Genomic DNA, 72,089 nt, shown 5'->3' with positions numbered 1-72,089 from the left:
ATACAGGAGAGCTTTTTGAGCCAGTACGTAGATAGTCCAAACAAGAGAAGGGGCAGTACTGGACCTAATCCTAGGGAATGAAGCCGGACAAGTGGTAGAAGTGTCAGTGGGGGAACAGTTCGGGGATAGTGTCCATAACTCTGCAAGATTTAAGGTAGTTATGGAAAAGGACAAAGATGGACGGAAAATAAAGGTACTGAATTGGGAGAAGGCCGATTTTCGGATGATAAAACATGATCTGGCCAAAGTGGACTGAGAGCAGCTACTTGTAGGAAAGTCGACATCAGATCAGTGGGAGTCATTCAAAGAGGAAATAGTGAGAGTTCAGAGCCAACATGTACCCAGTAAGGTGAAGGGTAGAACCAACAAGTTCAGGGGACTCTGGATGTTAAGGGATATAGAGGATTGGATCAGTAAAAAAACGGAGACATATGGCATATTCAGAGTGCTGAAAACAGTGGAGGCACTAGAGGAGTTTTTAAATTGCAGGGGGGTACTTAAATAAGTAATTAGGAGAGCGAAGAGGGGACATGAAAAAACACTGGCAGGCGAGATTAAGGAAAATCCTAAGGCGTTTTGCAAGTATATTAAAGGCAAGAGGATAACCAGGGAAAGAGTAGGACACATTAGGGACCAAAGTGGCAATCTGTGTGTGGAGACGGAGAACATAGGTGAGGTTTTAAATGATTACTTTTCATCTGTGTTCACTATGGAGAAGGACGATGTAGGTGTAGAGATCAGGGAGGGGGATTGTGATATACTTGAACATATTAGCATTGAAAGGGAAGACGTATTTGCAGTTATATCGGGCTTAAAACTGTATAAATCCCCAGGCCCAGATGAGATGTATCACAGGCTGTTATGTGAGGCAAGGGAGGAGATAGCAGGGGCTCTGACACAAAGTTTCAAATCCTCTCTGGCCACAGGAGAGGTACCAGAGGATTGGAGGACAGCGAATGTGGGACCATTATTTAAGAAGTGTAGCAGGGATAAACCAGGTAATTACAGGCCAGTGAGTCTAACATCATTGGTTGGGAAACTATTCGAAAAATCTCTGAGGGACAGGATTAATCTCCAATTGGATAGGCAGTGATTAATCAAGGATAGTCAGCACTGCTTTGTCAGGGGGAGATCGTGTCTGACTAACTTGATTGAATTTTTTGAGGCGGTGATGAAATGTGTGGATGAGAGTAAAGCAGTTGATGTAGTATTTATGGACTTCAGTAAGGCTTTTGATAAGGTCCTACATGGGAGATTGGTCAAGAAGCTAAGAGCCCATGGGATCCAAGGCAATTTGGCAAATTGGATCCAAAATGGGCTTAGTGGCAGGAGGCAGAGGGTGATGGTCGAGGGTTGTTTTTGTGATTGGAAGCCTGTGACCAGTGGTGTACCACAGGGATTGTTGTTGCGACCCTTGCTGTTTTTAGTGTACATTAATGATTTAGACGTGAACATAGGAGGTATGGTAAGTAGGTTCGCAGATGACACGAAAATTGGTGGTGTCGTAAATAGTGAGGAGGAAAGCCTCAGATTACAGGACGATATTGATGGGCTGGCAAGCTGGTTGGAGCTCTGGCAAATGGAATTTAATCCTGAGAAGTGTGATGTGATGCATTTTGGGTGGACTAACAAGGCAGCGAAATATACAATGGATGGTAGGACCCTAGGAAATACAGAGGGTCAGAGGGACCTTGGTGTCCTTGTCCATAGATCACTGAAGGCAGCAGCACAGGTAGATAAGGTGGTTAGGAAAGCATATGGGATACTTGCCTTCATGAGCCGAGGCATAGAATTTCAGAGCAGGGAGGTTTTTATGCAGCTGTATAAAATGCTAGTTAGGCCACAGCTAGAGTACTGGGCACAGTTCTGGGCACCACACTATAGGTAGGATGTGATTGCACTGGAGAGGGTGCTGAGAAGATTCACCAGGATGCTGCTTGGGCTGGAGTATTTCAGCTGTGCAGTGAGACTGAAAAGGCTACGGTTGTTTTCCTTAGAGCAGAGAAGGGTGAGGGGAGATATGATTGAGGGATACAAAATTATGAGGAGCATTGATAGGTTAGATAGGAAGAAACATTTTCCCTTAGCCGAGCGGTCAGTAACCAGGGTGCATAGATTTAAGGTAAGGTGCAGGAGGTTCAGAGTGGATTTGAGGAAAACATTTTCACCCAGAGAGTGGTTGGAATCTAGAATGCACTGCCTGAAGAGGTGGTAGAGGCAGGAACCCTCACAACAAGAAGTATATAGATGAGAACCTGAAACGCCATAGTATACAAGGCTCTGAGCCAATGGCTGGAAAATGGATTGAGAATAGTTAGGTGCTTGATGAACGGAAAGACACAATGGGCCGAAGGGCCTGTTTTTTTCCTGCATAGCTCTATGATATTTGTGTTGTACTGTCTCCATTGCTGATAGTTTTTTTTTAATGTTAAGGATTTTTTTTTTCTGCAGGAATTTCTGTTTAACTTTCGCCTTGCCCACAGATTGTGTTGGACAGAGTCTGGAACCGTGTCCTCCCAGCACCGCCAGATGGGCTGCCGTAGGGTCCTAATGTCCACCCGATTAGATTTTCATCAACTGGTTAAGTGGTGCAACTGAAACCAGCTAAAACAAAATGTTTCTGCGTGTGTGTATGTGCACGTGTGTGGTATGCTCGGTGGGTGTGGGTGTGTGGTCTGTGGGTGACCGTGTGTGAGGCATATATTTGTGTGTGTGTGTGTGTGTTATGTGTGGATACGGCGTGACCAGAACACATACTTCTTAATGCATGCAATGCATTGCACTAACATAAGTGATTATGTGCACAAAGCGTTTTACAACATTTTATTCAATTTCAATTTATTCAAAATGTAATAGCATTACGTATCATTCAATAATGATAACACCTATTCACAACACATTCTGTTGTGCGGTCTTGTTGAGAAAGTGATCTCACACAGACCCTTCCATTGCCCAGGTGAACACGTCTGTCACTGAACTCATTGAACCTCTCTCTCAGATGCAATGAAGCCACTGAACCTCTCTCCTCTCTCAGACTGAACTCACTGAATCTCTCTCCTCTCTCTCAGACTGAACTCACTGAATCTCTCTTCTCTTTCTCAGACTGAACTCACTGAACCTCTCTCCTCTCTTTCAGGCTGAACTCACTGAATCTCTCTTCTCTCGCTCAGACTGAACTCACTGGACCTCTCCCCTCTCTCTCAGACTGAACTCACTGAACCTCTCTCCTCTCTCTCAGACTGAAGTCACTGAATCTCTCTCCTCTCAGACTGAACTCACTGAACCTCTCTCTCCTCTCTCAGACTGAACTCACTGAATCTCTCTATTGTCTCTCAGACGGAACTCATTGAATTTCTCTCCTTTCTGTCAGATTGAACTCACTGAATCAATCTCCTCTCTCTCAGACTGAAGTCACTGAACCTCTCTCCTCTCTCTCAGACTGAACTCACTGAACCTCTCTCTCCTCTCTCAGACTGAACTTCCTGAATCGCTCTCCTCTCACTCAGACTGAACTCACTGAATCTCTCTCCTGTCTCTCAGACTGAACTCATTGAATTTCTCTCCTTTCTGTCAGACAGAACTCACTGAATCAATCTCCTCTCTCTCAGACTGAACTCACTGAACCTCTCTCCTCTCTCTCAGACTGAACTCATTGAATTTCTCTCCTCTCAGACTGAACGCACGGAATCACTCGCCTCTCTCTCAGACTGAACTCACTGAACCTCTCTCCTCTCTCTCAGACTGAACTCACTGAACTTCTCTCCCCTCTCTCAGACTAAAATCACTGAACCTCTCTCCTCTCTCAGTCTGAACTCACTGAACCTCTCTCCTCTTGCTCAGACTGAACTCAATGAACCTCTCTCCTCTCTCGCAGACTGAACTCACTGAATCAAATGTGAATTAAATGTGAATGGAGGTGAATGCAATGTTGAGACCAGAAGCAATCTGTGAGCTTGTTCTTGGTGCTGTCAGATTGAATCCACCCTCACAGGCAGGAAGACTGTTCATGGTGATAACCTGAAATTGACACCTGCTATTTCATTCTCAGGCAACACAACTTCCTGTTTCTCTTCTGCCGGTTCCAAACCACACATCTCACTTCTGAGCAGAAAATAAATCCAGGGGCCACAATCTGGTGGAAACATCTGCCAAGGCGGCCTATATCTGTCCACAGAGTCAGTGCAGAGTCACACAGATCACATTGTGGTGACATTTACAAATGAACCTGTTGTTTCTGTTTCGAGTCTCCATTCCCGGACATAACTGACCATGTCTGTGGATCAGTCACTGAGCTCCCTCTGCTCTCTGAAACCGGCAGCTGGCAGTTTGCTCCCTTTAATTTTATGCCATTCTCTCTGTGTGTTCCTTGTTTTCTCTATTTCTCAGCTTTTATCTCTCACCACCTCAAGTTTCTGCCTTTTCCAATGTGTCTGTTTTTCTCTCTCTCTCTGTCTCTCTCTCTCTTCACCTGCGTGTGTTACTATTTAATAGAAGTGTTCAAAATCGGGCGGGAGTAATCATTTTCTGTCTGGAAGAATATCTTTAACCTTGTTAATAGCTATCAGTAGCTGTTTGAAATTTCTAATTGCTCTGGTATTATGTGGGTAATATTTGTGTTGAAAGGATGGGGTGAATCCTGCAACAATCTCCCCCCTCCCGTCAGGTATTTATCCAGTTCCCTTTGAAAGTTCCTGTTCAATCTGCTTAAAGCACCCTTTCACGGTGTGCATTCCAGATCACAGAAAATCTCTGTATTAAAACAAAATTCTTGTCATCTCCCCTTTTGGTTTTGTGGCCATAAAGATGGTTGTGGTGGAGTGGGGGTGGGGGGTGCAAATTGGCAGCGATATGAACAATGGGATTAATTGGACAGCTCACTCATTTTTGCACAACTCTTAATTTTCCTCTGGAGAGGTTTGAACTTTGAATTTAATTGGCTTTAGCAGAAGATTTAAAACATTGGTTTCTACGAACTGTCAGATCCGGCCCCGATGTTCCTGTGCAACACAGCGACTGCAAAAAGGAAAGGAAAGACTTGCATTTATATCAGGCTTTTCACAACCACCGGACATCTCAAAATGCTTTAGAATCCATGAAGTACTTTTGAAGTTTAGTCACTGTTGTAATGCAGGAAACATATCAGCCAGTTTACAAACAGCAAACTCCCACAAGCAGCAATGCGATAAAGACTAGATAATCTGTTTTTGTGATGTTGATTGAGGGATAAACCTTGACCAGGACACTGGGGATAACTCCTTTGTTCTTCTTCCAAATAGTACCAGAGAGCTTTTACATCCACCCGAGCAAGTAGATTTGGGCCTCGGTTTAACATCTCATCTGAAAGACGGCACCTCTGGCAGTGCTGTGCTCCCTCAATACTGCACTACTGTATCAGCCTTGATTTTTGCTGTTAAGCCCCGGATTGGGTCTTGAACCTGGAAGCTTATGACTCAAAGGTGAGCGTTGTAAAAACTGAGGCACAGCTGACAGATGAGAAGAAGCAATTTCTTTTCAGTTCCTCTGAGACATGCACAATTGTCACCTCAGATATCAGAAATCTCTGGAGTACGCCCTGTCCTCGTGGTCACCCCCTTTTGTGCATCAGCTTAGTCGGATGGAGTCAGCCACATGTGCCTGTCATGATGTTTCCATTCCTATTTTCTCACACTACTCCCTGTTTCACTCACCATAACACAGCAGCCTGTACTGGGCCCAAAACGTCAGTGCTTCCCTGCACTTTGTCTTCCTATTGCAATTGGGGGTTTATTAGACCCTCTGCCTCTCTCAAGGTAAGAGTTCCTGCAGTAAAAGCAGCCTCTGTTATTGATACCCTTGAGCCGGCCTCTGTGATTATTAGGGGGAGGGGGGAAGAGGTTGTTTAGGAGTGGGCAGTCACGTCAAACTTGCAATTATGTCACCAGAGCCCCTGCCTCGCTGGATGGAGAAATTGCCTAGAATTTCTCCATCTGCAATTCCCCTCACTCCTTCTGAGTCTAACAAAATAGTGGGCAAAAGAACAGAACGACTTGTATTTATATTGGCAACGGGAGCATCGGCCTAGATTATGCAGTCGAGTGTCTGGAGTGGGGCTTGAACCCACACCTTCTGACTGAGGCTGAGAGTGTCAATGCTGACATGATCTTTTCCCAGCTCCCATTACACCAGATAGTGCCTGTGTTATTACACTAAGCCCATCTCATTCAAACTGCAGTGGTCATTGACTCTGTTATGAGGTGTTCGGCAAAGTATTTGCTGTTATATGAATAGATTCTGACTCACATGCACTATGATAGGAGACCAAAGCTTTGGTTTTGATGCACTGGATAGTGACTGTGTTATCATCCCATTGGATGTAGTGATGTGTTCAGTAATACACTGCAGCCTGCCTCTGTTATTATTGGATCAAACACTGCCTTTGTTACACTCAAAGTAAGCCACATCTTTGCTGTTATACTCTGGATCCTGCCTCTACTCTTATTGTATTAGACCCTGTCTGTGTAATTGTTACACATTGCCATTCTTATTTTTAGAAAAATAACCTGTCTGTTATTCCAATTCTAGTGCACACCTCTATTATTTTGCTGGAGACTTTGTCTCTGTCACTTTTCAGTAGGAACATGTTTCTGGTATTGTTAAAGTTGACCCTGCTTCTGCTAGTCTTACACTTTGACCACTTTCAGTTATTATTGTACAAAGTATTGTTTCAATTATGATTACATCAAGACATGGTTCTTATAGTTTCACCTGATGTCCTGTCTCTCTGTTATCATTGCACGGGGCCATATCTCTGTTTATATCACACGGTATTAAACAATCTGCAATTACAGTTTGAATAAAAGGAAATAAAATGCAGAAACAATAGAGTGAAATAGGTCATATAACTATGTGGAACCACCTTGCAATCATGAAGGATGATTTATTTGGTACACACCCACACACACACTCGCCTATATAAAACATTGTGTGTTTTCATTTCAGTTGTCCCTGTTGATCAGATGATTGAACTTGGTGGACATTAGGACCCTGCGGCAGCCTGTCGGTTGGGACTGCGGGGTCACTGTTCCAGGCTGTTTCGAACACAATCACGAGGTCAAGTGAACTCTGAATTGAAAATCCCGCAGCGACAAAAATATCCTGAACATTATAAAGTGAGGAATTGTCACAGTACAACACAAGTGTGAATTAGCACACTTTAACACAACAGAGTTTGTTACCAAGTATTGTGAAGTGCAGGGCACTATTACTGACCTTTAATCCTTCAATCCCACCCAGTCCGTCTCTGGGAGATTGTTGCAGGATTCAGCCCATCCTTTTAACACAAATATTACCCACATAATACCAGAGCAATTAGAAATTTCACATAAGCTACTGATAGCTAGTAACAAGATTAAAAGTATTCTTCCATAAGAGAATGGTTACACCCGCCCAACACACAAACACATAAGATGGAAATTGGTTTCAGACAGTGGCACAGAAAGAGTCACTATCGGATTGACCGCTTGGTATTGGCAGCAACTCCGTTAACTGCAATGTAATTGAACACCAGGCCCTGGGTAGAACGGGCGGCCGAGCCAAAAGCGTCCGTTCGGCCGTCACCTGATACCAGTTTCCAGTCTAACATCCTTATTTATAATAATATCTCTTCATCTACTGGAAACATGGCCGAGTGCAGTGAAAACCCAACATGGCCCAGTGTAATATAAACCGAGAGAGGGTCTGGTGTAATATAAACAGAGACAGGGCCTGGTGCAGTAAGAAGAGAGATAGGGTCTAGTGTAATATAAACTGAGAGAGGATCTAATGTAATATAAACAGAGACAGGGATTGGTGCAGTTAGAACAGAGATAGTGTCTAGTGTAAGAGAAACAGAGAGGCAACGAAGTCCATTCATAACTGAAACATGGTCTCGTGTAATATAAACAGAGAAAGGGTCAAGTGCAATATAACCAGAGACAAGGTCTAGTGCAATATAAAAAGAGATAAGGTGTAGTGAAACATAAACTGGATAGAGTCAGACAGCACAGATACAGGCCATTCGGCCCATCGTGTCTGTGCCAGCCTCAAGCACCGAACGATTCTAATTCTATTTTCCAGCACTTGACCCGTAGCCTTGTATGCTATGGCGTTTTAAGTGTTCATCCAAATACTTTTTAAATGTTGTGAGGGTTCCTGCCTCCACCACCTCTTCATGCAGTGCATTCCAGATTCCAACCATCCTCAGAGTGAAAAACAAATTCCTCAAATCCCCTCTAAACCTCCTGCCCCTTACCTTAAATCTATGCTCCCTGGTTATTGACCCCTCCGCTGAGGGAAACATTTTCTTCCTATCTAACCTATCACTGCCCCTCATAATTTTGTATACCTCAATCATGTTCCCCCTCAGCCTCCTCTGCTCTAAGTAAAACAACCCTAGCCTTTTCAGTCTCTCTTCATAGCTGAAATGCTCCAGCCCAGGCAACATCCTGGTGAATCTCCTGTGCACCCTCTCCAGTGCAATCACATCGTTCCAATAGTGTGGTGCCCAGAACTGCACACAGTACTCCAGCTGTGGCCGAACCAGTGTTTTAGAGAGCTCCATCATAACCTCCCTGCACTTATATTCAATGCCTCGGCTCATAAAGGCAAGAATCCTATCGGGTCATAGAGTTTTACAACACAGAAGCAGGCCCTTCGGCCCAGCGCCCCTGCGCTGACCATCAAGCACCTGTCCAATACTAATCCCACCTGCCCACACTTGACCCCTAGTCTTGTATGCTATGGCATTTCAAGTGCTCATCTAAATATTTCTTAAATGTCATGTGTGTTCCTGCCTCTACCAGCTCTTCAGGCAGTGTGTTCCAGATTCCAATCACCCTCTGGGTGAATTTTCCTTCCTCCACTCCCCTCTAAAGCTCCTGCCCCTTACCTTAAATCTATGTCCCCTAGTTATGAACCTCTCCGTTAGGGGAAAATGTTTCTTCCTATCTATCCCATAAATACCCCTCATAATTTTCATATGCCTTCCTAACCACCTTATCTCCTTGTGCTGCTGCTTTCAGTGATATATGGACAAGTACACCAAGGTCCCTCTGACCCTCTGTTCTTCATAGGGTGCTACCATCCACTATATATTCCCTTGCCTTATTAGTCCTCCAAAAATGCATCACCTCACATTTCTCAGGACTAAATTCTATTTGCCACTGTTCCGCCCATCTTACCAGCCCATCGATATCGTCCTGTAATGTCAGGCCATCCTCCTCACTATTTACGAAAGCACCAATTTTCATGTCATCTGCGAACTTACTGATCACACCTCCTATATTCACGCCTAAATCAGTAAAGTACACTACAAACAGTATGGGTCCCAGCACCGATCCCTGCGGTACACCACTGGTCAAAGCCTTCCACTTGCAAAAACAACCCTCAACCATCACCCTCTGCCTCCTGCTACTGAGCCAATTTTGGATCCAATTTGCCAAATTGCCCTGGATCCCATGGGATCTTACCTTTTTAAACAATCTCCCATGTGGGACCTTATCAAAAACCTGACTGAAGTCCATGTAGAATATCAACTGCTTTATCCTCATCTATACATCAAGTCACTGCCTCGTAACATTCAATCTAGTTAGCTAGACACGATCTCCCCCTGACAAAGCCATGCTCCCTATCCCTGATTAATCCCTGCCTCTCCAAGTGGAGATTAATCCTATCCCTCAGAATTTTTTCCAATAGTTTCCTTACCACTGATGTTAGACTCACCGGCCTGTAATTCCCTGGTTTATCCGTACTACCCTTCTTGAATAATGGTACCACATTCACTGTCCTCCAATCCTCTGGTACCTCTCCTGTGGCCAGAGCAGATTTGAAAATTTGTGTCAGAGTCCTTGCTATCTCTTTCCATGCTTCACATAACAGCCTGGGATACATCTCATCTGGGCCTCGTGATTTATCCACTTTTAAGCCCACCAGAACCGCTAATACTTCCTCCCTTTCAATGCTAATATGTTCAAGTATATCACAATCCCCTTCCCTGATCTCTACACCAACATTGACCTTCTCTAAGGTGAACACAGATTAAAAGTAATCATTTAAAACCTCACCAATGTCCTCCGGCTCCACACAGAGATTGCACCTTTGGTCCCTAATGTGTCCTACTCTTTCATTGGTTATCCTCTTACCCTTAATATACTTAGAAAACGCTTTAGGATTTTCCTTTATCTAGCCTGCCAGTGTTTTTTCTTATCTACTCTTCCCTCTCCTAATTACTTTTTTAAGTACCCCCCCGCTACACTTTCTATAGTCATCTAGTACCTCCACTGCTTTCTGCGCTGTGAATCTGCCAAAAGCTTCCTTTTTCCCTGATCCAATCCTCTATATCCCTTGACATCCAGGGTTCCCTTCACCTTAACGGGTACATGTTGTCTTTGAACGCTCACTGTTTCCCCTTTGAATGACTCACACTGGTCTGATGTAGAATTTCCTCCAAGTAGCGGCTCCCAGTCCACTTAGGCCAGATCCTATTTTATCGTATTGAAATCGTCCTTCCCCCAACTCAGTACCTTTATTTCTGGTCTATCTTTGTCATTTTCCATAACTATCTTAAACCTTCCAGCGTTATGGTCACTTTTGCCGAAATGGGTCTCGTGAAATATAAACAGAGACAGTGTTAACAGTAATATAAACAGAGTCAGCGTCCAAAGTAATATAAACAGAGACAGGGCCTAGTTTAATATAAACAGAGGCACGGCCGAGTGTAATGCAAACAGTGACAGGGCTTGGTGCAGAAAGAACAGAGATAAGGTCGAGTGTAATATAAATCGAGACAGGGCCTAGTGCAGAAAGAACAGAGATAAGGTCGAGTGTAATATAAACAGGGCCAAGGCCTGGTGCAGTAAGAACAGAGATAGGGTCGAATGTAATATAAACAGAGATGCAACGAAGTGCAGTCGTAACTGAGTCATGGTCCAGTGTAATATAAACAGAGAAAGGGTCAAATGGAATATAAACAGAGACAGGGTCCAGTGTAATATAAAAAGAGACAGGGTCAAGTGTCATATAAAAAGAGACAGGGTCCTGTGTAATATAAACAGAGACAGGGTCCTGTGGAATATAAACAGAGAGTGTTCTAATTGCAATATAAACACATTAGTAATGAAAAGACAAGACTTATTTTAATACGAACAGGGACATGTTCAAGTGGAGTATTAACAGGGACATGTTCCAGTGTAATATGAACGGAGACATTGAATGGTCCAGCACTAATTGAGACTGGGTTTAGTGTACTATAAACAGACACAGGGTTTGGTGCAGCAATAACAGAGACTTTGCCGAACTTAATATAAACAGAGGCATAGTCCTGTGTAGTAGCAGCTGAGATAGGGTCCAGAACAGTAATAACTGAGAGAGGGACTGGTGCAACATGATCAGAGACAGGCACTGTGGTAATATAAACAGGGACAGGGCCTGGTGCAGGAATACTGAGACAGGCTCCAGTGCACCAATTATTGATACAAGATATACGGTAATATGAACCAACACTGGGTCTAGCTCAGTAAAAACTGAGATTGTGTCTCGTGTAATATTAACAGACATGTTCTGGTGTAAGTTAAACAGATACATGATCAAGTGTAATCTGAAATCTGTCGAGTGCAATAATAATTGGGACAGAGTCTTGTGTAATGAGAACAGGGACATGATAGAACGTGAGACATGGTCCATTAGAAGAAAAACCGAGACAAGGTCCAGTGCAGTAATTATTGATACAGAACCTCGATTTCAATGATCTGAGACATGGACAAGTGCAGCACTAGGTGAGACAGAATTCCGTGTAGTAGTAACAGAGAGATGGTTCATTACAGTAATAACAGAGACAGGGCTTTGTGTGATAGAAACAGAAATGTGATCTCGTGCAGGAATGACCTAGACAGGGTATTGTGTGGTGCAAGCAGGAACATGGTCCAGAGTATTAACACCTGAGATTGGGCCAATGTCGGGATAGCTGAACAATGGACTGTTTTTATATGTTCAGAGACAATGGTTGTTGGAATACGAATTGGAAAATGACCTAACATAATATAAACAGTGACAACATCTAGTATAATATAGACATAAGCAAGTTCTAGCTTAATATAAACAGAGACAGCATCTAGTGTAATATAAACAGAAACAGGATCTGCAGCAGTAATAATGAAGGCAGCACCTGTTTCAAGTAATGTAAACAATCGGGCTTTCACTGACACCTTGTGGTTGTGTTTGGCCATTGCTCGTCTTGTGAAAATGTCGATGTCAGTTACTGCTTCTGATATTAATACACCAAGAAACAACTTGCGTTGATGTACCAGCCCATCACCTTCTCTAGGAGGTCCCAAAATTTGAAGTGCAACTAATTCCAGATGAATGTGGCCGATTTCTGCACAGAGAAATTTGTAATAGAGCAAGATGGCTGAACGTTTGTTCGTTTAATTTGTTGATCTTGGTTGAAGGGGTTCCGCCACTTGTGGCAGAACCTGCCTCTCAAGGAATGGCCTTCACAGCGAGGTCATCGGCATCCTGGTGTACGAATGGGAGGAGGAAATGAGGCCAGGCAGAGTTGCACCAGCTGCTGCAGGATAGTGAGACAGAAGGGTACATTGCGGGTACAGGACATCCCTCCTCTCCTGGATCTCCTCCACCAGGACCTACAAGGATTTCTGAGAATCTGTGCAGCCACTCAGTTGGTTCCTGAGCCACCCTGAAACTTGTTACCGTGTGTCAGGCCGCCAACCTCACACTTATAGTAGAAGTGCGTGCATGGAGCCCACATATATTGATTAAATAATATTGTGGTTAATCAGCACCTGAGTGCTGAACCTGCTGGTCTCTGGTTTAGCATTTCCAGACAAGTTCAATTTTATGGCAATCAGCAATTAGATGGAAATTGGGTGCTAAATGCAGACATTCAAACAAGGGCTTTTCATTAGCACAGTCCCCATTTAGCCCCTGGTTTCACTCTCTCACCAAAGTAACCCCATTTGTATCTGTGCAAAGCACACCATATTGTTTTCAACTCCATAAATATAAGTAATTATCGTCACCAATTTTTAAAGCATTTACTTAATTCAATATGTATTATAAACAGAGAAATGGTCTCCTACACTAATAACAGCACATGGTCTGATGTTGTAAGCTGAGACAGGGCTTTGCTTAATAGAAACAGAGATATGGCCCAGTGTAGTAACACGTGAGAAAGGGCCTTGTGAAATGTGAGTAGAAGCGTAGTCTAGTGCAACAATAAAGGAGGCAGCATCTCCAGTAACATAAACTGGGACAGTGAAATATCAGCAGAATTAATTTAGTTGAGTAATAACAGAGGCAGGGTCTGGAGCAATGGAAATAGAGACATGGTTTAGTAACTGGGAGAGGAGGTGGTGCATTATAAACAGAGAGGGAGAGAGAGAGGGAGTTGGCCTAGTGCAGTAATGACTGAGACAGAATCTTGTTTGCTATACTAAGAGTCAAACGTTTCTGCATTTAAAACTGAGACAAGACCACAGGAACATCAACAGAAATAGGGCCAAATGTAATGTAAACAGGGCCGAGTGTAATGTAATGTGTACTACCGGACCATGTATCTGTTTATATTTAAAATAGGCCTTGTTTCATTTCTCATTTCACGAGGCCGTAGATGACGAGTAGAAAAATAATGATGTTGCTAAATTTTACAAACAATGGTCAGCGTCAACTGGCGTAATGTAACCATCTCCCAGCGATCAACTGGGATTGAGGGACCAGACTAAAGGTGTAATGAACTTTACTCTACTTAGTGATAAACTTTGTGTTAAAGTTTACGAATTCACTGTTGTGTTGTACTGTGAAAATTGCTCACAGATTCCTTTTATTGCTGAGGGATGTTTTCCCTGCAGGATATTCTGTTTAGCTTTCATCTGACCAACTGACTGTGTCAGACAGGGTCTGGAACCGTGACCACACAGCACCGCCAGATGGGCTGGTGCAGGATGCTAAAATCCAGCTAATGCCATAACTCTCAGCTGCTCGATCGGAATAACATTGCACACTTTAAAATTGCATATGGACAATAGCAATAAAAAGAAAGAAAATTACCCTATCACACAAAGTCTAAGTTGATTAAAATAGATGTTTAAAACTAATTTCAATACATGAAAATAATCAATGAGTCCCTTAATGAATGGATATGGTCATCCATTTATCAAGCTCCCGTTAAAAGTTATTTCAGAGAAAAGCACGAACGAGTTCAAGAACCGATTTGTCCTACGTTTAAGGGATTGTAGCCTTTTCCCTGAACGCTTTGAAAAGTAAAATTGAGACAAGGGGCGATTCTTACTGTTCATAATGTTCTTTTGTACAAATTCTTTGAGAGCAGATGTTGCCAAGAAATATCTGCTCATCACTACCATTCCTGCTTGGTTCAGAAATCTCTGTACACTTAAAGTATCTACATTCCGAAGACAACAGTACCAGGAAAGACATCCAAAAAGGACAGCACCCAAAACAACAACTGTATAGAAGAGTTTCATGATTACGGGTTCTACTCAAAAGGATTTTAATTTTCTGAGTAGTATATTGGTGTATGTCACTTGGCCACCACATCTCCACTCTGTTCTCTCCAATTCATCTTATCATCAATAAAATGGTATTGAATTGAATTGAATATCGCATTAAACCATAACTCTGTTTAATTACATTAAACCATGTCTTTGTCTTTTGTTTATACGAGGCCGTGTCTCAGTTATTTTACGGCACCAGACCATTTAACAGTTCTATAGATAGATGGATAGGAATATAAATGAAAATATATGTCTATGTGTGGTGCAATCATTTTTGGTTGTAAGAATATGTTTAATCTTGTTCATAGCGATAAGCAGTGGTGTGCAATTTCTAATTGCTCTGGTATTATGTGGGTAATACAAAGAACAAAGAAAGAACAAAGAAAATTACAGCACAGGAACAGGCCCTTCGGCCCTCCAAGCCTGCGCCGATCCAGATCCTCTGTCGAAACATGCCGCCTATTTTCTAAGGGTCTGTATCTCTTTTCTTCCTGCCCATTCATGTATCTGTCTAGATACATCTTAAAAGACGCGATCGTGCCCGCGTCTACCACTTCCGCTGGCAACGTGTTCCAGGCACCCAGCACCCTCTGCGGAAAGAACTTTCCACGTATATCCCCCCTAACCTTTTCCCCTCTCACTTTGAACTCGTGACCCCTAGTAATTGAATCCCCCACTCTGAGAAAAAGCTTCTTGCTATCCACCCTGTCGAAACCTCTCTTGATTTTGTACACCTCAATCAGGTCCGCCCTCAACCTCCGTCTTTCTAATGAAAATAATCCTGATCTACTCAACCTCTCTTCATAGCTAGTGCCCTCCATACCAGGCAACATCCTGGTGAACCTCCTCTGCACCCTCTCCAAAGTATCCACATCCTTTTGGTAATGTGGCGACCTGCACTGCACGCAGTATTCCAAATGTAGCCGAACCAAAGTCTTATACAACTGGAACATGACCTGCCAACCCTTGTACTCAATACCCCGTCCGATGAAGGAAAGCATGCCGGATGCTTCTTGACCACTCTATTGACCTGCGTTGCCATCTTCAGGGAACAATGGATCTGAACACCCAAATCTCTCTGGACATCAATTTTCCCCAGGACTTTTCCATTTACTGTATTGTTCACTATTGAATTGGATCTTCCAAAATGCATCACCTCACATTTGCCTTGATTGAACTCCATCTGCCATTTATCTGCCCAAGTCTCCAATCTATCTATATTGTGCTGTATTATCTGACTGTCCCCTTCACTATCTGCAACTCCACCAATCATAGTGTCGTCTGCAAACTTGCTAATCAGACCACCTATACGTTCCTCCAAATCATTTATGTATATCACAAACAACAGTGGTCCCAGCACGGATCCCTGTGGAACACCACTGGTCACACGTATCCATTTGGAGAAACTCCCTTCCACTACGACTCTCTGTCTCCTGTTGCCCAGCCAGTTCTTTATCCATCTAGCTAGTACACCCCGGACCCCATGCGACTTCACTTTCTCCATCAGCCTACCATGGGGAACCTTATCAAACGCCTTACTGAAGTCCATGTATATGACATCTACAGCACTTCCCTCATCAATCAACTTTGTCACTTCCTCAAAGAATTCTATTAAGTTGGTAAGACATGACCAATATTTTTGTTGAAAGGATGGGGCGAATCTTGTGACAATCTCCCAGAGATGAACTGGGTTGAGGGATAGGACTAAAATTAAGCAATTTACACTGCTTACTGACAAATTCTGTTGTGTTGAAGTTTACGAATCCATCACTTGTGTTGTACTGTGATAATTTTCACAATTCCTTTCTATTGTTAAGAATTGTTTTCCCTGCGGGATTTTCTATTGAGGTTTCGTCTGACCTAATGCCGGTGTCAGACAGAGTCTGGAACCGTGACCACAAAACACAACCCGATGGGCTGCTGCAGTAATAACTGGGACAAGACCTAGCATAATATAAAAAGCAACATGGTCTAGTACAATCTTGGTGGGATTGGATTTCGTGTAATATAAGTGGGACATGATCTAGTAGTAACAACTGAGCAAAGCCTATGTATTATAAACAGACAAATGGTCTCCTGCAGTAATAACTGCACATGGTCTAATGTAGTATGCTGGGACAGAGTCCAGTGTCATATAAACAGAGATATGGTGCATTGCAGAAACAACTGAGGCAGGGCCTTGTGTAATATAAGTTGAAGCATGGTCAAGTGCAGCAGTAAACTAGAATGAGTCGTGTGCAAAATAAACAAAGAGATGTCTAATGCAATGCCAACTGAGATAATGTCTACTGTAATATAAACTGCAGCAGTGTCTAGTGCAGTAACAAAGGAGGCAGAGTCTAGTGTAACTTTAACCTAATTCCATAGCTCTCAGCTGCTAGATGGGAACAACTGAAAACTAATCGAGCACACACAAACACACATGTAAGTGTACATGTATATGTAATTGTATATGTGTATATGTAAAATGTGTGCGTTTGTGTAGAAAGCACATCATTATTAATACTTCTCAATGGATTCAACAAAGATGGATAATTACCGTCACAAATTATATTTTAGCATTTATTTCCTTCTATTCAAAACGTAATTGCCGAACATGTAATATATTTAAGCATGGCTCTAAACCTATTACACAAAATGATTCCGCTGTTTATATTACTCAATGTCACATATCCATCTATATTACGCTGGACAATGTCTCTTTTATTCTTGCATTGCATAATGTGTCAATTTATATTGCACTAGATCCTCTCTCAGTTATTACTACACCGCACCATCCATCTGTTTATATTACATTAGCCCTTACCTCAGTTCTCATTGCATCAAGTCATAGACGACTCCAGCAGAAAAATTATGATTATGCTAAACTTTTACAAAACACCAGTAGGCCTCAGCTGGAGTATTGTGTTCATTTCTGGGTACCACTTTTTCAGAAAGACATCAAGGCCTTGGAGATGGTCCAGAAAAATGTTCTAAAATGGTACCAAGGATAAAGATTTCTGTTAGATGGAGAGACTGAAGCAGCAAAGTTTGTTCTGCTGAGAGAAGAAAAGGTTAAAAGGAGATTTCATAGAGAAGTTTTGATTTTTTTTTATTCATGGGATGTGGGCATCCCTGGCTCGGCCAGCATTTATTGCCCATCCCTAATTGCCATTGAAAAGGTGGTGATGAGCTGCCTTCTTGAACCACTGCAGTTCATGTGAGGTAGCTACACCCAAGGTGCTGTTAGGAAGGGAGTTCCAGGATTTTGACCCAGCGACAGTGAAGGAACAGCGATATAGATCCAAGTCAGGATGTTGTGTGATTTGTATGGGAACTTGCAGGTGGTGATTTGATTTTGATATACAGCACTGAAACAGGTCTTTCGGCCCACCGAGTCTGAGCCGACCATTAACCACCCATTTATACCAATCCTACACTAATCCCATATTCCTACCACATCCTCACCTATCTCGATATTCACCGAACACCGACCTATACTAGGGACAATTTATAATGGCCAGTTTACCTATTAACCTGCAAGTCTTTTGGATGTGGGAGGAAACATCACTGGGAGAACTTACAACCTCCACACAGGCACTACCCAGAATTGAAGCCGGGTCGCTGGAGCTGTGAAGCTGTGGTGCTTACCACTGCCCCACTGTGCCACCCTGTGATGGTCCCATGCATCTGGTACTCTTGTCCTTCGAGGTCGTAGAGGTTGTGGGTTTGCAAGGTGCTGTCTGAGGAGCCTTGGTGCGTTTGATAGAATATGTAAATTGTAAATATTTCCAGTGGGAGAACGGTTGATAACGAGAGGACAAAAATTCAAGATAAATAGCAAAATAACCAAAAGCTGCGTGGACTTGGATCTTGGAATATGGAGTAGAATCTCCAAATTTGCATATGACATCAATCTTGGAGGTATGGCAAATAGTGAGGATGATATATAACGACTGCAACAGGTCATAGATAGGTCAGCAGAGTGGACAGACAAGTGGCGGGTGATTCATTTTTGCAGAAGGAAAAGGGAGAGGCAGCATTTACTTAATGGCATAGTTCTAAAGAGTGTACAGGAACAGGGGGACATTGGGATGCATGTGCATTGATCTTTGAAGGTGGCACAACATCTTGAGAGAGTGGTTAGTCAAGCATATGGGATCTTGGGCTTCATAAACACAGGTATTGAGTACAAAATCAGGGAAGTTACGCTGAACATTTTTAAAGCTCTGGTCAGGCCAATACTGGAGTATTGCGTCCATTTCTGGTCACCACACTTTTGGAAGCATGTGAGGGTCCTTGAGAGAGATTTATTAGAATAGTTCTGGGGATGGAGGATTTTAGTGACAAGGACAAGTTGGAAAAACTGAGCTTATTCTTCTTCAAACAAAAGAGGTTGAGTGGAGATTAATAGACATGTGCAAGATTATGACAGATTTAGGCAAGTTAGAGGTGGAAAATAAAAGCAAAATACTGCAGATGCTGGAAATCTGAAATAAAAACAAGAAATGCTGGATATACTCAGCAGGTCTGGCAGCATCTGTGCAGAGTTAAACAGAGTTAATGTTTCAGGTCAGTGACCCTTCATCAGAACTAACAAATATTAGAAATGTAAAAGTTTTTAAGCAAGTAAAGCGGGGGTGGGGCAAGAGATAACAAAGGTGAAGGTGTTGATAAGATAGGATCACAGAGAATAACTGACCAGATGGTCATGGAACAAAGGCATTAACATACCGTTCTGAGTATAAATACTGCTGAGTATTTCCAGCATTTCTTGTTTTATTTTATATTAGAGGAGGAAAAGTCGTTCACATTAACTAATGCTACAAGGACTAGGGGACACAGAATGAAGGCTTTGGGCTATAGATGCAAGGGGAATATGAAGAGGAACGCTGTAACACAGCGGGTGGTAATGACTTGGAAATTGCTGTCCACAAAGGTGGTGGAAGCAGAGACATTAAATGACTTCAAAAGGAAATTGGATGGTCATTTGAAGGAAATAGACTTGCAGGGCTACGAGGATCGGGTGGGGCAGTGGGGCACTGACTGAAAAGCTCTGTGGAGAGCCAGCATGTACTCGATGGGCCGAATGGCTTCCGTCTGTGCCGTAAATGACTCTCTAATTCTATGACTCTAGGCGATATGAGGGGGAAGGCAAATGACAGAGGAAATTGATATGATCTGGAATGCAATTCCTGAAAGGGGGGAAGTAGATTGAACAATAACTTTTGAAAGGGAATTTCATAGATATTTCAAATGGAAAAAGAATGCACGGTTTTGGCGAAATAGCAGGGTGGAGTGGAATAATTGGATAGTTTGTCAAAGAGCTGGTACAGTCCTGTAAGGCTGAATGGCCTCCTTCTCAGCTTTATCATTCGAGCAGTGTACGATTTACTTGCTCAATCCATCACTCCTTTTTACAACTATCGTTAGTAAAAAAGACCAAAAATTGTTGCATTTCTCTCGGGCCTTTCACGACCACAGGGCGTCTCAAAAACGTTGCAACTAATGATCTACTTGTGAACTACCATCACTGATGGAATGTAGGAAATGCAGCAGCCAATTTGCACACAGCAAACATACGAACATGTGAATTGGGAGCAGCAGCAGGCCACTCGGCCCCTCCAATAACAGCAATACGGTAATGACCAGATAGTCTGTTTTTGTGAGGTCGGTTGAGGGACAAATACTGATCAGAACACCTGGTAAAACTCGCCGGCACTTGTTCGAAATAGTGCCATGGGATCCTTCACACGTGAGAGAGCAGACAGCGCCTTGGGTTCTTGTCCCATCCGAAAGACGATACCTCTGACAGTGCAGCATCCACTGTAGTTCCAGTGTAATTTTTGTGCTCAGGTCCTAGAGTAGAACATGAAACTTGGACCTGCAAACTCAGAGCGGAGAGTGGTACCAACAAAGCCACGGCTGATGATCAAGGGTCATTGCTCATTAAAATATAGATCAAGGAGGAATAAGTAAATGGAACTCCAGGCATTCAAATGTTAAACTTCCATTATAGATACAGTGTGAAATCAGGCAGAGTCCGGACCTCTCAGGTCAATCCCCCGTATGGTACAGAACGGCAGGTAGTCAGTACAGAGTGCAGGAGGAAATTCTTTTCTAAACTTTGCCAGTTTTGATGAAAGGTCACAGACCTGAAACGTTAACTTTGCTTCTCTCTCCACAGATGCTGCCAGATCTGCTGAGCTTTTCCAGCACTTTTTGTTTTTGTTATAGTTAGTACAGTCACTGTCTGTGGGTGTGACCTTGAATCCAACACGAGAATAACTCTGCCATTCTGGGAATTGCACTGTAATATTCAACCAATTTTTAATTTGTTCCTGTGATGTGGGCGTCGCTGGATAGGCCAGCATTTATTGCCCATCCCTAATTGCCCTTGAACTGAGTGGCTGTCTAGTCCATTTCAGAGGACAGTTAAGAGTCAACCACATCGGCGTGGGTCTGGAGTCACATGCAGTCCAGACCAGATAAGGACAGCACATTTCCTTCCCTAAATGACAATAGTGCATCAGATGGGTCTTCACAACAATCGATAATGATATCATGGTCACCCATTTTTGATCGACAAGGGAATCAAGGGTTATCGGGGATTGGTGGGGGAGGGTTTCGGGGCAAGCAAGAAAGTGGTGTTAAGGCCACAACAAGATCAGCCATGATCTTCTTAAATGGCGGAACAGACTTGAGGAGCTGAATGGCCTACTCCTGCCTCTATTTCTTATGTTCTTATCACAGTGACCCGATACCATCAGCCTCAGTAAATCTCACTGATGTACTGAACTCGTGAACAATAGTGCATGAATGGACTAAATGGAGAGGCTCTGGGAAATGTGGCTGAAGGAGTTAAGGACATTTGAATTTGGGACCACAGTGTGCTCTACCCACATGTTATATTTCACTGTGGCCAATGACTTACAATGAATATATGGCGGTGAAGAAAGTTACAGTTTATTCTCCTTTTATCTGTGTTCTTTAGAATGGCGTGAATGGACGAGTATAACAGAGGAATAAGTATTTACAGAGAGAAGTGGAAAATGTATCCAATGATTTTCTATATTGCTGATGTGTTTGAAGTAATTCGAGTTGAGTGCTTTGATGTACATGAAAGGACCACATGTTCAGAAATATTACAATCGTCCCTTCATAACCCATTCATATTCTCCCTTTATATCTTTGTGATAAATGTGCCCCATTAGTAGAGATACCGCAGGGATATCACCAGGCTTTTTGTGAATTGATCTCGTTACTTCTGGATATCCGAGGGATTGAAATGATCCAGAAAATCAGGAAGAACTGGAAGGCGTCAAAGTAATGCAAATGATGTAAAGAGGCGGCTTCCTGTTAGGAGTAGTCAATCACAAAGATGTGGTTGTAGAACAGCATGTTTCAGGCCCATCTATCTATCTGTCCATCAGTTCATTCCACGCATCCATCAATCTGTTCATCAGTACGTGAAACAAAACGTTTAGACATTCAGGAGATCTCTTCTGCTCAGTGCCAAACCTTCCCTTTTGTTCTATTCCTCACCAACCCCACCACTTTCACACAGCCTATTACATGTCCAACCTTTGCCAGTTCTGATGAAAGTTTATGGAGAAGCAAACAGCACTGAAACTGGCCCTTCGGCTCACCGAGTCTGTGCCAACCAACAACCACCCATTTATACTAATCCTTCGTTAATCCCATATTCCCTACCACATACCCACACTGGCAGTAATTTACAATAGCCAATTTACCCATCGACCTGCAAGTCTTTGGCTGTGGGAAGAAACCAGAGTACCCGGCAGAAGCCCACGCGGTCACAAGGAGAACTCCACACAGGCAGTACCCGAATCCAGGTCACTGGAATTGTGATGCTGCAGTGCTAACCACTGCGCCACTGTGTCACCTAGTGCACAGACGTTAAATGTTAACTCTGTTTCTTTCTCCACAGTTGCTGCCAGCCCTGCTGAGTATGTGCAACACTTTCCACTTTAATGTCAGATTTTCAGCATCAGCAGTATTTTGCTTTTATTCAGCCATCCAACTATCTAGTCATCCCTGCATCGTTGCAGCTATGCCTCCATCCACGCAAACAAGCATGTTTATCAATTACAGAATGTATTTTCTCTCTGAGGCCCACACTAACTATCTATCTATCTATCTATCTATCTATCTATCTATCTATCTATCCATCTATCTATCTATCCATCCATCTATCTGTTTCTCCATCCGTCTGTCTGTCTGTCTGTCTGTCTGTCTATCTATCTATCTATCTATCTATCTATCTATCTATCTATCTATCTATCTGTCTGTCTGTCTATCTATCTATCTATCTATCTATCTATCTATCTATCTATCTGTCGATCTATCTGTCCGTCGGTCTGTCTGTCTATCTATCTATCTATCTATCTATCTATCTATCTATCTATCTATCTATCTATCTATCTATCTATCTATCCATCTATCTATCTATCGATTACAATGTTATGATATGCTGCACAGTTCCTCAGACTGTTGGTCTAAAAGGGTGTCTGAGACAGTGGATATATTTCCTTTGCTGAGAGATGGGAACAGTTCACCTCGGTAAGCAACTGAAAAAAATAAAATTAACTCCAGCATTGTTGCTGGGCAGATTTGTTTATCAATAGGCCTCATTGACAATGGTAAGGGTTTGAAGTTGGTTTGTAGCCAAGCAGTCAGGAACGAGGAAACAGATCTTTGATTTACTGCACAGAACCCCAGATGCTTCCTGTAAATGACATTGCTGTTTGAGTCTCCCTGATGGCAGTCGGCTGGGTTGGTGCCAAATACTGTGTGGGGCAGATTAGTGTGAATATGAATGGACAAAGATGGCATTTAACCATTTAAATATTAACTATTCAGCAGCGCTCTTACAAAAAATAAATCATTTCACGGTATCACGTCTAAAGAATAATTTTCGGTAAACTCACTGCTCATATCATTATAAACTGGGAGCGCAAAATAATAAATTGACACGTGACAATTAAATATTATTCTGAATCATTAAGTCCATTTATTTCTACTGCATGAAGTTCTAGAGAGAGATTTTAATGACCCCCACACCCACATCGGAAATAGAAAATTGGGAATCGTATATTAAATAAAGAAATAGGTGGAATTGCTCTGAAGCCGCTGCATTTCCTTGAATTTTCTCACAGAGCTGTGTATCACATTCAAACTATAAAGACTCTTTCATTGCTGACAACAGCTGTGGACAGTTTAATATCTGATAATTTGGATTGCATATCCATCCCTCTCAGTGGAGATATCAGTGGTTAGAGAAATGCCCAGTTTGTGATCCGTTTCCACAACAAATAAAGCGTTTCTTTTTGTGATATTTTGGAGCATAGCTTTAAGTCCTGATATACTGTGTTCCTGATACCAGTGCGTGTTAAACAGTCTGTCGTTATTAATGTTAGCTGCAATGATCTGGGTATCAGGGATAGATTTCCTAATTACCGTATTGATTCTGATTCACTAGATTCTCTTTTTCAAAAGCTAATATGAATTTTACGTGTCAAGGATTGCGGACTTCTGTATTCGGTCATTTTAAAAGGACTGGCGTCAGGAGCAGCTCGAGAAATGCAGACAGAGAGAGAGAGACTTGTATAATACGAGGCGTTTTTATTCATTCTGATCCTAAATCGTATAACTACAGCCATTCAAATTGAAAATAAAATCACTTTACTTATGTCCCGCATTTAATTGCATAAATTGATAACAATTCAAATTATCGGGGATACTTCACTGGTATGGATCGAAAGGAGATGAATTGATACATACTATCAGTAACTTTAGACCTTGGTAACGTAATTTAATCTTAACGATTCACATCCCCTGTGATGAGTTGAGGAAATAAAGGGGTTTAATTCACAGTCCACAGTGAAATTATTTATTACTGACACATTCCTCACTGCAACAGTTCCATTTAGTACCAAGTAACACATTGCATTGAAACCACACAGCCAACTAACTATCCCTGGATACCGATAAAAAGTTCACATTTAATAATAACTCCGTGTAATGATATGAGCCCATTCTGTTGATGATGTGGAAGGTGGGACGTGGATCCAGTAACCGCCTCTGTCAGGGAATCAATAGGCGGCGCCTGTAACCTCGCCCCCTTCTGCCAGGTATTTAAATGCCGGTCACTGGGACTGCAATACAACAGTGCGGGAGCCGGTTTGCTCAGTGAGTTCTTGTCAGAACCATTTTCCCCAAATTGCCAGAAGGATGAGGTCGGCGATTTCTCTCAGTCTGTTACTGGTTTTCTTATCCCGTGAGTAGTTTTTACTGTCCGAGTCTCTCACTGTTACCGTCTCAGTGTTAGTCTCTCTCTGAAGTGTTACAGAGTCAACAATCATTTCACCAGGATTAATCCTCGGGGTTTTTGATATTTTTTAAAGGTGTCCATTCGGATGTCGTGTTGACTCAGCCAGAGGCAGAGACTGGGAAACCCGGAGGCTCCCTGAGACTGACCTGTAAAACCAGCGGGTTCACTCTTGACAGCAACTGGATGAGCTGGGTCCGGCAGGTTCCCGGACAGGGGCTGGAGTGGCTGGTTCACTACTATAGTTCATCCAGCAACTACTACGCCCCAGGGATTAAAGATCGATTTACTGCGTCCAAAGACACTTCAAACAACATCTTCACTTTGGACATGAAGAGCCTGAAGACTGAAGACACCGCTATGTATTACTGTGCCAGAGGGTCACAATGAGAGGAACCAGGGCTGGACATGTACAAGAACATATGGAGAGAGAATTCGACAACTTCCATCATAAACTGACGGTCAGTAATTTTATTAAATACAATATTAACGGCGGTGTTCAGAACCAGGCCATAGACTGTCTCTCACAGAACTAGCACAGTGAAAATTCAATGGTACAAATCTAAGACACTAACTGATGAGTAATTTTGGCTGTGCTGATTTTTAATGTTAACACTGTCAGCAATTGCAGATCTGGATAAGATGCTAGTTTTTTAATGGGAGTGAAACCTGGAGGGCGTTACTTGGAGCTGGGTTCAATTCCGACTGCATGGTGTAAACTTTTGGATATATTCTGAATTAGATCAGAAGTGAATTTCTATTTGAAGTGAATATTGGGAGGCAGTACGGGACAGTGAGTGCAGTATTTGTGCAGGTTCGTGTCACTGTGGGTACGACAGTGGGTCACGGTGGTGCACCGAGCGAGTTCTTCATACAAAAACCCCAGACAGGGAGTTTGCTCAAACCAGCGATCACTGACACGGCAGATGTTCCGTAAACAATGAGGATTAAATAAAAAATTGGGGAAATACAATATAGATTTGTAAAATTGTATAAAAGTCTCCTGCTTTATTAATGTTGACTGTCACGCTAAATCAGCACAGATGATTCAGAAATATTCCGATCTCTTTATAAATATAATGACTGGTATAAACTGAATTATCTCACTGATGCACTCTTAGGGGATCGGAATCATGTTTTTGAGAGCGCTGTGAAATGTAATCTCTCTATTTTACAGTTGACAGTCCGCCGCAGTATTTGACACGGTATGTCTCACTGTGTGGGTGGCACAGCAGTTACTGTCAATACAAAAACTTCCTCAGCACTAATTGATGAGTCTGGGTCAGTGCTCGCTTTGACAATCCAACTATATAGACAGTGAAGTACTATTTGTGTCCAGCACTGTCCTCCTAGCACGGTTTATTTTGGATAAACTGATTAATTATTCATTCATCAGTTGGTGATTTCAATAATTGCTGATATGTTACTGTGTGAAATATAAAACATCAGGGAAATTTAGAAAGAGTGAAAAGAATTATTAACGCAGTTATAATTTTACAAAGAACCATCAAGATTTTATTTTGCCTCTGGAGTGTGGATATTTAAAATAATAATGGATTTCTCACTATTCTGTGCAGAGCCAGTTATTGTGTGACCCAGCCCACGGAATGTAACACTGTGACTATCTTGCCGACTGGGGACAAGGGACCATGATGACGGTGACTGCAGGTAAGAAACATACATTTATTCATTAACTGTTTTATCTGTGTTTTTAATTTTATATTTCTGTTTATTGTAATGATACATTCGTTCACTGAAAAGTGGATTTGGTGGATTCTATATTGCGAATTTGTTGCAATGTTTTATGTGATTCTGCTGCAAAGGGATTAAAGAACTTAATGGTTTCTTTACACACGGTACTGTTGAAGGATTCAGCTCCAGATTGATGTGATTTGTTGTTTATTTGTTGATGGGACTGAGTGTTTGGGCTACTTTAAATACCAAACTGTTGTTAAACCGTTTGACGTTTCTGCAATGTTTAATCTGGGTGACATCTAGTTGCTGCAGGTTTTCTGATCTAATAGAAACAATAAGTCTTTAAATATGTTTGAAATAAAATTTTGCAGAAAGCTTCAGTGGTCAAAAATAGCCTTCTGATATTTTGATCTATTTTTATTTGTGGTAATTAAATTGCTATCTATCAATCTACTGCTTACGAATGCTCAGATGTAATACAATAAATTTTGATGTAATTAAGAATTACATAAATAACAAATTTGCAGCTTTGGCCAGATTTACATTAATATAACCTCACTTTTAATAATGCAGTGATATCAGGCAATATCAATGAAATATGCTACAGAATCAATATTAATTTATTAAACATGCTCTCTGTCCTAACAAATCTGCTGCCATTATTTTATATATTTGGTAATTCAGAGACAGGCAGGCTCGGTGGATTCTGTATTGAGATGTTTTTTTTGGGATGTTACATTTGATTCTACTGAAAGTGATTGTGGAGTTAAGCTGCTTCGCCTTGAAACGTACTGAGGCGGGATTCAGCCCCTCAGTGATGTGAGTTGGAGCTTATCTGCTGAGGAGAGTGTGTCTCTGTGTTCCAAAGTAAAATTTGTAAAACTATTTGGCGTTTCTGCTTTGTTGAACCCGGGTGACATCGAGCGACTGCAGGTTTTCTGATCAAATGGATACATTCTATTCGTTTGAATTTGCTTCAAAGACGATTCGAAAGCCGGATAACAGGCAGATTTCAGAAATAAAAAAAAAGATATTTCAAGGCATCTTAAAACATTTAAATGATAATTGCAGATTGAACTGTAAAGCCATGGTTTGTAACGCTCCTTCAATCCGTGAAATGTTACTGCAATTACAAACTGAATAAGTAGCAGGTTTGCAGATTGGAGAGTAAAATTAATACAATTCAAACAATTATAATGCGGCAATATGTCCTCATATAAACCAAATACGCTTTCATATTAATATCGATTCATTATTCAAGAATCGTCTTTTACAGTTCTGGTGTGCCAAGCGCACAATTGTCGTGACCGGAAAACTTTATGGCTGGAGACTATTTTTAATTATGCTTGAAATTATTTCAATAAGAGTGTACTTATTCCAGTGCTGTTTTCAGGTTAATGAGCACTTTTAAATTAATTGTGATATTCCTGATTAAAACAGGTGAATGTCAGCTTGTATTTACTTCCAACTTAAATAGGCACTGTAAATTGCAGTTTGTCAGTGTAATATATCTGTCCGGTTATTACATTCTTTGCATTCATGTTCTTCCATGTTCTTTCTTCAATGTCATTTGTTATTGGATGGTGAGATAATTATCACTAATCTAATATTAACCATTTTCCTGGGACAAGAGGTCAATGGCAGTCAAAGAATTGTGCATATGATTTTATTTAAGTTGAAGAAACTTGCAGACTGCGTAAGGCTAAAGACAAACAAATAACACCTGGAAATTCAAGCAGATTCAATTAATTACAAAAGTTTAATGTTAGTTTTGAATTCAGTAACAACATCCTGTCTCCCATAGTTGTGCTGCACGCAGGATGGAATGATAGACAAAGAACAGATTATACCTGAGAGTTATGCTTAATTCTTAATAAATATTAAATTGATCCGCCAAATCTCGGCTACATTTGCTCATTAGGTTTCAATGTCACAGATGATCTGAAAGAATTGTTTACGTCCAGTTTTGCAGTGATCATTTTGGAACTTCGTTCAATAAAAATCACAATATATTTTGCAATTAATTTACAGGGACTGTGTGAATTACGGGAGTAAAATCTAAAAACATCGTGTGATTAAATAGTGGCAGCACAGTTACTGATCGCAAATTGCCCGGATGTTTTTGATATTTTATCTCATATAGTTAAGATTTATAACGATATTTAAACACGGGAGAGCTGCTTTCACAAACAGGCTATGTTGCAGCCCAGTTAGTGACATGTGACCCGGGCCAGGCTAAATCCATTGTGTGAAGTACTCGTTGAGAATGGAAGGAGCTTATAATATATCAACGCATTCAGATACCTGCGCAGTTTACAAGTTTGTGGAGAGAAAGCATGGCGGGACTAGAAGTTATTGTTCATTTTATATTATTGCACTGTGATTCGATTTCAGCATGAAGTAATATATTTGTCTGAAGGTTTTCATCTATTAATATGACGTTGATTATTTAATATTGATAAAGTGTCATAATGACTTAATTAAAACTCCATTATTTCACAAGGTGCCAGGCAGAAACTGGTCTTGAAGTAATATTAACTAATTTATTTATTTGCATTTATTTATAAATGATAAATACAGTATAAAATCAGCTAACATGAATATTAGCTTAGAATATAATAGTGCTAATTCATTAAACATAAATGGCCTCACACAATTCAATAGTATACTTGCCAGGATTCCAATGAGTGCAAAATCTCAAGAATCGGAGAGATTATTTCATTATGTCTGGCAATAACTTAGAGAACAATACATTTCTTAGTCAGCTGTTCTCAGCTCAGTCAAGTGTCACCGCAGATTTTAATGAATTAACTTTGAGCAGTGGTTCAACTATTTCTTTTTGTAAAATTGAATTCTGCAATTGTATCAAACCAGTGGGTAATCAGTTTGCAAGATAAATATCTCCTGATTTGCTAAATTCTTACTCTGTCACTGAGTTCAGGTTATGGACATCTAATTTTCCTGAATGTGTATTCTTCTGATGTACTCATTTTAAGCGAAACTTTCTTACATGCTTTTCAGATTGTAAACAGACAGGGAGAAACAGTTGGAGGTCGAAGGGAGTTTTTGAAATGAATATCAGTTTAATTTCAAAGAGTATACAGACCTGGAGTGGTCACAATTTGACAATTGATGAATTAGAATAAAACAGCTTCATTGAAATTGACAATTGAACAGATCTAACTGCTGAGAGCCCGATTGTTGCACCGTTTGTGTCTGTTCTGTTTCTGTGCGCCTGCTCACTGTGTCAGGACGAGGAATCCTCCCTGCAGGTTGCAAACAGACTGGTTCGTTTCATTTCAAGGAGTGCAACTTGATCCATTTAATTAAGAAACTTGTACCCCCGAGAAACCTAAAAGTTTGACTTTAAGTTTGATGAGGCGCCTCAGCAATGAGATCATAATTCCAGTCTGTGGCAGTCAGAAATAACAGTTCAGAGACACAACAGACGGACTGTAGAAGGAGATTTGGTCCGTTTGTAATCAGTAATGTACCTCCCTTGGGAGTGATTGATTCGGCAATGTAGAGGAAGTTTTACTGTATGTTTAATCTATATTGTAACTGTTCTGGGACTACTTGTTGGGGACAGCGTAGAGGGAGGAATTACTCAGTATCTAAATCGGATTGAACCTGTCCTGGATATATTTGATGGGACAGCGTAGAGGGAATTTTTATTTTATATTAAACTGATGCTGTACCTGACCCAGAGTGACAGTGCAGTGTAGAGGCAGCTTTCTACGGAATATAACACTGGCAATGTCTGAGATTACAACTCATGATAGGGCCGTGTAGAGGGATCTTTACTTTGCAGCTTAACTGTCCTGTACCTGATCTGAGAATGTTTTCCCCACAGTGTTCAAGGAATCTCAATCTGCATCTAACTCATAAGCTGTGAGTTCTCGACCCAGATATATGAATATAAATTATTCATTTGTCCAGATGAAACAACGCACATGAATTGATTTTAATAATAATTCTTGGCCAAATTTTAATGAATTAATAATATTTAAACATATTAAGTTTCAGATAATTATTGAATGCGATTGGCCTGATTTTGAGTGCACTTTCAGAACAAACAGTTTCAGGAAGTGATTGTAACGCTCCAGAGACCAACGCCTGTTCTGATCTGATGGGAGACTGGAAGTTATTTTGGCGCTTTAAGTGGAGATAGTCGAGACTTCCGCTCCGAATAACCATCATGATATTCTCATGTTTGAAATCATTATTTAGTTCAAGTATTTTCAAAAGGTGACAGTGAGTGATAAACTCTGGTGATAGGCAATTATTGGATTGTGTCACAGCAGAGGGCACACAGCCACTGAAGTAAGCTCTTTTGAAATTTTTGAAGTGATACAATTCGCTTGCAATCAATGTCAATCACAATATGCTTTAAGTCTCTGACAGTATCTGATTGACTAATTTGAATAAAATCGCTCAGAACCTCTTATTTTAAAAACCCTCTTTCATTATAAAAAGCAACAAAATATATGTCACAGTGATGTTCAAATTTATGAAGCTTTTCATCCCATTAAATTGGGGATAACTCATCCTACTGAGTCGGGTCGAATGATAGAAAGTTCTCGCAGAGAATTTGGCCATTCAGCCCGTCATGCCTGTGTCAGCTCTCAAAGCGCTCTCCAATTTAATCTTACAAGCCAGTTTTTCCCTCATAGCCACGCAAATTAATGTCCTTCGAGGATATGTCCGGTTGCGCCTGCAGAGAACCTGCACAGACACGACGGGCTGAATGGCCTCCTTTTGTGGTGTAATCGTTCAATGCTTCTGTGAAAAGCACCCTCTGTCAGGAAAGAAACCTGTTCCCGCAGCCACCACCCGCCCACGCTCTTTTTTGACAATTAATTATTTTGTTACTGACCCACTTTTCAGAGGAAATAGTTTTTCCTTATCTGCTATATCAAAACATCCCATAATTTTGAACAAAACTAACCGGTAATCGCCTAACGAGAACAATTATCTCGCATCATAACTCTAGATAACTGAACTCCCTCATTCCTGGCATCAGTCTGGTAAACTCCCTCTGCACTCCCCCCAATGCCTTGACATCCTTTCGAAAGTGTGACGGCCAGAATTGTGCAAAAATACTCCAGCCTAATTAGTGATTAGTAATACTTTAATATGACTTCCTGGTTTTTTGTAATTCGTACTCCATTTTACAAGACCAAGTATTCCATTCGCTTTCTTAACGACCTTGAAAAAAAACATTGTGAAAATGAAACTCTGGTCCCTCTACATTTCTACCCCTTGAATATCGGACCATTTAGATTGCATTAACTTTCCGTGATGTTCCTCAAAAGGTCCAGCACTTCACATTTAACCGCATTAAATTGCATTTGCTCTGTCTCTGAACATTTCACCTGCCCATGTCCTTCTGAACTCTGATACTATCCTGCTCACTATTTGTTTAGTATCGTCTTTGACCTTCGAAATTCTACGCCCCATACCCAATACCACGTCATTATATTTAACAAAAATAATAATGACCCTATGACCGACCCAAGGGGGGATCACAATGCTTAATTCTCTCCAGTCAGAAAATCATTGGTTCACCGTCACTCTCTGTTTCCTATCCCTGAACAGGTTACTGAGACCCCTTTAAGCCACGCGCTTCCATTTTCCGAATGTTCTCTTACCTGACATGTTATCTAATGCCATTTGAAAGCCCATATGTCCTACTGTTGTGCCAGCATAACCGGCATCCTCTTTCACATCATATTGGTGAGCGAGCTTCCAATATCAGACCGATGGGCCTCAGGTGTTTGAATTGTCCGCACAAATCAGAAGTGAGAGTTGACCATGTCAGCAATAACACTTCAGGAACTTTTGTCCTTCCTTGCCTGGAACCGACTAATATTTGTCAGTTCCGAAGAAGGGTCACTGACCCGAAACGTTAACTCTGCTTCTCTTTCCACAGATGCTGCCAGACCTGCTGAGTGAATCCAGCATTTCTTGTTTTTGTTACCGACTGATATTCACTCGATTTATAATGTGTAAGTAATGACAATATCAGATATTTGTAGAAGAAACCTGTCCTGATGTTTACAATACGGTCGGTGCAAGCAGCAAGAAGATGTGTCTGTAGCGACACAGTCAGCAACACCAGTTCTCACTGGTGAGGGGTGGGAAGATACTTTGGAAAGTTAAATGGACCATTTAAAGCGCATCAGTCCAAATGACCGATTTTTAGGAATCGGATTTAATTCGGTTTATTATTTGAGTTGGAGGGAGAAGCAAACTCCAGAGAATCCATTCAGTCGAATAATATAGAACAGAAGTCACAATCTTCAAGTACTGAAAAGGAAAGTGATAGCTTAGAGTAATTGCCGAGTCATTAAAAACTTTAATTCCAGAAACTAGGCTGTGTAAAAATTCCCCTCTGAAATCTGTGTACTAAATGATTCAGTCCATATTTTAAAGTAGACTTCAACTATTTATTGTAAAAGTTCTTCATTATTATGGGAACATAGAAGATTAAAATGAAGTCTGGTAGTGGTGTTTTGAATAATGAATATTTTATACAGAAATTCAGATACCAATTTGCCCAGATCAGTGAGTTGGTCTGTAGAGGGCACTGATTTAAAATCAGCGTCAAAAGAATGAAGGAAGAGGGTATGAATCTACTTTTCTACACAGGGGGTTGTTAGGATCTGGAATGTCCAATCAGAAAGAGGGCTGTAAATAGAATCTAAAATAGCTGGATAAAATGAAATTTTGAAAAGATTACAAATTGGAAGGTCATCTTTCACAGGCCTGATGGACCGAATGGCCTTCTTCTCAGCTATCATGTCTATGAATTTATCACCCTGGGTCATAAGCATGTTCGGATGTTTTGTAGGTTTTTATGGGAAAATAATGGAATGAATTTGCCTGGTATTCAAGTTTACAGTATTAAGTTCATTTCATAAGCACGCATTCCAATGGCACTTTTTAGGAGTAGTTGCTATTTTTTTGGAGGGGGAGTGGGGGTTGGGGGGGCGGGGTGGTCTGCTGGTGGTGGGGAGGGGTGCTGGGAGGAGGTGGAGGTGCGGCGAAACCCAGAAGTCAATTTGCAGAGAAGAAATTTCCAAAAATTAAATGCCGCATGTTTTTTGACCAAGTGTTGTTGATTTAGAAATAAATATTGGCCGAACAAAGCGGGGAAACTCCTCTTTCAGTTTAATCCAATGAAAAATACCTTATTGAGATAACTTCAAAAGGCTCTTACTTTTGTAATGTGACAGGTCCTGAAAGAGAGGTGTGTTCCTGACCAGGGGACCGACAGGTGATGATCACCAAATGATGTAACTGATCGCAGCTCAAATGCGGATGAAGGTTTTAATCGGAAAATGTTGGAATCAGTTTCCAGCTGGAGTCGAATTGCGAGATGTCTGGTTATTTAATAAGCATGAATCACAGTCTAACTTGTTCAATTTGCCATTCTTTCCTAGCGACACCGTCTCCCCCAACCCTTTACGGCCTGTGCTCCTGTGAACAACCCAACACCGACGGCTCCATGGCCTACGGCTGTTTGGCGATGGACTACATCCCCCAAATCACCAGCGTTTCCTGGAAGAAAGGTGAAGAACCGATCACCACTGGTTTGAAGACTTACCCGTCAGTGCTGAACAAGAAGGGAACCTACACCCTGAGCAGCCAGTTAACCATCACCGAGTCAGAGGTGGGAAGCAGCAAAATCTACTGCGAGGTTCGACGCGGAGAGTCGCTCTGGATCAAGGAAATTCCAGGTTAGTGTTGTGGAAACTGTGGAAAAACAGAAAAGCTCGACGGATCTTGTGTAGAACTTTGGCTATTCCACATTTCGAGTGTTGTGCACAGTTCAGACCGCTGGAAACATCAGTTAGTGCCTGCTTGATGCAAATAACCTGTTAAAATATAAGAACAGTTTGTATTAGTTATTAATTTCTTCTCGAAATGTCTAACATGTTTTTTCTTGAAGATTGTAAAGGTGACATCGTCCATCCAACTGTTATCCTCACCCAGACTTCCAGTGAAGAAATCAGAAGCAGCAGATTTGCGACTGTCGTGTGTTCAATCATCGATTTCCATCCAGAAGCAATAACCGTGAGTTGGTTGAAGGATGGACATCCCATGGAATCGGGCTTCGTCACCTCTCCCGCCTGTGAAACGAACGGGAACTTCTCAGCGACCAGTCGGCTGACAGTCCCCGCTCGGGAATGGTTCACCAACACGGTCTATACCTGCCAGGTCTCCCATCAAGCGGTCACCCAAAGCCGAAACATCACCGGATCTCCAGGTAAGAGGCACAGTCCCAGGAAACTCCACATCTTTCTGTACTCCATGTTACTGAAAGTCAGGAATTTATTGGAGTTTGTACAAAGAACAATTTCTAAATCGCCATCGTGCAGTTTTTATGTGTCATTTCGCTGTGAGTTTAGGATTTAGAAATTAGAAATTAGGATTGCTCACGGTTCAACATGTCATCACATCATGAAAGAATGTTTAGCTCTACTGTGATGTTATATAGTGAGTGAGGTGGCCTGTATATCAGCTTTATCCTGAATGGGCTAATCATACACGGAGCAGCAATCGGCATCTGGAACCCTTTCTTGGTAACGGCCTCGGAATCAGGTGCCAGAAAGAGCATCTACCCTCTTTAGAAAACTGTGTTCAATTCTGGACTGCAGAGCACAGGAAGAATGTATTGGCCTTGGGAGTGGTGCAACAAGAATTGACCATAATGATAACGGGGCTGATCGGGTTAAGTTATGAGGACAGGTTTCACAGGCCAAACTGGTATTGCTTTGAGTAGAGAAGATTAAAGGGTGATCTAATTGAGGTGGTTAAGATGTTTACTGGAATTGATGGAGTCAATGGAGAAAAATATTTCCTCTGGTGAGGAACTTCAGAACAAGGGGGCATAACCTTCAGATTAGACCATGGTCATTCAGGAATGATATCAGGAAGGGAGTATTCACACAGTAGATAGTGGTAATCTGGAATTCTCACCCCCAATTCACTTTAGAAGCTTGACATCCATTGAAAATTTTAATGTTGTGAGTGATAGATTTCTGACAGGTAAGGGTATTAAGGGTTATATATGGGTAAACAGAATTAAGATACAATTCAGCCATCGTGCAATTGAATGGCGGAACGTGCTCGAGGGGATGAATGGCCCACTCTTATTCTTATGTTCTTATTACAGTCCTGTGGTCAGATCGCCTTCTAACTCCAGGCCGACACATGAGAAATACTCACTCGTGGCAGATATTAGAAAACTATCTCGTCCAGTATTGCGAATTATTCCACACCACACAAAAACCTTGGGACTGCATTTTACCGACCTTTCGCCCCTCCTCTGTCTGGTTGCTGAACATTTTCATCTCCCCAAATATACTGACAAGGCACCAGAACATTAACTTTGTTTCCAGTTGGTCCTAAAATTCGTAATTTCATTCGTTTTGAGCCAGTATGAATTACATGTGTAGCTCATGTCCTGGGGTGACAGAGCCATTATATTCAGCAGAGATGTGATCCGCTTGGATGTCCCAGATTTTACAAATCGTTGCCCTTCCCATGAACGACAGTGTTGAAGTGAAAGGTGTTTTTCCCCTCCTGAAGAAAGTGATAGTTAAATACTCGCGTCCTGATCCTGAAGATGGAGATTTCTTTGACTCTCATTTCTGTTCTACAGATTCTTCCGAGTGCAATCATCCAGTAATTAAACTACTGCCACCATCAATAGAACAGGTCTTACTGAAGGCGACGGTCACCTTAACCTGCGTCGTGTCTAATGCTCCTTATGGTGTCAACGTGTCCTGGACACAAGAACAGAAGCCTTTGAAATCAGAGATTGCCGTCCAACCCGGAGAGGAACCCGATAGCGTGATCAGCACTGTAGACATCTCGACACAAGCCTGGCTGAGTGAGGCTGTGTTCTCCTGTGTGGTGAGCCATCAGGATCTGCCGACTCCTCTCAGAGATTCCATCCACAAGGAAGGTGAGCAATGTGATTGAAGCAATAACTCAGAGGTTGTGCTTCTTGCCGGTGTTTGTGCAAGGCCCAATTAAGTGGTTGAATGGATTACGCTGATAATTTAATTGTAATTCACTATTGAACCTCCCTGGGACCAGAGGTGATGCATTTCAGGTGATGCTAGATACGTAGATAATGGAGAAATGAATAGAAAGAGCTGAAGTAAGGTGGGAGGAGGTCCGTGTGCAGCATAAACACCAGCATAGGCTAGCTCCTCCTAATAGCTGCTCCTGTGCTGCAAGTTCTATGTAATTTTCCAGTCTAATCCTTTATGTTCTCGGCGAGCAGGATTGTAGCGCCTCTGCACCGGCTGGAAAACAGCACAGGCCCCAGAGAGGAAAAGGAAAACCTTCACAATTTCTCTCACATTTAACCACCGGTGTCATTGTCTCTGAAATTGTCTAGTTTATTGACATTTATTTTAATTTTTCAGCATGGAAAGATCTGCGGGAACCGTCTGTGTCTGTTCTCCTGCCCCCAGCAGAAGAAATCTCCGCTGAGAGGTTCCTCTCCCTCACCTGCTTAGTGAGAGGTTTCTCCCCCCGAGAGATCTTCGTCAAGTGGACCGTCAATGACAAGTCAGTGAATCCCGGCAACTACAAGAACACCGAGGTGATGGCGGAGAACGACAAGAGCTCCTTCTTCATCTACAGCCTGTTATCCATTGCAGCAGAGGAGTGGGCCAGCGGCACTTCTTACTCCTGTGTGGTGGGACATGAAGCGATCCCCTTGAAGATCATCAACAGAACAGTTAATAAATCCAGCGGTAAACCGAGTTTTGTGAACATTTCCCTTGCACTGTTGGACACCGTTAATTCATGTCAATGAGAATTTATCGATTGCATTTCAATTCTTAAATAAAAAAACACAATAAAGACCTTTTCTTCCAATCGCGATTTAAATACACAACAGCTCAATTAATTGTGCTTCCCACATTTGCTAAGTGTAGGTCTTTTCATCAAAGCATGATATTTGCAGGTCTCGGGCCCAAGTCTTGTACAACCAGTGTTTCCAGCACATATTAATTCACAGAGTAAACCTGATTCATTATTGGATTCTGTGGAAGAATTTCAGCAACTTTCCTCCCGTTGGAGGAGGGGGAGGCGGTGGGGAGCATTAGAGGGGGACATGGGTGGGGGGCCGGGGAGGAGGAGATGGGGAATCTGGACATTTCTCCTTACCAACAAAAATACGCAGTGCATTTAGATCTCGGTGTACCTGCTTCTCGTGTTGGCCATCCCTTCAGAATAGGGTCAGTTTTTAGTTGCAGCATCATGCGCACTGGGAACTGAAGTGATGGCCACACACGAATACGAAGTCTTCCCAAAATCCCCCATCAGAAAGAGGGGGAAGAGGAATTTACTAAAACACTGTACCCCACTTCCCAAACAGAGAAGAGGAAAGGGTACTTGTGAATCCACTGCAACGGTACTTCTGCAACAGACAGACGGTAAAGAGAATTGTGAACTGACTGCAGCTCCTCGCCACATTTCCTACAACAGAAAAAGGGGCAAGGACATTTGTAAACCTTATACTCCCATTCCCCCTGCTCTCTATTAAATGGACTCAAATGCCATCAGTACAAAGTCGGCTTCGAGCGCAGTGTGCGAAGATTTTAAACTTTCCACATGGGAATCAGATTGTAAGATATATATTTATGTAACGTAATATCGTTCACGGTTTCCCTGTTAAATTCTAATAACATAATCATCTAAATCTAGCTGAAGATTTAATCATCTCCTGTTCCTGATGATTCTGAGGCCCATCAGTTTCATGGAAATAAAAGCAAAATATTGCAGATGGGGGAAATCTGAAATAAAAACGGAAAATGCTTAAATACTCAGCAGGTCAGGCAGCATCTGTGGAGAGAGAAGCAGAGTTAACATTTCAGGTGTGTGAAAAGGGCACCGACCTGAAACGTTAATTCTGCTTCTCTGTCCACAGCTGCTGTCTGACCTGCTGAGTATTTCCAGAACTTCTGTTTTTATCCATCAGTTGCATTGTTACAGTCATTCAGATGATGTCAGATGACATCTCGCACAGAATACATTTATGCACAGAACAGTGAAGAATATTCTCCATAATGCACACCGTCAGGGTCAGACCCGGTTATTTATTCTCTGTAAAACTTTGAACAAGAATAAAGATGCGCAGGCACACAGACAAAAACACACACATAAACACACTCAAATGCACAACCACACACTTACACCTACACACACAAACAGACTCAAACGCAGATGTAAACACTTCACAGTCACCCACGCAAAAATAAACATAAATGTACACATTAGTACAGTCTCACAAACACAGAAACATAGACGGAAAAGCTTTCATTATCATAGACATAAACACAGCTAGATGGAAACATACTCGCACATGAACAGACTAACACATCTGCACACAAACATTTAAACAGACACATTAACACGATCACTCACACACAAATAGACACCAACATTAACATTATGACACACACATGGATGCAAAAACATGCACATAACACACACATTAGCACACATGTACACATAATCACACACATTAATGCATAAACGTAGACATCAACACAAAATCAGACGCATTATCACACTTATGGGGACAGAAGCACACAAAAACAAACATTAACAAACTCATACGCACACATGGAAACATGAACACACATTGACACACAGGAAAACATAAAGACATCTGTCAACACAAAAGCTCACAACATGAAGCACGCATGGGGACCAAACCACACACAAAAACAAACATTATCATGCTCATGCACACACATGGATGAATGAAGACAAAACATTAAGGATGATATATTTTATACACACGCACATGCACATACACACACACGCGGCCACTTGAAAGCACACATTGATACACATTGGCACATAAGCACATACTAACATACAGGGACACAACACACAGGCATCAAGATATAAATACGCACATTGAGACATTCACAGGCGGGTGCACAAAGAAACGCATTAAAAAATACATTAAATCTCACACACACAAGCCATGGACACGCACTGAGTGATGCAAAGTAACAGATACTTATGCACACATACACATGTATTAAAGCATACAAACAAAAGCACCAGGCTATATGTGAAAGTTGCATTCAAATGCACTGTTTGAATGGGCACCTTCTCCAACATATTCCCTCATACATGTTGGACCTACAAACACAGTGAAGCAAAGTTTTCACTTCGAAAGTGAGGTCAGTTAATGATTGACCAACAACTTCCATCACAAATAAACAAGATTAGAACTCGCATCAAATCTCTTACCCAGCACCAATGAAAATCTCAAAACTATCGATATTGATCAGTAAAATTCCATCGATATCCCTAATGATAGAACAAGATTGATCCAGACGAGAATAGCGCCTGACCCTGAAGGAAGAAATATCATATTTTCCAACAGGGCCTGGACGAGGATCATATGGGAAGAATGGCTGTGGGGTTAGTAACAGAGGTAGATTGCTGAGAGTGATTAACTTCACAATGGATACAAACTGAAAATTAAATTAGAGAGCAAAATAATGGCTTAAGGAAGAACTCTGCGAGTGCAAATTGACAATCTTATATCCTGGATTAATGAACGATCTAAATATATTTCTCCTCTAAAAACTCGAAGATTACTCAGGCCACATCTGGATTGAAGACAATGAGGAAGAGAGCGGTAACATCTGGACAACCGCTTCCACATTCATCATCCTGTTCTTCCTGAGTATTTTCTACAGCGCTGCCGTCACTCTGGTGAAGGTGAGAATATTCAATCCACTCACATTTCAAATTAAATGAAGCTGTTTAACAAATCCCTAAAATTTCATAGTTCTGAGATGAATGTCCAAGACCACGAAATCTCTGCTTCATTCTTTTATCCCTCTTTTACAGGTTAAGTGATCGATCGAATTTCGGCCGCCCTGGATTTTCCTTATTTTTTAACATCTCTGTATTATCAAACAAACTGTAAAAGTAAATTGCCGTCAGTTTATGGTTCAGAATCTGTAGCTGAGAAGATCATAAACATTGTTTCCGTTTTTTTCTTTGAATTGTGTCAGATAATCTTACCGCTAATGTCTATGCACCTTCGAGTTTCACAATAGTTTGAATTTCATCTGTAAATAAATAACTATCCCTTATTTGCAACTGTTTCCTTCTCTTTATGTTGAGCCCCTGTTTTCTCTCTGATCTGTAACAATTTTAGAAGTAGTCTACAGCTCAGATCGCATGTGTTTTGTCCTCAATGTGACTCACAGGTGCTAAATTCACTTTGGACCCTTTAAAAATGTTTCTGTAAAATGTTTTTTTTGAAATTGTGAATAAATCTTGAGTAACAAATGGACTAACGTGACTTTGCTCAATTCCCTGCTCCAAGGCCCATCCACACGCTCCATTTTACCGATTACACATTTTCCCTTTTCCTGACAGCTGTTTTCCACCAGTCCTGTCTGGTTTGTGTTTGAACCAAAAGTCTTTCGGTGATGGTGCTGCTGCGCCATCCAGTGGCTCATCAGAATATAGCCACCTTTCCTTCTGCCTCAAAATGCCAATGCCCAGGGTCGGAATGGCCGCACAGCGAAGAGGAGCACCTCCCATGGTCTGTCACAGTCAGGTGCCAGGTTGCATTAAAGAGCAGTGTAGTATATGAAAGAATACTGTCCATCAAACACTCCCAGGATAGGTAGTTTACGGGATAATGCAGAGTATAGCTCCCTTCACACTGCCGCAAAACACACTCTCAGGGCAGGCACAGCCCGGGTTAGATACACAGTAAAGCTCCCTCTACACTGCACCAGCAAACGCTCCCAGGGCAGGCACTGACCAGGTTAGAAATATAACACAGACACGAGAGACAATAAACCCTGGGAATGATTCCTCAAGACTAATGAATATCTGGAACGATAGACCATTAAGAATAAATGCTGGGAATTATCCCAAGAGCCTGGGGTCCATTTTCCACAACAGGGAGCCCACATTCAAGGGGCTATCGAATACATCCCAGAAACCCTGGGAATGACTTCCTGATCCTGAAGCCTATTAGACAACGAAGGAGGCACAATTCAAAGAAAAATGAACAATGCTTGTCTAAACTAAAACCTTCTGCACATCCGGGGACCGTATCCCTCTATTCCCATCCTATTCGTGCATTTGTCAAGATGCCTCTTCAACGTCACTATCGTACCTGCTTCCACCACCTCCCCCAGCAGCAGGTTCCAGGCACTCACCACCCTCTGTGTAAAGAGTTTGCCTCGCACATCCCCTTTAAACTTTGCCCCTCGCACCTTAAACCTATGTCGTCTAGTAACTGACTCTTCCACCCTGGGAAAAACCTTCCGACGAAGCACTCTGTCCATGCAACTCATAACTTTGTAAACCTCTATCATGTCACCCCTCCACCTTGTCGTTCCAGTGAAAATAATACGAGTTTATCCAACCTCTCCTGGCAGCTAATACCCTCCTGACCAGGCCACATCCTGGTAAACCTCTTCTGTACCCTCTCCAAAGCCTCCATATGCTTCTGGTGGTATGGCGACCAGAATTGTATGCAATATTCCAAGTGTGGCCTAACTAAGGTTCTGTACAGCTGCAGCATGACTTGCCAATTTTTATACTCTATGCCCCAACCGATGAAGGCAAGCATGCCATATGCCTTCTTGACTACCTTATCCACCTGCGTTGCCACTTTCAGTGATCTTTGGACCTGTACGCCCAGATCTCTCTGCCTGTCAATACTCCTAAGGGTTCTGCCATTACTGTATACTTCCCACTTGTATTAGACCTTCCAAAATGCATTACCTCACATTTGTCCGGATTAAACTCCAACTGCCATTTCTCTGCCTATGTCTCCAACCGATCTATATCCTGCTGTATCCTCTGACAATCCTCATCACTATTCTCAACTCCACCAACCTTTGTGTCATCCGCAAACTTACTCATCAGACCTGCTACATTTCCCTCCAAATCATTTACATATACTGCAAACAGCAAAGCTCCCAGCGCTGATCCCTGCAAAACACCATTAGTCACAGTCCTCCATTCAGAAAAGCACCCTTCCACTGCTACAATTATATACGTATATAAAGCCGTGGGATTCTCCTTAATCCTGTTTGTCAAAGACTTTTCATGACCGCTTTTAACCCTCCTGACTCCTTGCTTAAGTTGCTTTCTACTTTCGTTATATTCCTCAAGGGCTTCGTATGTTCCCAGCCTTCTCGCCCTTACGAATGCTTCCTTTTACTTTTTCACTAGGCTCACAATATCCCTCGTTATCCAAGGTACCCAAAACTTGCCAAACTTATCTTTCATCCTCACAGGAACATGCCGGTCCTGGATTCTAATCAACTGACGTTTGAAAGACTCCCAGATGTTGATTGACCCTCAAACAGCCGCCCCCAATCTAAATTCTTCAGTTCCTGCCTAATATTGTTATAATTAGCCTTCCTCCAATTTAGCACCTTCACCGGAGGACTACTCTTATCCTTATCCACAAGAACCTTAAAACTTACGGAATTATGGCTACCGTTCCGGAAATGCTCCCTTGCAGAAACTTCGACAACCTGGCTGGGCTCATTCCCCAATACCAGGTACAGTACGGCCCCTTCCCTAGTTGGACAATCTACACATTGTTTCAAGAAGCCCCCCTGGATGCTCCTTCCAAATTCTGCCCCATCCAAGCCCCTAGCACTAATTGAGTCCCAGTCAAAATAGGGAAAGTTTAAATTACCGACCACAACAAACATGTTGCTTTTACATCTTTCCAAAATCTATTTACATATATGCTTCTCTCTCTCCCGCTGGCTGTTGGGAGGCCTGCAGTAAACCCCCAACATTGTGACTGCACCCGTCCTATTCCTGAGCTCTACATAATGCCTCGCTGCATGAGATTTCCGAGGTATCCTCCCACAGTACAGCTGTGATATTCTCCTTAACCAGTAATGTAACTCCCCCACCCCTTTTTCATCCCCCTCTATCCCGCCTGAAGCTTCTAAATCCTGGAACATTTAGTTGGCAATCCTGCCCTTCCCTCAACCAAATCTCTGTAATAGCAACAACATCAAGTACTAATCCAAGCTCTAATTTCATCTGCCTTACCTGTTATACTTCTCGCATTGAAACAAATGCACTTCAGACCACCAGTCCCGCAGTGCTCAGCAACATCTCCCTGCCTGCTCTTCCTCTCAGTCTTACTGGCCTTATTTACTAGTTCCCCCTCAGTTGCTTCACCTGCTGACCAACTGCTCTTGTTCCCTCCCCCCTGCCACACGAGTTTAAACCCTCCCGAGTGACGTGAGCATAAGTTGCGGCCAGGACATTTGTGCCCCTCCAGTTTAGATGCAACCCGTCCTTCTTGTACAGGTCCCACCTGCCCCGGAAGAGATCCTAATGATCCAGATATCTGAAACCCTCCCTCCTACACCAGCTGTTTAGCCACGTGTTCAGTTGCACTATCTTCTTATTTCTAGCCTCACTGGCACGTGGCACAGAGAGTAATCCCGAAATTACAACCCGAGAGGTCCTGTTTTTTAACTTACTACCGAAGTTATTCCTCCTGCAGAACCCTGTCACTCTTCCTGTCTATGTCGTTGGTACCAGTGTGTATCACAAACTCTGGCTGTTCACCTTCCCCTTCAGAATGCCCCCTGCCCATTCAGAGACATCATTGAACCTGGCACCAGGAAGGCAGTATACGATCTGAGAGTCTCTTTCACGTCCTCAGAAGCGCCTATCTGTGCCCCTGACTATTGACTACCCAAGAACTAATGCTCTTCTGCGCTTTGTCTCTCCCTGTTGAACAACAGAACCAGCCGTGGTGCCACTGTTGTGGCTGCTGCTGTTGTTTTCCCCAGATAGGCCATCCCTCCCAACAGTATCCAAAACGATATACTTGTTAGAGAGGTGGACAGCCACAGGGGATTCCTGCACTAACTGCCTGCCCTTCTAGCGGTCACCCATCCATCTGCCTGCACCTTGGGTGTACCCACATCTCTAAAACTCCTGTCTATGATGCTTTCCACCACCTGCATGCTCCTAAGCGCATCCAATTGCTGCTCCAACCGATCCATGCGGTCTGTGACGAGCTGCAATTGGGTACACTTCTTGCAGATGACGTTGTCCGCAATGCTGGAAGTGTCATGGACCTTCCACATCTCACAGGTGAAGCACTTTACCCCTCTAACAGACATTTCTAGCACTAATTAATACATTAATTTAAAAGAAATACTTATTAAATCCTTACTAAATAAAGTTACAATTAACTATATGGTCCCTAGCGCTAGCTTTCTACTATAAATATTAAATGCAGTAATCTCCTCCCTCCGGATTAGTTGCTCCTCTATTTATTAATTAAATAGTTAATTAGGGTTTCAATGAATTTGAATCAATTTAATTGCTGGGATGACTCCCAGAGTCTGGTAGACACAAGAGGGAGGACAAACGGCAGGAATGAGCCCCGGATTCTGAGGTCTATCTGACACATAGACTCTAACTTCAAATTTACTGATATATACACAAACCACACTGTCCACCTGTTCTGTCAGATACACACACAGTGTCCACTTTTCTGTTATGCACATGTTGAATCACTGCCTCCATCATTTCTACTATACCTCGTTATTTGCCCTCCGCACCCCCCTGCCCCCCCACCTCAGTTGAACTTCCTCTTTGTTCTACTCTATTCCCTCTTACACCATCTCCTTGAACTCACTGAAGATCACCCCAGGAATCTTCTCTCCATGCTCCATTCCCTCTGATACCATCTTCCTGAACTCACTGAACACCAGCCGAGGGATCCCCTCACATTGCTCCACTCCATCTCCCTTTAAAAGAAGTCGCTGTAGAGATAGTGGATGTATTGGTTGCAATCTCCCAAAATACCCTAGATTCTGGAAACCTCCGAGAGGATTGAAAACTCGCAAAAAGGGGTGTGACAGATAGCAGGAAATTATATGCCTGTTGGCTTAACAGCTGTCTCCACTATTGAAAAAGAATCTCAAGACATTGGAGCGAGTGCAGAGGAAGTAAACCAAAATGGTAGCAGGAGTAGAGCATCAAGGAGCCTGAGCAAAACGGGTGCCCATGAGAATCAAGGGGGAACATTTCCGCTGGTTGGAGTCATACCTGGACAAATGAAGATGGTTGTGGTTGTTGGAGGTCAATCATCTCAGTCCCAGGACATCACTGCATGAGTTCCTCAGGGTAGTGTCCTCGGAAAGACCATCCTCAGCTGCTTCGTCAATGACCTTCCTTCAATAATAAGGTCAGAATTGTTATATTCGCTGAGGATTGCACAATGTTCAGCACCATTCGCGGCAGTCCGTATCCAGATGCAGCAAGAACTGGACAACATCCAGGCTTGGGCTGATAATTGGCAGGTAAACTTCACACAACGCAGGAGCCAGGCAATGACCATCTCAAACAAAAGAGAATCGAACCATCTTCCCTTGATGTACAATACCATTGCCATTGCTGAATCCCCCACGTACCTAATTCTGCAGGTTATCATTGACCAGAAACTGAATTGGACCAGCCATAAAAGTACTATGGCTACTAGAGCAGGTCAGAGGCGAGGAATTCTGCGGCGAGTGACTAACGTACTGTCTCCACAAAGCCTGTCCTCCACCTACATGCATAAGTCAGGAGTGTGATGGAATACCCTCCATTTGCCTGTATGCGTGCAGCTCCAACAACAGACAGGAAGCTCGACACCATCCAGGAGAATGCAGCCCGCTTGATCGGCACCACATCCACAACCTTCAGCATTCACTCACTCCACCACCCATACACAGTAGCAGCAGTGTGCACCATCTACAAGATGCACTGCAGCAACGCACCAAGACGCCTTGGACAGTACCTTCCATTCCCGTGATCTCTAACACCTAGAAGGACAAGAACGGTAGAAACTTAGGAACGCCAGAAGCTGCAAGTTCCCCTCCAAACCACACACCATCCTGACTTGAAACGAAAGCGCCGTTCCTTCACTGTTGCTGGGTCAAAATCCTGGAGCTGCCTTCCTAATAGCACTGTGGGTGAACCTGCACCCCCAGGACTGCGGTAGTTCAAGAAGTCAGCTCACCGCCACCTTATCAAAGGCAAGTAGAGACAGGTATTAAATACTGACCTCACCAGAGATGCCCACCTCCGATTAAAGAATAAGTAAAATGATGAACCTTTATGCAGAGGGACGAGAGAAAGCTGGGATTGTTCTCCATATATCAGTATAGAGTAGATTGCACGTAACTGTTTCCACTGGCATAAAATTGTGTATCCCAAGGACTCCAAATTAAAAGAGTTGGAGAAAAATGACAGGGAAAATTGATTTATATTTAATACACGGTGATTTGTTAAGATTTGGAATGTACTGCTTGAAAGGGTGGTGGAAGCAGATTGAACAGTAATTTTCGAAAGGGAATTCTATATATACTTGAAAATGAACAACAAAACAGGACAATGCGAAAAATGTAGGGGGTGAGGTATGAATTAGTGAACTCTTCCAAAGAGGCATAGGGAGTATAGGCCGAATGGCCTCACTCTGTGCTCTCAGATTCTATTATTCTGGTAGCTTCATTCTCCTTCCACTCTAAATTTCCCAGTCAACTGAACAGTAAGCAGGTGGAGAATAGCCACTGAATTCTGGAGATTCAACAGACACTATTCCCGCTCAATCAGTTCCGAGTGCAGCAGAGTGTCGCCTCACACTTCACTCAAATTTTGAGTCTGCGGCATCCTCGCCCACAACTTCCGTTTGCTGCTCTTGCTCTGAACCGATTGTGTTATTGGAGGGAGTGCTGCCGCGGCTCCATTCTTGTCATTGGTTGGATCAGCAGTGTTGGGGGAGTGGGATTTGTATTTCTGCTCCGTCAGAGATGCTCCTGCATTGCAGAGTTACAGATTCAGGAAATATCATGGGAAACCGTCCATCTCCGACACTGCCCTTCCCTTCCTCGACTTCTCTGTCTCCATCTTTGGGGATAGGCTATCTGCTAATATCCATTATAATCCCACCGACTCCCACAGCCACCTTGACTACACTTCATCACAGCCAGCCTCCTGTAAGGACTCGATTCCAATCTCCCAGTTTCTCTGTCTCCGATGGATCTTCTCTGATGATGCGACCTTCCATGACAGCGCTTCTGATATGACTTCCCCTTTTCCTCAACCAAGGAATTCCGCCTTCTGTGGTTGACAGGACCCTCAACCATGTCCGGCCCTTTTCCCGCACCCCTACCCTCACTCCTTCCCCCCTCTCAGAACCGCGACAGGGTTCCCCTTGTCCTCATTTTCCACCCCATCAGTCTCCATATTCAAAGGGATCATCCAGCGCCATTTACGCCACGTCCAGCGTGATGCCACTACCAAATGCATCTTCCCCTCCCTTCCCATGTCTGCATTCTGAAGGGATCATTCCCTCCACGACACCCTGGTCCACTCCTCCATTACCCACTCCACCTCGTCCCCTTCCCAAGGCACCTTCCCCTGCAATCGCAGAAGGTGTAATACCTGCCCCTTTACCTCCTCTCTCCTTCCTATACACGGCCCCAAACACTCATTTCAGGTGAACCAGCGATTTACTCATACTTCTTTCACTGTGGTATGCTGTATTCGCTGCTCACAATATGGTCTCCTCTCCATTGGGGAGACCAAACGCAAACTGGGTGACCGCGTTGTGGAACACTTCCGCCAAGCCCGAAAGCATGACTCCGAGCTTCCGGTTGCTTGCGATTTCAACAGTCCCCCCGCTCTCAAGCTCACATCTCTGTCCGTTCCAGTGAACATTAACTCTGTTTCTTCTCCACAGATGCTGCCAGACCTACTGAGTATTTCCAGCATTTCTTGCTTTCAAAAACTTGAAGGTCTTGTTTGCTTATGTCAGATGGCTCACGACCCACACATTCGCAAATGCAATATCATTGACTGAAACGTCACTGTCAGCGACATCCCAGGCGTTTGCTAGCTGCTGTGAATTGTGGGAGCTTCAGTCCTCCTCTGCCCAGTCAATCACGGAGTCATTCCAAACAGAACCTCCTTTCTGCCGGGAGGTTCCTGGGTCCCGACAGGTGTCGTCTTGAGCGGAGAGGATCAGTGAGAGGATTGGAGACTGAATCCAAGGTGTTGGGGGTGGGTGGGCGGGGCATTCCCAGGAGGAGGTGACCGCTCATCAACACAATCTGGTAAAATGGACTGCAACAATGCAAAGCAAAGAAGAAACTCTGCTGGTCCCTGTGGAAACAGCGACAATAAAGATAGCCAATAGTGTGAGCTTTCAAACAGCAGAAGATTGACTTTTAAGTAAAAGGAAGTTTATCACAAAGTAAGAAGTATGAATGTGGAATTCTGTGCCAGAAATGGTGTCATTGATTCTGACGCTGACTCTTGTGGAGGAATGAAGGAATTTGGGAGTCCAAGTGTTTTCGAGATATCGGTAATTTGTGGTCAACAAAAATAAAATCCTTTGGGTGCACAATGTTCGATAAAATTGTCAATCTGTCCGTTTATGATACACTGAGGGAAAAATGGATGAAAGAATTGTTACGCTTCTCCATTGGACCATTGCACTCAGTAGCGATCATGAAATACAATGATACCGCGAGTTCACTGACACAGTATTCTTGTCATTACATCTTCAGTTTATGTATAGGCTCTTTCCCAACCTACACGGCTGTGTGCGGTGTTAAGACTCAGTAGTATTTCCTGGTATCGGCAGCTGCCACCTGTGAAACTGTTTCACTGACGGCCGTGTATTTTTTGACCAAAGATGTGGTGAAGCGCCGGGTTGCAAAAGACGAATTGTCAATGAACCCGTCGGTGCAGTGGATGAGAATTTCTCCGGATCCACGGAGAGACCATCCCGGTACCATTCCAGGCAAACTCTCGTCACCTCAGTATAGGAGCTCGTCATGGTGGAGATCACTCCTCCCCGAGCTGTCACATCTTCTTTTCGTTGATGAGTGATGCCTTCAAGGCCGCTCTCTGCAGGATAGAGAGAGAAACATTTAGAGAATGTGTGAATAGTAAATCCCAACAAAAGCAGGATACAATATAAAGAATAAAAGATCACTGAGTGACATATGAAGAAAAAATAGATTTTGATAGAGTGAATAAAGAGAAACTGTTGCCCGTGTGAGGGAGGGTCAGTAACAGCTGGACACAAAAACATTAATAAAAATAAAACGTGATGGAAGCACTCAGCATCTGAGGAGAGAGAAGCAGAGTTAACGTTTCATGTGACTGACCTTTCATCAGAATTGGCAAAGTTTAGAAATGTAATAGCTTAGATACAAATAAAGCGGGGTTGGGGGTAAAGGGAACAAAAGGGAAAGTGTTGATAGGACAGATGGTCAGCGATTAACAGACAAGGAGGTCATGGGGCAAAGGCAAAGAGAGTGCCAATCGTGTGGTGAAGGACGAAGCATTAGTGCAGAGAGGATATTAAATGACAGAATAATTAACAGCCCAAGCCAAAAGCACAAACACGAACAAAAAGTGGGGAGACACATAGTTAAAAAACGAATGATGAAAATAAATAAAATATCTAACTCTACCTTAATAATATTCAAAGATTCTGCTTCCACTGCCTTTTGAGGAAGAGGAATCCAAAGACTGCCGACCCTCTGAGAGAAAAAAATTCTCCTCATCGCGGTCTTAAATGGGCGACACCTTAATTTTAAACAGTAACAGTTTGAGATTCTCCCACAAGGGGAACCATCCTTTCCACATCCACCCTGTCAAGCCCCCTCAAGATATTATATGTTTCAATCAAGTCGCCTCTTACTCCTCTAAGTTCCAGCTGATGCAAGCCAACCTCATCCTATCTTTCAAAGAACAAAGAACAAAGAAAATTACTGCACAGGAACAGGCCCTTCGGCCCTCCAAGCCTGCGCCGATCCAGATCCTCTATCTAAACATGTCGCCTATTTTCTAAGGGTCTGTATCTCTTTGCTTCCTGCCCATTCATGTATCTGTCTAGATACATCTTAAAAGATGCTATCATGCCCGCGTCTACCACTTCCGCTGGCAACGCATTCCAGGCACCCACCACCCTCTGCGTCAAGAACTTTCCACGCATATCCCCCCTAAACTTTTCCCCTCTCACTTTGAACTCATGACCCCTAGTAATTGAACCCCCCACTCTGGGAAAAAGCTTCTTGCTATCTAACCTCTCATGATTTTGTACACCTCAATCAGGTCCCCCCTCCATCTCCGTCTTTCGAATGAAAATAATCCCAATCTACTCAACTTCTCTTCATAGCTAGCGCCCTCCATACCAGGCAACATCCTGGTGAACCTCCTCTGCACCCTCTCCAAAGCATCCACATCCTTTTGGTAATGTGGCGACCAGAACTGCACGCAGTATTCCAAATGTGGCCGAACCAAAGTCTTATACAACTGTAACATGACCTGCCAACTCTTGTACTCAATACCCCGTCCGATGAAGGAAAGCATGCCGTATGCCTTCTTGACCACTCTATTGACCTGCGTTGCCACCTTCAGGGAACAATGGACCTGAACACCCAAATCTCTCTGTATATCAATTTTCCCCAGGACCTTTCCTGGTAAGAAAGCCCATCCATTCCAGGTATTCATCTCGGAAACCATCTCTGTACTGCCTCCAACGTATTTACATCCTTCCTTAAATGAGGAACCAGTACTGTACACAGTAATCCAGATGTGGTCACGCCAACGTCCTTTATAGCTGAAGCATAACCTGCTTACTTTTGTATTCAATTAAACGATAACATTCTATTAGCTTTCCTAATTATGTGCTGTATCTGCATACTAACCTTTTGCGATTCATGCACTAGGGCACCAAGATCCCTCTGCATCTCACAGCTCGGAAATCTCTCACCATTTAGATAACATGTTTCATTTATATTCTTCCTGCCAAAGTGGACAATCTCACACTTTCCCACATTATGCACACTTTTCCAGATCTTATCCCACTCACTTAACCTATCTACATCCCTTTGTAGCCTTCTTATGTCCTCTTTGCAAGTTACTTTCCAGCCATTTTTGTGTCATCAGCAAATTGAGCAACCATACCTTCGGTCCATTCATCGAAGTCATTTATATAAATTGTAAAAAGTTGAGGCCCCAGCACAGAGCCCTGTGACACACCATTCGTTACATCTTGCCATTCAGAAACTGACCTATTTATGCCGACTCTCTGTTGCTGTTAGCTAACCAATCTTCTGTCCATGTCAATATGTAACCCCCTACACCATGAGCTTTTATTTTCTGCAATAATCTTTGATGTGGCACCTTATCAAATGCCTTCTGGAAACCTAAGTAAGCTCCATCCACTGGTTCCACTCTGTCCACAGCACACGTAACACTGCTGCAAGCCCAGGACAGAGAAGTCGTCAAGAGAGCAGAGTTGGGGGGAGGGGGGGAGTTGGAGGGTGGGAGGGGGCGGGACTTTGTATGGGTGGGAGCGGGTGCGGGTATTGAAATGACAAGCGACAAGAAGCTCGGGGCATGTTTTTAGACTGAGCAGAGGTGTTCCCGAAAGCGGTCACCCAATCTGCCTTTGGTCTCCCGAGTGCAGAGGTGACTGCATTGCGAGCAGCGAATACAGTATACTGCATTGAAGGAAGTACAAGCAAACCTCTGCTTCTTCTGAATGGAGTGTTTCGGACCGTGGATAGTGAGGAGAGAGGAGGTAAAGGGGCAGGTATTGCACCTCCAGTGATTGCATGGGAAGGAGCCATAGGAAGGAGACGGCCTTTGGGGGTAATGGAGGAGTGGACTAGGGTGCCGTGGAGGGAATGATCCCTTCGGAATGCTGACATGGGAGAGGAGGGGAAGCTGCGTTTGGTATTGGCATCACGCTGGACGTGGCAGAAATGGTGGAGGATGATCCTTTGGATATGGAGGCTGGTGAGGTGGAAAGTGAGGACAAGGGGAACCCTGTCGCGGTTCTGGGATGGAGGGGAAGGGGTGCGGGCAGAAGTGTGGGAAATAGGCCAGACACGGTTGAAGGGCCCCGTCAACAACAGTGTGGCTGTGGGGGTGGAGCGGGGGAGGTGGTGTGGGATGGTACGGGGAATGCTGTGTTGAGGAAAGAGGAAAACAGGTCAGAAGCGCTGTTGCCGAAGGTTGCATCATCAGAACTGATGCCTTGGAGACCGAGAAACTGGGATAATAAAATAAAGTCCTTACAGGAGGTAGGGTGTGAAGAAGTGTAGTCGAGGTAGTTATGGGAGTCTGTGGGCTTATATGAGACAGATTCAATCGTTACTTTTAAAAGGAAATTAGATCATTATTTGAAAAGTGAAACATTGCAGGAAAAAGGATAACTGTATATTAACATTAACAGTACAAGTTCTAATCACTAATGCAGACACTCGCCTCCAATCACAATGTTTCCCTAACTTGCTGTGATGTTGAGAGACTCTCTGACAGTTTTTGTTCAGGATCAGCCCAGCTCTGTGTCTCTGTGGGTCTCAGTGCGCAGTAGTACACCGCAGAGTCTGTCAGTTCTGTTTTAGATTCTTTCAGTGGGATGGTTCGGATCGAATCATCGAGCTCCGCTGAAAAACGGTCCTCTGGAAATCTTTCTCGGTCCTCACTGTATTTGTTTCTTTGCAGCAGATATTCCATGTATCCACTGGGATACTAACGGTACCAGAATAGGTAAGGATTGCTGCTGCTTGTAGTTGTATAATCACAGTGCAACCGAACATCGTCTCCTTCACTTACTGTGATTACAGCCGGTGTCTGTGAAACGGAGTCTCCTCGACAATATCCTGCAAGAACAGAGCAATATCAAATTAACCAACGTCTATCTCCGAGAATCAGCCCGTCACCCCCAATACTTAACTGAGAAATCAGGACAGGTAAACACAAATACACTTTCCACAGTTCAGAAGCTGCAACAGGTAGGTGCTGGGATCGATTGTGAAGGGAAGCCGACAAACGGCCTGTGGGTGTAAGACTCGTGTGTCTATCGGTGTCTGTCATTAGCCCTGGTGGGGAGGGCCATGTCTGTCTGCCATTCCCCTGTAATCTCAGCTCAACTCTTCCAATTTCTCTTATTGGGGGAGCTTGTCGAGTTTGCTCAAACAGTGTTCAGTGTTGACTCAAGGTAGATCCGGATTGCTTTGTTCACTTCCGATCAATCGATTGTTACCCTTGTTTTCAGGGAACAGACCGATGAACTATATGATCAAGATGTGAAAGGCGGCCTTGTGCAAATTGTGAACTTCCCAGTTAAGAGAGCTGCAGCTGTGAGGAATAAATAAAAAGTAACATCCAACACGTTTTCAGACAGTTGTGGGCTGATATGAACTGAACTGATTGAAGCTGGAATTGTTTTCATCAGGCCTTTAGAAGATGCTGTTCGATATCCAGCCTTTCTCCCGATAGGTCCATTGCTGGCCTGGACAGCATGTGACATCCAGTCAACTCACGGGTCCTTTGTTGTTTAATTCGTCCAATCAGATCACAAATCCTTTATTCTCCAGTTCATCCAATCAGCACTCAGTGCATTAGTACTGCAATTCATCCAATCAGCTCTTCGGTCCTTTCATCCAGAATTGATGACATCAGAGCAGTGAACAGGGAAATTGTTCTCACAACAGGGAACTGGACGGGGTTAAAACTCAATGTTGGCCCTTTAACAGAGCCAGTCTGTGAGGCTGGTGCATGAGGAAAATAATTCATGTTGTCCTGGCATCTGTGCCATTGAATTCCACGAGAAGAGCTGTGCACTGCTCATTAGAATTTCCCACAGCCAGCATAACAAGTTTGCAGTTGTTCTGCAGATAAACGAGACAGCCAGCACCTTTTACTTGAATGCAATAGGGAATAATTGACAGCTTTGAGGAGAGTGGCGGAGTGTCGCAACAAATGGACTGAGTGATTCTGTGGTGATCGGCTTCTTACAAAATGCAGAATATCGCCATTAGTAATAATATTTTATTCCTTCATCATGACATTGATAAAAACAACTTCCATTTGAAATGAATGTTTCTGTTACCGAAACTTTTCTTCAATCCGCTTCTTCAGTAAAGTTACTCAATACTGAAGCTGCAGTCGCTGCCACATTGACACCAACACAGTGAAGACATTTAGTGCCCTCTGCTGGTGACTACAAGCGACTGCATGTCCAAAACAAATTGCCGACTCCTGCGATTGATCACAAGATCACAGGATCATGCAGGGCGGGAGTTGGAATTCTGCCACTCTTAGGATAGACTGTTTAACACCAACATGCCTCCAACCCCATCCTGCTCCAACCTTCGCCTTTGGAATATCCATCATTTTATGAAATTATTCCCAGGTTTGACCATCTTCTGTTGCATCTGGAACTTGATTCCACGCATTGATTGCTGAAGAATTTCCTGATACCGGTCCTGAAATGACCTTTCATACTTTGAACCCGTGTCCCTAAGCTATAATTCCGCAGTTTAATTTAAAGTTATATCCAGAGTTAACTGTTTTATATTCTTCATGATCCGATCCACCTCTTGGTTATGTTGCAGTCGGGCAATCGGAGTGATGACTGAAGTGCTAATGTCCAACTATCTCATCATTCAGCTCCCAAACGAACAAGAACCAACCCGTTACTGAGCTGTGAAACACACTGAGCTTTATACTCACAGACTCCACAGCCGGAATTCACAGGCGCCTGTCTGCAGCAGCTGGATACTTTCAAACAAAGGAGGAAGAGATCATTGAAGGAGAAAGTGAAGGCGAGGAGACTGTCCATTTATCTTTCTAACTGTTTAATGAACTACCCATCTATAAATTGACCCATGTGTTTATCTCCATAGTTTGGTTTGTGTTCCATTATCAGATAACAATCCAGATTCAGTGAGAGGAGGTGAGAGTCCTTTGACATGTTTGTACTGACAGACTGCGCTCCTCTGACAGTGTGAGGCGGAGGACACAGTAACGCACCGCAGAGTCAGAGACAAGAGCCCCGTCGACTTTTGAAGGAACTGTTTTCTTTTCTTTGTCCAATTCACCAGAATCTGGAAAATCTGGAGATTTATCCCCCTGTACCATGCTGCATGTTCTCAGTAAAATCTCGGAGCTTCCCTCAGATACTGCATGTACCAGAAAAGATTTAAGTCAGGCTACGCTGTCGTGTAACTAAAGTTCAGAATTACCGCCCGTCTTTCCTGAACCGTTAATTCAAGTGGGTCCAGGGACACTGAATCGTCACCACTCATTCCTGTAACAATACACAGAAGTCGAAATTAGAAGACTGAATATAACCAATGGAGGACACACTTTTCTTTTAAACATAGGTTCATGCGACAACAAGACCAGTATCATCAGTAAGAAACGTAGGAAGCACATGCTGTCTGGTTTAGCGTTCGACTGAAAATAGCAGAATGCTTTAATTGTTAATTTTCCAATCCTACATTGAAGAATGACCTTTGATCGAGGCAGAATTCACTTATTGGAAAACGGACGGGTGTTTCTCTGGGTAACGTTGGCTGGTGGCTCAGATATTATGTCAACTGTGAACCAATCAGGTTCGTTGAGGACTAATTACTGCTGTGTCTCACCAATACTTTCTTCCCTGAATACGTTTGTGCGTCTTTCTCCCTGTCTCAGTCGCTTGTTCTTTATCTCGTTGTCAGTCTTTCTGCTTCTTTCTCACTTTGTCTCCATTGTTGTATAACAGGATATCTTTATGTTATATGAGAAATAGATCTCTCTCTAATTAAGGTGAAATAATTCGATTTGCTCTCAAGCCCTGGTATGAATGAATAGCCTCCCGACCATGAACATCATTGCTACAGTCCTAAGGCTATCAAGGACATTATAAGTAGCCACTCCTCTTCAAATCGGTGTGCGGTATCACTTATGTTCAACTTGTACCAGTAAAGTGATGATTTCATTCAGCCGCTTTTGTTACCAATGCAATTCCAGAAACTTTGCAAGATGTGGCCTGACGGATATGTTACTTGGACAGATCGATCCTGTTATTCATCCCAGAGATCTGCAAGTCATTGTTAACAGGTAGCTGGGAATATCTGAATTTGACCCTAGATTCAAATGCTGCAAAAATGTTACATTTCACAACGGTGAGAGCACTGACTGAGAAAACAGCTCGGAAAAAGTGCATATTCCCTTCATTTTCTGTGCAAACTCTCTGGGATTCAATCCCTTGTATTTACTTGGCGCCCACCCTTAATGCCGACCTGTGTTCTGCTCGAGGAATCTTATTCACTGTGGGTCTTATGGTGCAGTAATAATAGTCGTTGTCTGTGATCCTCAAGCCTTTCATAGGCAGGAGAAAAGTGCCTTGCATCCGGTTGAGATTACCGCTGAAGTGTTCAAAACCGGGAGCCGTTTCCTTATTTTCGTGACTATCGGTTCTGAACAGATACTAAGGAGCTTGGTGTGGATACTGGTGATGCCAGAACAGGTTACAGCTGGCAAGTGAAACCATGCAGAACAACTATAGATTATTGCTAAATTTACTGATCCAACTCCTTGTTCTTACTGGAGCCCTGAGTCTCTGTTACCCATCTCTGAAAATAAACAGCGGACACACAGCATGTTAGATGAAGTATAATAAAGTGAAAGTGACCCGCAGCTGGAGATGGGAAATTTAATGATGATTGGCGAATGTTGCAGGGAGTTTATAATGGTACCGACCTGTGATCAGGACAATAAGTGGTGTCAGGCAGAGTTTAATCTCGGCGGTTCCAGTCTTAACTTCAGAAACAGAGACTGCGACCTTACAGAACCTGGAAAGGAAGAAACAGCGCCGAGTTGTTATTAGACCGGCTGGAATTTCTTCTCTCGTCCATTTCTACATCTCTGAACAGCCACTTCCGTCCCCAATGTCGAGGAGACTAAACGCAGATTGGGTGACCGCTTTGCAGAACACCTCCACTCAGTCCGAAAGCATGACCCCGAGCTTCCGGTTGCTGTCCATTTCAATTCAACCCCTGTTCTCATGCCCACATCTCTGTCCTGGGGTTGCTGCAGTGTTCCAGTGAACGTCAACGCAAGCTCGAGGAACAGCATCTCAGTTACCGATTCGGCACACTACAGCCTGCCGGACTGAACACTGAGTTCAAAAATTTCAGTGCATGACGGACCCACCTTTTAATTTTTATTCTTAGTTATTTTTTCTTTTTTCTTTGTTATTTGTTTCTTTTATTTTATTTTAATTTGCTTCGTTTGTTTCTATTGTGCCTACTCACAGTTTTTTTCATGCTTGTGCTTGGGGTCAGGGCTGTTCATTTTCTGTCAATGTGCACCCTCTCTGCACTAACGCTTGTATGTGACCACACCATTAACATACCGCTGCCTTTGGTCCATGACCTGCTGCTCAGTTATTTTCTGTGACCTTGTCCTATTAGATTTCCAACATCTGCAGTATTTTGCTTTTATTACCATTTCATTCCATTTCCCACCGTTACATTCCCACCCGAGTTTTAACCCACTTCACTGATGAAGATTTTGGTAACTTGTAAATAATATAATAATTCTGTCTTTCATATCGCAAGCCTGCTTGTAGCGAATGTGCAATAATTACGCAAGTAAAACAACTCTTAGAGACAGGCAGAGTTATACAATTTCAGATTGCGACATTATGAATGAATTCAGTTCCTTACAAATGAATCCTCCATGTGTCAACACTGCCCCCGCGGCAGCCCCGCCCGCAAAATTTCAGTTGCTCTGGCTCTGAGCCGCCTTGCTTCCCCTGTGTTTATGGAGAGATTGCTGTCGCTGTTCCCTGTTTGGCACTGGCTGAGTTAGAAGGTCAGTGGGTTAGGAAATGCGTTCGCTCAGACAGCGTATTTTCCAGACTGCAGAATTACAGACTCAGAAAGCATCATATGGAACAGGCTCCCACTGTTAATAATCATTAAATTACTTTACTGTCATGTTTCCTTTCAAGCAAAAATGCATTTTCCCTGCTGCAACCTAGGTTTCATTATTGGTCAAATGATGATAATTATGTTCATTGAGATGGTGGTGATGATAATGCTTCTAATCATGACTATTACTCTGATATTCTCTTATAATTGAACCACCAAGACACAATTGAACAGACTGTCCTTGAAATGACAATTGAAGAGAAAAGTAACATCACACGACTGTGTAGCTTGAAAAGAGAAACGATTCTCACACTTATATGTACTGGTGCAGTCAGCACGCTGGGCAGCCGGCACAGTATATGCTTCATCTTAATGGAGGGAATGTACACAGGAACACCGACATCATTAATTGGTTTGTTTCTATGTTGACAAAAGATGCCAAGATTACTGAGCTAGCGATTGGCAATGCCCTGATCTCCAACATCGCCTTGCATTTCTGCGCCATGAGCCCCGCACTACTTCAGGAATGCATCGGACTCGTTAGGCTAAGGCAAATGTGGGTCCATTACAGGCAGATTCAAGTGAATTTAAAATGGGGAATAGAGAAATGGTAAAGCTAAATGTTTACTTTGTGTCAGTCTTCACTGAGGAAGGTATAATAAATCTCCCAGCTTTAGAGATTCAAGGGACGAGGGAGAATGAGTAATTGAAGGAATTTGGTGTTAGTAAGAAGGTTGTATTGGAGAAATTAATAGGGCTAAATGCTGATAAGTCCATGGGACCTGATATTGTATATCCCTCTCTCATCCCAGTACTCTCAGAGGTTCGTGAGTCTTTGGAACTCTCTTCCTCAGAAGGCAATGGAAGCAGAGTCTTTGAATATGTTTAAGGCGGAGGTAGATAGCTTCTTGATAAGCAAGGGGGTGAAAGATGATCGGGGGTAGGTGGTAATATGCAATAATCAGTTCAGCCATGAACTTATTGAATGGTGTAGCAGGTTCGAGGGGCTGAGTGGCCTACACCTGCTCCGAATTCCTATGTTCGTATCCCAGTGTTTTAAAAGCGGAAACTATGAGATAGTGGAAGTGTTGGTGATCATATTCCAAAATTCTATAGATTCTGGAACGGTTCCGGCAAATTGGAAGGTGAGAAATGTCACCCCACAATTTAAGAAGGGAGGGAGAGAGAAAACAGGGAAATACGGACCTGTTAGTCTTACATCAGTGCTAGGGAAATGCTCGAATGTATTGTAACGGATGTAATAAGTGGACACTTGGATAATAATGATCAGACTGTGCATAGTAAACATGGTTTTATGAGTGGGAAATCATGTTTGACGAACCTTTAGAAGTTTTTTTGAAGATATTACTAACAGAAGTGATGAAGGAGAGTCAATGGACGTAGTATACTTGGATTTTCAGAACGTTTTGATGAAGTCCTCCACAGGAGGTTGGTCAGCAAAATGAAAGCACATGCGATAGGAGGTAATATATACTGGAGTAGTTTAAGGATTTGTTAACAGGCTGAAAGCAGAGAGTAGTAATAAATGGGTAATTCTCGCATTAGCAGGCTGTGACTAGTGAGGTACGGCGAGGATCAGTATTTAGGCTCCAGCTGTTCACAATATTTGTCAATGATTTAGATATGGGAACCAAATGTAATATTTCAAAGTTCATGGATGACACAAAACTAGACCGGAATGTCTGTTGTGAGGAAGATGCAAAGCGGCTTCAAGGGGATTTGGAGAGACCTAGTGAGTGGGCAAGAACGTGGCAGATGGACATAATGTGGAAAAATGTGAGATTATTCACTTTGCTAGGAGGAATAGATGTGCAGAGTATTTCTTAAATAGTAAGAGATTAAATAATGCAGTGGGTGGCACCGCAGCCTCACCGCTCCAGCGTCCCGGGTTCAATTCTGGGTACTGCCTGTGCGGAGTTTGCATGTTCTCCCTGTGTTTGAGTGGGTTTCCTCCGGGAGCTCCGGTTTCCTCCCACATGCCAAAGACTTGCAGGTTGACAGGTAAATTGGCCATTAGCAATTGCCCCTAGTGTAGGTAGGTGGTCGGGAAATATAGGGACAGGTGGGGATGTGGTAGAAATATGGGATTAGAGTAGCATTAGCATCAATGGGTGGTTGATGGTCGGCACAGACTCGGTGGGCCGAAGGGCCTGTTTCAGTGCTGTATCTCTCATCATTTTTTTGCAAGAGGTTTTGAGTACGGGACTAGTGAAGTCTGGCTTCAATTGTATAGAACCTCGGTTAAACAGCACCTGCAGGATTGTGTGCCGTTTTGGTTCCCTTACTGAGGAAGGATATTATTACCAAAGAGAGAGTGCAACGAGGCTCACCAGGCTTGCTCCCTGGATGGCAGGACTGCCTTATGAAAAGAGAGTGGGGAACTTGGGCCTGTGTTCTCTAGAGTTTCGAAGAATGAGAGATGATCTCATTGTAACCTACAAAATACTTAAGGGGATAGACAGGGTAGATGCAGGTAAGATGTTTCCCCTTGTTGGGGGATCTAGAACCAGGGGGCACAATTTCAAAATAAGGGTGAAACCACTTCAGGCAGAGATGAGGAGAAATGTCATTACTCAGAGGGTTGTGAATCTTTGGAATTCTCTACCCCATCGGTTTGTGGAAACTCAGTCAATGAGGATATTTAAAGCAATCATTAACATGATTTCTAGACGTCAATGGCATTAAGGGGAGATAGCGTGGGAAAAGCCGTTGAAGTGGATGATCTGCCAAGATCGTGTTGAATGGCGGAGTCGGCTCGATTGGCTGTATGGACTGCTCCTGCTCCGATGTTCTCGTCAAAAACTCCAGAATGAGAGTTCCGATTAGTGCTCACCAGAGGGCGCTGTCACACCGATAAACAGCCTCTGCTGTGAAACAAAGATCTCACTGAAATTGCAAATGTCGACAACTCTCGACAACAACACTTGCGGAATTCTATTCAGTTGGGAGGAGGCAAGTTTTAAGTGCATCAGTTGCATTAAAGCAGCATCCAATCGAAACTTGCAAAAGATTACCCAGCCAGAGGGTTATTTGCCAAATACCACTGCCCAAGGGAGCTCCCACAAGAACACAAGCAATAGGAGCAGAAGTAGATCATATGGTCCATCGAGACTGCTCCGCCATTTAAAACGATCATGGCTGATCTTGGGCTTCAACGCCACTTTCCTGCCACTCCCCATACCCTTTGAATCCTTGCGAAGCCAAACAACTATCTATCCCAGCCTTAAATGTATGCAATAATGGCGCATCCACAACCCTCTGTGGTAGAGAATTCCAAACATTCACAAAGCTTTGAGTGTAGTAATTTCTCCTCATCTGACGCCTGAATGATTGGTCCCTTATCCTAAGGCTGTGTCCCAGTTTTCTGCATTCTCTGACCAGTGAAAACCATCTCTCAGCTTCCACCCTGTCAATTAGAAGACCTCTCATTCTTCTAAACTCCAGAGAATATCGGCCAATTTACTCAACCTCTCATCATAGTCAGTGTCCCTTAACGTTAACTCTGCTTCTCTCTCCACAGATGCTGCCCGACCTGCTGAGTGGTTCCAGCATTTCTTGTTTTTATTTCAGATTTCGAGCATCCGCAGTATTTTGCTTTCAGTCCACTTTCTGTCATGGTGGGATTCGAACTCCTTCCCTGAAGGGAATACCCTGCATTTCTGGATTACTAGTGCATTGACAGTGCCATCAAGCGGCACTTGCTCAGCAATAACCTGCTCAGTGACGCTCAGTTTGGGTTCCGCCAGGGCCACTCATTTCCAGACCTCATTACCGCCTTGGTTCAAACATGGACAAAAGAGCTGAACTCTCGAGGTGAGGTGAGAGTGAGTGCCCTTGACATCAAGGCAACATTTGACAGAGAACGACACCAAGGAGCCCTAGTAAAACTGGAATCAATGGGAATCAGGGGGAAAATTTTCCACTGGTTGGAATCATACCTTGTGCAAAGGACGATGGCTGTGGTTGTTGGAGGTCAAAATTCTCAGCTGCCAGACATCATTGCAGGAGTTCCTCAGGGTAGTGTCCTAGGCCCAACCATCTTAAGCTGATGCATCGATGACCTTCCTTCAATCATAAGGCCAGAAGTGAGGATGTTCTCTGATGATTACACAATATTCAGCACCATTCGCAACTCCTCATATACTGAAGCATCCCGTGTAGAAATACAGCCAGACCTGGACAATATCCAGTGAGGACTGATAAGTGGCAAGCAACGTTCGCACCACCGACGTGCCAGGCAATGACCATCTTCATCAAAAGAGAATCTAACCATTTCCTCTTGTCATTCAATGGCATTGTGATCGCCGAATCCCCCACTATCAACATCTTGAGGGTGAACATTGATCAGAAACATACACGAGCAGCCGTGACTACAAATGCAGGTCAGAGGCTAGGAATCCTGCGGCGAGTAACTCACCTCCTGACTCCCCAAAGCCTGTCTGCCATCTACAAGGAACAAGTCAGGAGTGTGAGGGAATACTCTCCACTTGCCTGGATGGATGTAGCTCCAACAACATAGAAGAAACTGGACACCATCAAGGATAAAGCAACCGGCTTGATTGGTACCCCATCCACAAACATTCACTTGCTTCACCACCGACACACAGTGGCAGCAGTGTGTGCCATCTACAAGATGCACTGCAGCAATGCAGCAAGGCTCATTCGACGTACCTTCCAAACCCGCGATCTCTACCACCTAGAAGGACAAGGGCAGCAATGGTTGGGAACACCACCACCTGCAAGATCCCCTCCAAGCCACACACAACCCTGACTTCGAACGAGATCGCTGTTCCTTCACTGTCGCTGCATCAAAACCTGGAACTCCCTTCCTAATAGCACTGTGCGTACCTACCTGCACATGGACTGCAGCGGTTGAAGAAGGCATCTCACCACCACCTTCTCAAGGGCAATTAGGAATGGGCAATAAATGCTGGCCTGGCCAGCGTCGCCCACATCCCATGTAACGAATAAAAAATTCCTTTCTTAAATGTGGAGACCAAAAATGCAGACAGTGTTTCAGTAAGACTTCTTTCTTCCTGTATTTCCACCCCCTTGTAATAAAGGCCAACATTCCATTTGCCTTGCTAATCGCCTGCTGCACTTGCATATTAATTTTGTGCATTCCTTGAATGAGTACCCCCAAGTGCACTCCAGGCCTCCAAACAGCCACGGAGAGGTAACGGAGCAGATATGTCAGCAAATCTCAGAGAGGTGTAAAAATAATAGGGTAATAATTGTAGGGTATTTCAACTTCCACAATATTAGCTGAGATAGTCTCAGTGAAAAAGGTTTAAAGGGGGCGTAATTCTTAAAGTGCATCTGTGAGATCTTTGTTAGCCAGCACGTAGAACGTCCTACAAGAGAAGGGGCCATACAGGATCTGCGCTTTGAAAATGAAGCCGCCAAATTGGTAGAAGCGTCAGTGGGGAAGCATGTCGGGGATAGGACTCTGTAAGAGTTAAGGTAGTTATGGAAAAGGACAAAGATGGACCGGAAATAATGGTACTGAATTGGGGGAAGGCCACTTTCAAATATTATAAAACAGGACCTGGTCAAATTGGACTGGGATCAGCTACTTTCAGAAAAGTATATATCAGAGTCATTCAAAAAGGAAATAGTGAGAGTTCAGAGCCAACATATTCTAGTAAAGGTAAAGGGTAGGACCAATAAGTCTAGGGAATCCAAGATGTCAAGTGATATAGAGGATTGAATAAGGAAAACAAAAGGAGCCCAACGGCATATTCAGAGAGCTGAAAGCTGTGGAGGCCCTCGAGGAGGAGAGGAAGTGTCGGGGTGCAGTTAAAAAAAAATTGGAGAGGGAAGAGGCGGCATGAAAAACACACGGGTGGGCAAGATAAAGGAATATCCCAAAGCATTTTATAAGTATATTTATGGCAAGAGAATAATCAGGGAACGAGTAGTGCCCATTAAGGACCGAAGCAGCAATCTGTGTGTGGAGCTGGAAGATGTAGGTGAGGTTTTAAATGATTACTTTCCATCTGTGTTCACATTGGAAAAGGACGATGAAGGTGAAAAGATCAGGGAGGGGGATTGTGATATACTTGAACAAATTAGCATTGAAAGGGAGGAGGTATGAACGGTTTTAGTGGGCTTAAAAGTGGATAAATCCCCAGACCCAGATGAGATGTAACCCAGGCTGATTTGTGAGACAAGCGAGGAGATTACTGGGGCTCTGACACAAATTTTCAAAACCTCTCTGGCCACAAGAGAAATGCCAGAGGACTGGGGGTCAGTGAATGAGGTATCATTATTCAAGAAGGGAAGTAGGGATAAACTAGGTATTTGCAGGAAAGTGAGTCCATCACCAGTCGTTGGGAAACGTTTGGAAAGTGTTCTGATGTACAGGATTAAACTACACTTGGAGAGGCAGTGATTAATAAGGGATAGTCAGCATGGATTTGTCAGAGGGAGATCGTGCCTAACAAATTTGATTGAATTTTTCTAGGAGGTCACTAGGTGTGTCGATGAGGGTAAAGCAGTTGATGTAGTCTACATGGGCTTCAGTAAGGCTTTTGATAAGGTCCCGCAAGGGAGATTGGGAAAGAAGATAAGAGCCCATGGGATCCAGTATAATTTGGCAAATTGGATCCAAGATTGGCTCAGTGACAAGAGGCAGAGGGTGGTGGTTGGTGGTTTTTGCGATTGGGAGCCTGTGACCAGTGGTGTACCACAGGAATCGGGGCTGGGACCCTTGCTGTTTGTGGTGTACATTAATGATTTAGACGTGAATATAGGAGGTATCAGTAAATTTGCAGATGACACGAAAATTGGTGGTGTTGTAAATAGTGAGGAGGATAGCATTAGATTACAGGACGATATATATGGGCTGATAAGATGAGCAGAGCAGTGGCAAGTATAATTTAATCCTGAGATGCATTTTGGGAGGACTAACAAGGCAGGAGAATATGCAATGTGTTGTAGGTCCCTAGGAAGTACAGAGAGTCACAAGGGCCTTGGCGGACTTGTCCATGTATCACTGAAGACTGAAGGCAGCAGCACAGGTAGATAAGGTGGTTAGGAAGGCATTTGGGATATTTGCCTATATTATGCGAGGCATAGAATATAAGAGCAGGGAAGTTATGATGGAGTTGTATGAAACACTATTTAGGCCACAGCTGGAGTACTCTGTACAATTCTGGTCGCTACACTATCGGAAGGATGTGATTGCTCTGGAGAGGGTGCAGAGGAGCCTCACCAGATTGTTGCCTGGGCTGGAGCATTTGAGCAGTGAAGAGAGAGTGGATAGGCTAGGGTTGTTTTCCTAAGCGCAGGGAAGTCTGAGGGGGGACCTGATTGAGGGGTAGAAAGTTATGAGGGGCATAGTTTGGGTAGATAGGAAGAAACGATTTCCCTCAGCAGAGGTGTCAATAACCAGTGGGCATTGATTAAAGATAAGGGGAAGGAGGCTTAGATGGGATTTGAGGAAAACAAACCACCCAGAGTGCGGTTGGAATCTGGAACACACTGCCTGAAATTTTGGTGGAGGCATGAACCCTCACAACATTTGCGAATTTTAGTTTAGTTTAGAGATACAGCACTGAAACAGGCTCTTCGGCCCACCGAGTCTGTGCCGAACATCAACCACCCATTTTTACTAATCCTACAGTAATCCCATATTCCTACCACATCCCCACCTGTCCCTATATATTTCCCTGCCACCTACCTATACTAAGGGAAACTTATAATGGCCAATTAACCTATCAACCTGCAAGGCTTTGGCATGTGGGAGGAAACCGGAGCACCCAGAGGAAACCCACGCAGACACAGGGAGAACTTGCAAACTACACACAGGCAGTACTCAGAATCGAACCCGGGTCCCGAGAGCTGTGAGGCTGCAGTGTGTATTTTGATGAGCACTTGAAACGCCATAGCATACAAGGCTATGGGCCATATGGTGGGAAATAGGATTAGAATGGATAGTTGCTTGATGGCCGGCGTGGACAGGATGGGCCGAAGAGCCTGCTTCTGTGCACTATCACTCTATGATTACAGAAACTCGGTTTTAAAAGATTGCTGATTTGTAAGTGTATCTTCCTCTCAGAAATAGAACAAATAAACAAGTCTCTGTAAGTTACGATTCTTACGACTGGTCTTCCAATACACTGCAGTCAAAATTCACTTGCAGTCTTCCATGGTCCCATGAGAAAAAGGATACCTCAAATATAAAGGTTCAGCAGTTCGGCAGTTGTTGCATTAACCTCTTCTTTTTTTTCCAGCAATGAACACAGCAGATATCAATAACTTGTTGTGAAAGAAGAAGCCTTTTCTTATTTTTTATAGAATTAATTCGGCTTGACGCTTTGTAGAATTTTGAGAGAGAAATAACACAGTTTTTTTCATTTTAAATTGTCTCAGAGCTCCGCTTCTGACAGTTGTTCGGCTAATTTTAAAAGTCTAACCTGTAACATTGAATCTCGTGTCCTCTCTTTCTCTGTGGCTGCTGTTTGGCAATCGGAATGCACCCTGGCTCACTGACCCTCCGGAACCTACTGCCTGAAAGTTGCACTGATCTTTTACAGTCTTAAAGGAACAGCACAATATTTCCCAAAGAGATAAATAAAACACAAGACTGTGATAATATTTAGGTGTAAATGAAAAGTAAGAGGGAAATAAACAGGCAGAAAGTACTTTCAGAATGAAGACAGACTGACTCGAAACGTGAACGAAATATACAGACACATTTAAATAGATCTGGAAGCAGCAGCGTTATGAAATGGTTTTGCATCCAGCACAAATTAAATTAAGAAATTAACACCGATACCTTCAATTATATCAACAATGGCTCCGGAGGTCGCAGGTCCTGTTCCTTGATGGTCTAGTGGTTAGCATTGGGAGTTCCTGCCGCCACGGCCGGGTTTGTTTCCTGACCAGGGAAGCAAGCGTTCAATAAAAGGAAAAACTGCCGATGATGGAAGTCTGAAATGAAAATAGAAAGTGCTGATTTGTGTTCTGAGTTAAGGTCACAGACCTGAAAATTTAGCACTGCTACTCTCTCCACAGATGCTGCCAGACCTGCTGAGTATTTGCAGTGCTTTCTGCTTTTATCACAAAACAGTTCATCTGTCAGGCGAATGATAATAGTTTACATTACTGTTAGTAAACCAGCAACACCCTGTCACAAACTGAATGAAATGTTTCCCAAGTGACCAGGGACCTTTCCCGTGTCAGGTAATGCTGATCTCAGCTACTCAACATCAACATCTAACTTCTTGGCCTCAGGTGCTGAGGAAGAAGGTGAAATACTAAATCCTCTGAACTCACTCATTCGAACAAACATTTCCCTGTTCCAAACCACACAAATCGCATGGAAAAATATCCATGACAAAGTTTCCGCTGGCAGGAATGTTGATAACGAGAGGACACAGATTTAGAATCAATGGTAAATGAAGAAGGGAGAAGATGAGGAGTTTTTTTAAAAGTTCAGCGAGTTGTTATCAGCTGGAATGAATTACCTGAAAGGTTGGTGTAAACACTTTCAATTGTAACTTTCAAAAGTGTATTGTATAATTACATGAAAAGGAAAGATTTTCAGGACTTTGGAGAAAGACCAGGAGAATGGAACTGATTGGATAGCTCTTTCAAGCAGCCGCCACGATGGGCCGAATGGCCTCCTTCTGTGCTGTCAGATTCCATGATTCAATGAATTTCAATTGTATCAATCAAAAGTTTTGTAGTTGTAATCCAGAAGTTGCTATTTGTGATATCAGTATACGGAAGCGTAACAGCAATGGTATTCACCAATGTGGATATAAAATGTCACCTGGACACAGGAAACATTTCAGCAGCAACTTGGGTAACACAACTTGACTCTGATTTCAGAATCAGTAATTTGTGGATTCCATGTCAGCTTCAGAAACTGAGTATATTAACCAGGCTTCCAATGGGTCCATTAATGAAAAGGCAATATCATTCCAGGGACATTTTGAAACAATAATCTCTCCCCCACCCCTTTTTTGTTGAGGTGGACATTAAAAGTCCCATAGTTCCACACTGTGTCCTGGTCAACACTCCTCCCTTGAACCAAGATCAACAAAAATACATAAACTGGAATTCAACCGCTTTGCACTGTTCCTGATGTATCGAGGCAAAAATCGGCCACGTTCATCTGGAATTAGTTGAGTTGTTTCTTGATACATTACGACAGAAACAGTTAGCGACATTGACATTTTCACAGTAGGAGCAATGGCAATGTCTGGCCAGCGGATGGCAGTGAAAGTCTATTTTATTTATTGGTTTAATGGGTTGTGGGTGTCGTTGGCCAGGCCAACATTAATTGTCGTTCCATAATTGCCTTTGAGAAGGTGATCGTGAGCTGCTTTCTTGAACCGCTGCAGTCCCTGTGGAGTAGGTACACCCACAATGCTATTAGGAAGGATATTGAAGTAAAAATCTCTCTTCGTTTATTTTATTTGAGGTCATGCAGCTTTATTAGCATCATTTGGCCCTCTCTCAGTTCTTGCTATATTAACTGGTGATTCTGTTTACAATAAAATTGACTGTTTATGTCTCTATTACTCGAGAACATGTCTCTGGTTACATTACACAAGGCCCTCACATACTTTTTATTTAAATGACCTTCTTTTTGTTTATATTCCACTAGGCCGCCCCCAGTCCTTGCTTATATTACACTAAAACATGTCCAGATTATTACTCGGCTAGACCATGTATCTTGTTATTTTACACTCGGCAATGTCTCAGTTATTACTGCACAAGGCCCAGTCTCAAATTATATTACCCACAGCCCTGTCTCAGTCAAGACTGCATTCACTCCTGTCTCTTTTTATATTACACCAGGTCCTATCTTATTTATTGCTGCACTGTAAAACATCTCTGACAAAGATTGATAGATAGACAGCCACATTGATGGATGGATAGATAGATAGATAGAGGGAAAAACGCAAATGTAACACCAAGATTCAAGAAAGGAGGTGACAGAAAGCAGGGAACTATAGCCAGGTTAGCCGAACATGTGTCATTGGAAAAATGCTCGAATTCATGATTGAGGAAATAGAAACAGGTCATTTAGAAAATCATTTGGCAGACAATGAGGATGATACAAATCAACTACAAAAGTACATAGATAGGCAAGTATAACGGACAGGCAAGTGGCAGATGGAAGTTATTACAGAGATATGTGAGGCGATGCATTTTGACAAAAGGGGTAAGCCGAGGCAGTATAGACCAAATGTTACAGTTCCAAAGAGTGTCCAGGGGCAGAGGGAACTGGAGGTTCATGTGTATAGATCTTTCAACGTAGCAGGACATAGTAAGAGAGGAGTTAACAAAGCATTTGCGATCTTGGGCTTCAAAAATAGAAGCATTGAGCACAAAGGCAGGGATGTTCTGCTGAGCCTCTGTAAAGCTCGGGTTAGGCCACAACTAAAGTATTGCATCTCGTACTGGTCACCACACTTAGGAAGGATGTGAGGGTGCAGAGGAGATTTATAAGAATGGCCCCAGAGATGAGGAATGTTAGCTACAAGGTTAGGTTGGAGAATCTGGTGTTGTTCTTCTTGGAGCAAAGGCGACTGAGGAGAGAGTTGATAGAGGTATGCAAGATTATGACAGGTTTGGATAGAGTAGATAAAGCAAATCTATTCCCATTCGCTGATGGTGCAAGGATTAGAGGATACAATTTTAAGGTTTTTGGCTACAGATGCAGTGGTTATATAAGGAAGAACTGCTTTATACATCGAGTGGTAATGACATGGAACTTGTTGCCCACGAGAGTGTGGAAGCAGAGATGATGAATGATTTCAATAGGAAATTGGATGAGCACTTGAGAGAAATACATTTTCAGGGCAACAGGGATGGAGCTGGTGAACAGGATTGATTGGATTGCTCTCCAGAGAGCCAGCATGGACTCGGTGGGCTGAATGGCCTCCTCCTGTACCGTTATGACTCTATGACTCTATCATGCAGCCAGGTAGAGTCAACATGGTTTATGAAAAGGAAATTGTATTTGGCAAATTTATTACAGTGCTTTGACGATGTAACAAGCAGGGTGTATAATATGGAACCAACAGATGTGTTTTTGGATTTCCAAAAGGCGTTCGATAAGCTGCCACAAAAAGGTTTATTACACAAGATAAGAGCTCATGGTGTTGGGGGTAATATGTTCGCATACATAGAGGATTGGATAATTAACAGGAAACAGAGAGACAGGGTAAGTGGCACATTTTCAGGTTGGCAAACCATAACTAGTGGACTGCCACAGGGATCAGTGCTTGGGCCTCAACTATTTACAATCTATATTTATGACTTGGATGAAAGGACCGAGTGTATGTAGCCAAATTTGTGGACAATTGTTCGGAAAGCAAGCTGTAAGGAAGACACAACTGTCTGCAAAGACATATAGATAGGTTAAGAGACTGGGCAAGAATTTGGCAGATGGAGTTTAATGCAGGAGGATAGAAAAGCAGAATAATATTTACAGGGAGAGAGACTGCAGAATGCTGTGGTACAGAGGGATCTGGGTATCCTTGTGCAGGCATCACAAAAAGTTAGCATGCAGATACAGCAAGTAATAAGGAAGGCAAATGGAATGTTGGTGTTTATTGCAAGGACGGTGGTGTATAAAAGTAGGGAAATTTAGCTACAACTGCACAGGGCATTGGTACAGTTTTGGTCTTCTTACATAAGGAGGGATGTACTTGCATTGGAAGCAGTTCAGAGAAGTTTCACGAGGCCGATTCCCTTTCTTTTATTTGTTCATGGGATATGGGCATCTCTGGCTAAGGGAACATTTATTGCCCATCTTTATTTGGCCTTGAACTGAATGGCTTGCGAGGCCATTTCAGAGGGCATTTTAAGAGTCAACCACATTGCTCTGGGCCTGCAGTCACATGTAGGCCAAACAAGGCAAGGACGGCAGATTTCATTCTCGAAAGGACATGAGTGAACCAGATGGGTTTTTATAACAATCGACATGGTTTCATGGTCAACATTAGACTAGTTTTTACAATTCCAGGTTTATTAATTGAATTCAAATTTCACCATCTGCCGTGGTGGGATTCTAACCCATGTCCCCAGAGCACTAGCCTGGGCATCTGGATTACTAGTCCAGTGACTGGGATGAAGGGCTGTCGTATGAGAAATGGTTCAGTAGGTTGGGCCTATACTCATTGGAGTTTAGAAGAATAAGAGATGACCTTATTGAAACATATAAGATTCTGAGGGGGTTTGAAAGGGTAGCTGCAGAGAGGATGTTTCCCCTCATAGGGGAATCTAGAACTCGGGGGCACAGTCTCTAAATAAGGGGTCTCCCATTTAAGACGGAGGAAGAGGAATTTCTTCTCTCAGAGGGTCGTTAGTGGTTGGAATTCTCTTCCCCAGAGGGCAGTGGAAGCTGGGTCATTGTATATATTCAAAGGTGAGTTGGACAAATTTTTGCTTTATAAGAGAGTCAAGGGTTATGGTGGACAGGCAGGAAAGTGGAGTTAAGGTCATGAGCAGATCAGCCCATAATCTGATTGAACAACAAAGCTAGCTCGAGGGGCTGAATGACCGACTCCTGCTCCTATTTCTTATATTCTGATAGATAGATAGACAGATAGATAGATAGATAGATAGATAGACAAATAGCCACACAAATAACTTGATAGCTAGCTAGCCACACAGCGCGACAGACAGACAGATAGATTGGGAGATAGACAGACATATAGCTAGATGGGACGA

General features: G+C 43.0%; 1 pseudogene; it reads left to right on the top strand.

Moving 5' to 3' along the window:
• Positions 1 to 24,698: 24,698 nt before the first annotated feature.
• On the top strand, positions 24,699 to 37,470 carry LOC137348933 (Ig heavy chain C region-like; annotated as a pseudogene).
• Positions 37,471 to 72,089: the final 34,619 nt, after the last annotated feature.

The sequence above is a fragment of the Heterodontus francisci genome, chromosome 34 (genome assembly GCF_036365525.1).
Source record: "Heterodontus francisci isolate sHetFra1 chromosome 34, sHetFra1.hap1, whole genome shotgun sequence".
Lineage (NCBI taxonomy): Eukaryota > Metazoa > Chordata > Chondrichthyes > Heterodontiformes > Heterodontidae > Heterodontus > Heterodontus francisci.
Note: the sequence above shows the minus strand (reverse complement) of the source record. Positions and strands in the feature narration are given on the sequence as shown.